The sequence below is a fragment of the Kryptolebias marmoratus genome, linkage group LG15 (genome assembly GCF_001649575.2).
Source record: "Kryptolebias marmoratus isolate JLee-2015 linkage group LG15, ASM164957v2, whole genome shotgun sequence".
NCBI classification, from domain to species: Eukaryota; Metazoa; Chordata; class Actinopteri; order Cyprinodontiformes; family Rivulidae; genus Kryptolebias; species Kryptolebias marmoratus.
Window position 1 is genome coordinate 14,284,350 of NC_051444.1, and position 72,089 is coordinate 14,356,438.

General features: G+C 36.7%; 2 protein-coding genes across 2 annotated transcripts; one reads left to right on the forward strand and one right to left on the reverse strand.

Annotated features, from left to right (window-relative positions):
* The first annotated feature begins 2,574 nt into the window (after nt 1-2,574).
* Nucleotides 2,575-8,617, forward strand: LOC108240253 (secretory carrier-associated membrane protein 5-like). Its single transcript, XM_017423599.3, has 7 exons — nt 2,575-2,911; nt 3,288-3,344; nt 3,431-3,550; nt 4,899-5,055; nt 5,291-5,392; nt 7,051-7,168; nt 7,544-8,617. Exons 2-7 carry the CDS (start codon nt 3,338-3,340, stop codon nt 7,718-7,720), a joined length of 681 nt encoding a protein of 226 aa, XP_017279088.1. The 5' UTR covers nt 2,575-2,911; nt 3,288-3,337; the 3' UTR covers nt 7,721-8,617.
* Nucleotides 8,618-18,277: 9,660 nt separating this feature from the next.
* Nucleotides 18,278-35,951, reverse strand: loxl1 (lysyl oxidase-like 1). Its single transcript, XM_017423658.2, has 7 exons — nt 34,455-35,951; nt 30,905-31,013; nt 29,759-29,896; nt 23,985-24,141; nt 23,675-23,770; nt 23,209-23,324; nt 18,278-21,693 (listed from the first exon to the last, which is right to left on the reverse strand). The coding sequence occupies exons 1-7, from the start codon at nt 35,521-35,523 to the stop codon at nt 21,687-21,689; spliced, it is 1,692 nt and encodes a 563-aa protein (XP_017279147.1). The 5' UTR covers nt 35,524-35,951; the 3' UTR covers nt 18,278-21,686.
* Between the last annotated feature and the right edge of the window lie 36,138 nt (nt 35,952-72,089).

The window sequence follows — 72,089 nt, forward strand, 5'->3', positions numbered from 1 at the left end:
AGTCAATTTCACAGACATTAAGGTAAAATTTTGTGTGACACATTGTCTAAGTGCTAGCAATTTGCATAAGATTTTTTTTAATTTTATTTTGGCATGTAAGGCAGCATGTAACATTTATTCCTTCAAGGAATTTTTGTTTTATTACTATTCTTACCCTGTTTGGTATTGATTTTTTTTCTATTTATGGGAGTTTTTACTGTGCTTACACAGAGGAAATGCGATTAAAGAACATGAAATAAAAGCACCATTAATGTGATTAAGGACAAGACTTATTTTTACCTTTATTGTGCTGTTCCCTTTTCACCACACTGCTTTAGTCTATAAGATGAGGAGTCACGTGGTTGTTGCATTTGCGTCTAAATGCTGAGTCCAAGTGCCTCTGAGGTGCTGCTCTGTCATCTTCAAAGTCAAGCATCTAACATCCATCTGACAGGAGAGTGCCCCCTGAGCAGTATAGAAAACACCACTGACAGACAGACATAACAGCGCCCCCGTGTGGATATGCTGCACAATGACGGCACCACGTTTCATTCATTGTCCAAAGACAGCAGAATGTTAAAGACAGTGACAGCAGATACTTCCTGTATTTAACTAAATCTTACTTTCACGTGTGTTTTCTTTAAATTGGATTTAATTACAACATTTTATGAATAACCAAACATTTCTTTTATGACTGAAATTATGAATCATGCCAGCCATTTAAAGTTGAATTTAACGAACAAACATTGTATGTTGCAGTCCAAGGTTCATGTTTGGACATGCAAATGAGGTTGGTGTATGATCGCCTTACCACAGTGTTATTCCAGCCCCTTTGCACTGCGGAGGGGCGCCCTGCACGTGCTTGGTCTGCATGGAAGCGTCTCCATAGAGACTAAAAAAACAGAGGTGCACGAGCTTAGAGGGTGACTGGGTGAATGTGTTCTCTTCAGGAGGACAATGACAATGAACTGCAAGTGAGAGCTTCATGCAGGGATATTTAGTGGCAAACAACAGACTCAAATTTTTCCCCTATTTAAAGTGCATTAATGTGCTCATTGGAGGAAAACTATTATATTCCTGCTTAACAACAACATAATAAAAGTGTGTGTGTGTGGTGTACAAACCTTTCTTTTTTTTGCAGATAATTTCAGTTTTTAAAGATTTTTTTTTCTCCAGAGTGAAAATCTGGAAACATGTAAGAAGATATTATTTAACATTTCTCACAAAATGTATTACAGATGAGTGATGATACAGTCATTTATGAATATATAATGATTAAACATGCTATTTATAATACATTTTGTCATGTATGAATAACAAATACCTTAACAAATGCCTTAACTTATTTAAATATTAAACTATCCAGGTGACCATAGCATGTTTTCCTACTGTGCATTTGCTCCTTTCTTCTCATCATATCTTCCTCCAATGTTTCTAACTGTCCTACTCTACACCTAATATCCTGCTTTCTGTCGCTTCAGTCTGGGTTGATAACAAAGCATCAACGAAGAATCTCAATGTGTTACATCAATCCTCTGTCAGCAGAGGGAGAATCTGATGTTCCCTCCCTATGCTGTGCAGACTAAAAGGGCTGTTCTTGAGCTGGAATGAGAGGAAGTAGGTGGGCGCAGAGTTTGGAGTTATTACCCCCTGAAAATGGCATCTCTTGACCCCATTTGCTCAAAAACTAGGTTCTGCATCAGAATCTTATTTGAGAAGCAGGACCTAATCTCAAAGTTTCTCTCGGCGGTGGCCTTGTTTGGCGTAAATACAAGAAAGGTGAAATCAGAAACAGAGTCAGAAAGTATAAAAACGAGAGAAAGAGAGATCATTTACAGCTTTCTGTTCTGTAGTTTTTAGGTAAAAGCCTGTGACCGAGAGGTGTTAAATCAAACTGTCAGAGGTGGACTGAATTCACTTCAGATAAATACTAATGAATAGAATGGGAATTAATGCTTGTTTAGGCTTGTGAAAATAATGCTCAGTTTTAATTGTCACGTCATACCTATACTAATCCTGCATGTTTTATAATTACATCTACTGACATGTTAAAAACTGACACCAAAAAAAGTTGATCTGCATTGATAGGGGATGTGAAGAGTCCCCACAAAATAGCACAACAATAAAAGTGCATTCAGCAAACAAATGATTATGGAATAAGTGGTTAAAATCTTAGAGAATGCTTAGATCAATTCATTATTAATCAATTTTTTTGTGAGATATTCGCACCGTTGCATATATTTTCTAGACACAATGTCATGACTCTTAATTTTTGACAATTCCTGTTTGTTTTCAAATGTTTTATCTCTTGTACAATATTACCAGTCTATCCAAAACCCTACTCAAAAGCTGATTATTAAATTATGGAGGTTTTCTGCAAAAGGACTACCTTTGTTGCCAGTCTTAATCTATTTCTACTGAAACTGTTTGTTAGCATTTTCCTGTGGATGACCTGAGGAATCCTTTATTATTATTATTTATTATTATTATTAATTTATTTATTATTTATCCTTTTACATTACTAATTTTATTACAAGGTCGGGTGTTTTTTTTAATGTACTATAAAAGCCTGCAGGTTGGTACCCCGCCCCCCATTTAGATTTGAATAATCTCCACGTTCAGCACCTTAGACAGCGAACTAAACAGTGATTGGGTCAACAATAACAACGTCAAGGATTAGAGTAATCCCACCATTGGCCTGAATCAAAGTGACAGCAGACCTCTTCTTTCTGATTGGTTGAAGGTAAAGACAGTTTGTTTGTTTGTTTATTTTCCTTGCTGCAGTTTTTATCGTGCAGAAGAAATTATTATTCATTGTCCTTTGATTTATCTGTTGGTGTTGGTGGATTGTTATTCACAGTGGGTTCAGGAGGCAGGTGAATCTACTGTGAGAGAGCACGTTGCAGAGGGAAGCTGCTGCTCTCAGGAGGAGGTAAGCAGATTATGTGTCCCGTGGAATCAGTCATTCCTGGCTGTCATGAGCAGCTACAAAGTATTCAACATGTGTAGCTATAGTGCATCTCATGTGGTTGCAGTTTGGATGAGATTGTCTGCTCCATGTGTGGAGTCTGTTAGTATTAGTTGATGGCTGATAAAACCAGAAGGATTGAGTTGTAAAAATCTTTTCAGCCCCACAGAGTCACACAATAAATCTCCCTGTAGAACACCTCACTGGCAGACGTGTGCTATTACACCCACAGTTAGCTGCTTTCATGTTGTACTTAGTGTGATCAGCTCCCTCGACAATCAGCGCAAATCAAAGCAAACTAATCACTTATAATAACCTGAAGTTTGTCCTTGTTTGACAGGCTGAAGGGGCTGACAGAGGAGCAAGTCTATCAAAAGCAAACTACCCTAAATGGCTGGTTAGTAATAAACAGACACACACAAAAGGAAAATTTAAAAGCAGACATTTGTAACTAACTGGGTTTTTTGGGGGGGTTTGTTTCAGAGCCAAATTTTCCTCCACTGCCTGGATTTATTCCTCTCAAGCCATGCTTCCATCAAGACTTTGAAGACATCCCTGAACAGCACCGCAGCATGTGCAAGAAAATGTACCACCTGTGGATATGTGAGAGGCTATAAGAACTGTTGGATGTTATTCTTAACTCCTAATTGCACATCATTTTAGCATTAACCTATGATGGGCTTAGCTTGCTTTCATTTAAAAAAAACAAAATGAAGGTTTTACCATCAAAGATTAAATTGCACCACTATGTTTCTACAGTACTTTCCTTTAGATTACATGTTTCCTTCTCTGTGATCAGACACTATGGAACAAAGAAATGGTTCATGTTGTGCTTTAGTTAAAATATACAGTACATTTTTTGACTGTAGTTGTGATAACTAGATGGGCTTGTTTGCAGTCAGTCAAACACAGCAGATCTCATGGTTTGGACAGATCAGTAAATAAAAAAAAATTAAAAAAAAGGCTGAATCTTTTTTTACTCAATGCGGCACAATGATGTTTGTGACAGACTTGAATAATCCCTCCTTTTCTGCTAGATATGCAGGAGCGAAGAAAAAAAAAGATAAAATTAATCCAGCGTTGATATGAAAATCGTATAATAATTTACCACATGGGAACAATTCAGTAACTAGGTACTGGGCGATATGAAAATATCAAAACATGTTAGGAGCTCAGGTGTGGATGCAAGGAGGTAAATTATTTTTACTAAATGCAATGAGCACAGAAGATCCTCTTTTTTAATTTAAATGCTGTAGCTCAGTGTTGTGTAAACAAATGTTGATTGCAATATCAAAATTATTTCCTCTGTGAAATAAAAGAGGAGATTTGTTACACTCACTCTGAATATCCTTTAATTCAGCAAACATTTTTTTCTTTCTGAAAGCGCTTTTTTTTGCTTAAATGTTTTAATGCTCCAATTTATTGTTCATTTGCGTTTTGTGCCAACTTTTGTGTTGCTTTATTATTTATTTGCTACAGCCCGCAGATGCAATGTGCTTGTTGCTATTTAGACTCCAGAATCGTTTTATTTTTTATGTTTGTGTATTTCTTCTATATTAATTTGTGAAAAGCATTTAAAGTCAGAAGCATCTGGTGTTTTCTGATGTTTTTGGTCTATTTTTCAGGTTCATAATTTCCTTGCAAAACATTTAATTCCCTCTGTAAACCCACATTTTAAACTGAGAAGCCGCCCTTGATAGAACAAAAGGAAAAGCAAGCACAGTCCACATGAGAACCAAATGTGTGAACAGAAATTGTTTCAACTGAATGGCTGGACACAAATCATTTTGTGAGACATGATAAATTAGTCATGCCTATTATCATCTCAGTGCCCTCTCTCTCTTTCTTTCTTTTTCTTTCCTCTCCATTTGAACGAGCACGTATTAAAAAGATTCTGTCTGTTTGCATGTTTTTTACCTTTGACGGGAGTTTCTCTGTGCTGCTCTTGCAGTGAACAGTGCCACACTTGTAGTAAATCTCATTGGCTGCTTTGCTTGGATGTTTGGTGGAGGTGGAGTGACCAACTTTGGACTGGCCATCATCTGGCTCCTAATGTTCACTCCTTGCTCCTACGTGTGCTGGTTCAGACCCATCTACAAGGCCTTCAAGTAAGATTTACAGAGTTTTTTTTTTAACAATCTATTAACGCCAAACTGTTCCAAAAACTTGTAACAGTTTGGAGCTGGAGTTGGAATAAAACTAAAGTGATACAAGATAATGCAAACAGTTTTACAAAGTCTTACAAATAGGCATTCTGCACAGTTATAGTGATATGAAAGATGTCTATTGCAGATTGTAGATGTTTATTGCTTTTGTATGTTTTTTGGTTTTGTTTTGTTTTAGGACTGACAGCTCCTTCAACTTTATGATGTTCTTCTTTGTGTTCATGGCACAAGTTGGAATCAGTATCATCCAGAGCATTGGCATCCCGGGATGGGGAGTATGGTGAGAGTCAAAGAGAGGCCAGACTCTTTCATTTCTGTTACTGAAATGGAATCTGTTACTGAACAAAAAGCCCATTTCTTTACAATTTTTTTGTGTAGCCACAATATAGAAACATTCAGACATGATTCAAAAAGAAAACAAACAAAACAACAGCAACAATAAAAATGTCCTCATTTTAAGAAATGTTCTCTGAGAAACTGCAACCTCACTGTCAGGGTTTGCAGAAAGAAGGAACAGAAACAACTTACATGTTAGGAAGAAGTTCAGGAAACCAAGAATCAAATATAATGAGGAACAAATAGGAAACAGGTGTGTGGAGGAAAGAGAGTGGGGCCGTGATCAACAGAACCCAGAACAAGTGTGCAGCAAGAAAGCACAAAGTAGAAGACAAAAAGTTAACAAAGATGAAGGACAATACTAATAGGTAAAAGTCTAACGTGAACACAACTGAAACTACATTTATTTTTAACCATAGTTTAATCATTATTCTATGACTTACAACACCATTAAAAATTGTTCTGCAATAAAATGTAAATTGCTTTTTTATACCTTACAGTCAATTTTACTATTACTGATGTTATTCCGAGCTTTAACTCCAAAGAACCATTTGATCAGTGAGGTAAAACATATGGCCATAGGGCATTAAACATTCTGCTTCACAGTCTTCAGTCACAGGTACTGTAATTATTAAAGAAGGCAGTTTATAAAAAAAATATATATATAGTTTTGGGCTTGACAGTTACTAACATTGAAAAAAACTTGGAAAAAAAATCACAACTTTGGCAATTTGATGGGGCTTCGAGATATAAAAATCACTTTGATGTGTGCTGGTGTGAGCTCTGAAATTAAATACTCTTTGCTCTCATGTAATGTATTACAGTGTTCATATTTACACTTATTTCAAAATGCTACACATTCTGCAGTAAAGGTGAGCAGAGGGTATTGAGAGTTTCACTAAAATTCTCTGCAAAGAAGATAGAAAAAGACAGAAAGGAAGTAAAGGCTACAGTATCATAATTTTGTTGGATTCTGACTCAAGTAGAACTCATAAATGTTTTATTAGAACGTCAATTGTGTCAACTTGCTTAAAAGCACTAAAGACTATATTACATCTCTTTTACTACAGATACCCACCTGCACATGCACTAATGTTTCAATTTCCCTCACTGGAACAAAAGCCACCATTACACCTGAAAAGGATCATATTTGCTTTGGGAAGATTTTATAATATTTTTAGCTCAAGCAAGATCTCTCCTCTGAACAGATTAAGTGTTTTTTTTTTCTTTTTTTCTGCTACTTTCATTAAAATGACAGTGAAAAACCATCAGATATTGCCCCTTTATATAACTTTTACGATAGTCCTGTTATTGGATTTTGAGAGGCCAATAAAATAATCTTGAAAATGTCGCCTGGCTCCAGCTGATGATCAGAAATTAATATTATTACAGCCTCCATAAAGTTTGTAAATGTCAGCATGTGCAGCCAAATGTTCCCAAGCATAAAACTTTAACTTTTAATAACACAGCACTCAGATCTACTGATTTATTAGCATCCAGATGTTAAGTTGTGGTTTCATGTGGATGACAGTAACAGATTATCTCAGCTTCTGTGTTCAGACTTTGTGACATTTGTTGACATTCATATTTTTTGTCTTTCAGTGGTTGGTTGGCAACCATCTCCTACTTCAGCTATAATATTTTGATTGCTATAATCATGCTCGTCCCTACAATCATGTTCACTGCTGTGGCCTCGCTGTCCTTCATTGCACTTACTAAGGTAAAAGTTCTTTACCAGGTCTGATAAATAAATGTCTTTATCTAAATTAAGATATCGACATAGTGTGTGTAGAAACATGAATCAAATAAAAACATTGATATAATTTTCTGTTATCATTGTTCATCGCCACAAAAGGTGGATTATAGGATAAATACTTGTGTATGTGTGTATGTACTTCGTGCTTTTTTGTCTGTTAGCAAAAAATCTCATGAACCAGAGAAAAAAAATATTTAAAACTCCCAGAAAGCAGTCATTCAATGCACAAATGGTTACAAATAAAATAACCCATGCATACAATATTTAAAATAATTAAAACCACCTTCTTTCCACCTGAGATGGTGCTGACATTCCTTTGTGATGCCACATTTCCTGCAGATCCATAATTTCTACCGAGGCACTGGTGCCAGCTTCTCCAAAGCTCAGGAGGAATGGGCCACAGGGGCCTGGAAGAACCCTCACGTCCAGGCAGCAGCCCAACAGGCCGCCATGGGGGCAGCTGCCGGAACCATGCAGGATCAGTACTCCAGCCCACATTATGAAAATCAGATGTAGCATCGCCAAGACCAGGGGTGTCACAGATGTAACGCCAAAACTGGAGTTTGAAAGATTGAAACCATCTCCCATCACCAAGGTGATTATTAAAATCAACGGGATGCCTTCAACGCGTAACAGTGCAGGCAACTAACTAACTGTGGTATATTAGATCATTTTATATATAACTAAATATCTATCTTTCTAAATTTGAAAAAAAAATAAAATAATAAGTGTTAGTGTAGTGGCTGTAACTGTACCTGCAAGGTAATTTATATACATGAGGTTCTAGAAATGTGTTTAAGTAAAACCAAATAGACTTCAGGCTTTCATATTTGTTTCATTCAAAATACAACTTCTTGTAATGTTGATTAAAATGTTCAGCATCACCTTTTTTATTGATAGTGTTCAGATGAAAAAAAATGGTGCAATTTTATTATTTTATTTGTTTTGAACTAAAACAACCAAGGAATTATGTGATACTGTAAAGTTACAACGACCTCAGAAAGGTTTTAAAACATACATATGCAATTATAAAAACTTCTACTGTGATATACAATTTTGTCAGTATTAATCCAGGTCTTTCAAGTGGATGTAGCTAATCAGTGATAAACTCTTGGAGTTGCCTCTGTTTTGTTTCCTGTTTTACACCGCACTCTGAAAACTGCAAATTAAAATCACAAACTGACTTAACTAAAGTGTCATGTGTAATCAGTCTTATTTTTGTTGAAAAATAGGAAGGATTTTGTACTTTATGTCAACTTGATCTGTGTCCCTTTGCGAGATATACTGTGTATTTTGCATTTTGAAAAATGAACCTGCCTTTCTGCTGTTTGGCTGTATGACCACAGAGAGGCGCTGATGGATCTTGAATGAAATAAATAAATTTAAAAAAAGCTCCAACATGTACACATGTACCCTCAGAATTCTTTTAAATATTATCTTAATTTATTTTTCCTCAATCTGTAATTTGCATTATTAAAGAAAAGAAAACAAAAATATGGTCAGTTTTATTGATGGCACGATGGCGGAGGATGGAGACAGAAACATTAAATGCGCACACCAGAGAAAAATAGTTGTTGGTGAGAGTAGCTCAGTCATTTTGGGATTTTAAAAACAATAAACATCAGGTTTATACTCAGCAAGATTCAATATTTGTAGAAAACAAAAAGCCTATTATTTGAGTGTTTGTGATGTTTGCTCCATTTAATCAAGACATTCTACTCAATCATTATTAATATGTGCTTTATATTGTTTCCAATACATTACACACAGAAAATGATTCTTCACATTTAAACACTGTTAGTACTGAAAAAAATCACAAGATGGAGGGACATCGACTGGCTTTAGGTGGCAGTATTGTCCCACTATGGTGGTTCCCTCAGGCTGCTCACCAGGAACACAATGAGGCTCCAGTTTTTCCACGTTGTGTGTTACTAAAGTCATACAAGAGTACATGGAATCTAAAAACATTAGGGTGATTGATACCTCTTGCTCACCCCGAAGTAGTTTTGTTTCTCTCCTAAATTTACATAAAGCCAACAATTTTCCCCCGACACCCTGCGAGCAGGAGACATCAGAGAATAAATTTAAAATACACTTTGAATGGATTTATCTTTGGCTGTTCTTGCCCCCACTCATTACCTCTCCCTGTGCTGTGAGTGTGATATAAACACTTTGGGAAGTGGGGGAGCAACATAAAAGCTGCCTAAACTACTCCTGGTGTTTTTAAAACTGATTTCTTTTTCTTTTTTTTCATTTATGAGAAAATATCTGTCCACATTATTCTAACAAAACAGCTGAAATCCCCATGCTGGGCCACTAGGCGGTGAACACATCTTCATTACCAACACATCAAAATAAAGAGCAAGAACAATCCCAGAAGGACTGAAGATTCTTCTAAAACATTTTTAGTCTCATCCTTGTTTATATTGCTTACAAATTTCCCTCATTAATCTTTTCACTATAAAACAAACAAACAAACAAAACAATATTGGTGGCAGAAGAGGAGAAAATGAGAGAATATGGTAAAAATGGCAAAAAAAAAAAAGACTTCTTTTGTGCTTTGGTTTCTAAGGTTTGTTTTCTGCCCACACACATTCACAGAAACAAAAAACAAAACAACATTTCTTTTTTTCTCATTTTGGAATGTGTCTTTTTAAAATCTTTTTGCAACAAAAAACTCCATTTGTGTGTGGATTGTGTGTGGATGGGATGTGCAATGGCAGCAAAAATTGCAGTTTTTTTTTTTTAAAATAATGAGAGTAGTGCGGACAAGACCTGAGACTTCAGTACAGATGCCCATAGGACCCACCAACAAACACTGTATTGGCCGTGACGCGCCCTGTGTCGATTACAGCAAAGACTTGTGACACTGAATAAACAGTCTGACAAAATATATTCATAAATTCAAAATGAGTTACGACTAAACACGGTAGACTTTAGCAAAATCAATTATGTCCACAAAATGATTGTACAAAACCCACATCTCTCTTCCTTTTATTCTACAAAGTCAAAAGTTATATTTTAATTTGATTTCATAGTGGGCTACTAGTTACCATATCACAGCACCGGCCCCAAGTCTAATCTGCTTTTGATTCCAACAGCACCGGAGTTACTCTTCAGTCTGTATAGTCTCTTAGCTGCAAAGGCTTATTTGAGACACTGTGCCGATAAGGGAAAAGACGAAAGCAATTGGTCTCACCGCACTTCGTCTTGTGTTCATTTGACCCACGTTTCACAATACACTGAACTTTTACTATAGATCTCTTCCATTATTTTATCTCCGCCTCATAAGTCTAACAAATAAAGGCCAACAGAGAAAGGTATTTTCAAAATTCATGACACAAAACAAGCTGCTACCATATTGTTAGAGTTTAGATAGATGGATGTTTTTAACCAACAAAAAAGATTTCTGCATCAAAATGTTTAAAAGCTGTCAATTCAGAGTCATGATTATATTTAGCTTCTGAATGTCCATGTCTTTTGTTTGGCCCTGTTACAATATTCCAAACTTACATTATGAAAAGTATTGTTCTGGTCAAAAATGTGAACATGCCAACTTTCTTGCTGTGCCATAACTTTTAACCTGCTGTATCTGAAAAGAGTCAGACAAACCAGTTCAATTCTCTTTCTGTGCAGACTTACAGGACTAGTTTGAAGTCAGGTTTTGTAGAAATGATAAGCAGTTCATATCTTACTTTCTGAACAACATTAACTTAGAAACAGAGAACAGGGCTAAAACCACAGTGGATTGCTGCCATCTTAAAACAACCTAAATCTGAAAAAAATAAATAATAAAAACCACAACCACGTTAATTATGAAGCTAATTACGCTGACATCAAAGCACAAATATTTTGAAGTTTTTCTGACATGCAGGTCAAAACCAACAACAGCATTGAGGGGTTGTGGGAAAGAGCATAGTAAGGTGAACACAGAGGCCACGATATGACCTAAAGCTGACTGAGCACAGTGGGTTTTTGTATTCAGGTTCTCAGGAGAAACAGAAATAAAGTGCTCTTTCATGCTGTTAAACACACCCAAACACACACATTGAGAAAAAAAAAAAACTGCCTGAACAAAGGTGTACAGACAAGCAAACACACAGGCTCGTCTGTGCATCTCTGTGTACACAAGATTTACACGTGGATTTAGGATCCCAACACCAAACAAATTTGTGATAACTGTTTCCTGAGAGCAGCAGACCCACCCAGAAATCCCATGGGTAAAACTGAGCGGAGTGCAGATGAAGGAGCAGCTTATGTAAAGATGTTCTCACATTGTAATTTGCACCACAGAAGGCACAGTTCATGGCAACATTTCTACACAAACGTTTTAACAAAGGAGTTTACGAAAGGACCAAGGACAAAGTCAATATCTGTAAAGGAGTGGGTTAACCTTGCTCCTGTACATCTGCAGCCTGCATATTAGACAGTCAATAGTTAGGGCGGCTACGGATAGAATAAAAAGTAAAAATGGGAAAAGGTTACAACTGTGCTAATAATTATTTTAAAAATGTCTTCTTTTGAATTTCAGTAAAGTGGTGGATACTGCTGAACAACTGAGCTTGACTGAGCTTTTTGCAAGATTTCATTAGCAGTGTTACAACTAACAACAAAAACCTCACTGAGATCATCAGAGGTTAGAACCAAAGGAAATAACTCATTATAACTTAGAGGAATCACAGTTGTAAAAACAACTTGTTCTTTTAATAGTATAACTAATAAATACTTGTCTTATAGTGCATTACCATGTATGCCAATATGGCTCCAATAAATCTCTATTTGAAACATATCTACTTTGTTTAGAATTAAGTACAAATTTGTTATAATATTATTAACCGTCAGAAGGTTTCCTATGGTGTAACTTCTATTTGTGGTGAAGGAAATAAGATAGCCAAATAAAAATAAACTGTATACACAGTCCATATGTAAACAAACGGCAGTGTTGATTTCTACACTTGCAGGCTGCTTGGAGCAAATTGGATCTTGAATGAATGAACCAGTAAATCACATCTTGAATTTATGTTAGAGCTCTCAAACAATGAACATTTCGTAGTTAGTCCCATTTATTTGCAAATCTACTTTGTTTTGCAATCTTTTTTACATAAATTAATAATTTTCAAAAGAAGAAATATAATATACGTATGTACTATAATTGTCCCTTATTGCTCTGGCCTTGTGTGTAATCTGCAAGAGAAGTGAGTAATCACTCACAGTGCAACCAGGGTCCAGTCCCAGCTGAACTTTGATTTCGGTTTTGGCATAAAACTCAATTAAATAAACATAAGACCTGCAGCCTGGAGCTATTGGCATTACTTATTAAATAATCCCGTCCTAGATCATCTTTATGTGCGTGTGATGAGAGGAATCAGAGGCCGCCACTAAGGAGGGGTTACCCAGCTGTCTGGAGTGCATCCATGTTTATCAGCGAGGGATTGCTGCTGCCACCGGGCTGTGAAATCACTGATCTGATGATGGGAGTCGTCCCCCTGACAGTGCGGGAAACAGTGACAGTGGAGGCTGGAGAATGAGTCTGGTGAAATATGGGCCTGTCATCAGGGAGAGAGGCTGAGCACAGCGGCGCAGGGCCGTCGCTCCCCGTGGCTGGCTTCATCATTGACACTCCCCATGGAGCGGAGTGGTGGAGAGGGGGGGCTGGTAAATGAGAGAGAATTGGAGGCGACCTGATTAAGTCTTGAAGCCTATCTTACCTATACAAGTTGTCCTCATTTGTTCCAATTGCCTCGGACTATAAACACAAATATACCAACTTCAATTTCTGCCTTTCAAGGGAGGAAAGCCCTAATGAGAATTTATTGCCCTGTTGTTGTGACCATGAAGACTCCCAGGGATTTTGGAAGAATTGTGCATTTCCATGCTCCTTAAAACTGATGTGAGGGAACTAAGATGTAAGGAAGAATGCTGTTTTTTTCCCAGCAAAGTCTAGCAATCTCATTTGATGAGGTATCGAGTATTTAAATTATTAGCTGATGTACACAAACAAGGCTCAACACGAGCTGCTTCTCTGTTTTGTATTACAGCTAACACATTTATGCTGGTGTGAAGTAAAATATTTGTTAATTCAAATACCCACATACCCAAACATATACATATATATTAATATATATCGTGGAATGAGCTTTCTGTTTGGTATTAGCTATTATCAGAACAAATGAGCCAGCAACTGCAGCTGCACGGAAATCAGAATCCATATTTTATGCTCACTATTCAAAAGTCTTCATCCATTCACTCTTTCTTAGCCAGTATTTTCTCATCTGTCTCTATTCTTGCTTTACAAAGCCAGCCTTTCCTCTTACCTTTACCATGCAGCAATGTGTTGATCCCTATGGAAATGAAGATTTCCTTACAACTTTATTCATTTAATTAGGTTGCAAAGCAGAGCTACAGCCAGAAGATGAATTACCTGTGGCCTTGAGTTTGTGTCACAGGATCTCTACTCAGGAGTCTGCAAAAATTAGACCTCAACTCTGAAGTTTTTCTTTGGCAATGACAATTTGCAGACAGATCTCCATTCTCTCTTTACTACATTCAAATATTCTTGCAAAAAACCTGCTGCAGTGAAGAATGAAGGTCTGAAGTTATGTCTTTCAGCTGCGTCTCATCGTAGGGCAAATTAGAGTGAAGTGGTTTGAAAATTTATGAACATTTTGGTAAAGGGTAGTAAAATCCAAGTAATAAAAGAGAAGGTGCTTTTTTGTATGAAGAGAGTGCTTTTAAATTCTGACCAAAAAAAGTAAAGAAAAAGAAAAAAAAAGGAGTTTTATTTTAGATTACATATTATCTATAAATAAATTTATCCTGAATAATAGTTGTAAAAAAATGGGCTCAAAATTGGCCCAGTCTAATAAAGATGTATTCAGTGAAAGATTCATTAAGCTCTCGCATGTTCTGTATGCAGATTTCGGAGGCAAAGTGCCCCAGAAAAAAAAATAATTCTGATTAAACGCGAGTAGTAATTAAAATTTGAACACAAACACTCACTCATTATGTGACCTGGACATGAACTAATACACACACACACTGGCTGTGGCTGAAATGAGGCAGGGATGGGGAGGATGCGGTCTGGTTGTGAGCAAATTAATGAAGCTGAGTGATGTTAGTGTGTCATCAAAGTCATAAATTTAAGGTTTTGCACAGCATGAGAAAAACAAACATCTCGTATATAATAAATTTTCACATGTGCAGGGGAGAAAAACAACAACAACAACAACAAAAAACAAACATACATAACAGGATAAAATAATGACTATAAATTGTAAAAACACTTTGGTTCATATTGACACTTTGTCAATATGCACCATCTTAAAACCTTGAAGGGTTGAATGGTGACAGATCAAAATTTTAATTGCAGGTTGAACTACTGACAGTTACAATATAAGACTTTATTTATTTTTAAACGGATAACTTAGATATTTTTGTAGTGAAATTCTGCAAAAACGGTTATGTGTATATATATATCTTACCTGCTAAAACTTTATGGTTATTTACAAGTGCAAATGGTGACAGCAACAATAATAAAAACATATTTCTGATGCATTCAGACTGTACAGGCTATTAATAGCTAGTCCAATTGCAACCACTTCTAAAGTGGATTTTGTCATCCTAAACCAATTTCATAGTGGTTCATGCAAACCCTTTTATTTAAATATTTGCGCAGTTACCAGTTTTGTATTACACAGTTAAACCAGCAGACCCATCCATCCATCCATCCATTTTCCTTACCTGCTTCTCCATTCCGGGTCTAAACCAGCAGACATTTTATGATATTCTTGCAGGAAGAGCACCCTGGCTATACTGGAAGTGCAACAGCTAGTTGCTGCTGCCACTATATGCAGTTGCAAATAACGACAGCAATCGGAATTTATGTAATTTATTGTGTAACGTGACCATGACAACCACGGACATCTTTGTATTATAGTGTTCACATAAGACATAAGATGGCAACAATTCCCTTTGGTTTTGGCTGTGTTCGAACTAGCTGTTAACCAGTCAGACGTAAATTCTATTTCTCCAAACTGAGGCCCCTCAAAGAGCTATCTACAGTAGGTAAGACATTAATTGTTCATATTCTTTTCACAGAACTTCATTTCAAATTGTCCAAACTATTCTTTTAACACCTTCAGTGCACTTCAACTGTCACCTGGTGTCCTTCTTCACTCGTAATGCCAGGTAATTAAACCAAAGGTCATTTACAATATGCTGCCCTAATTTGGTAATGATAAACAACTCCATCTCCAGAAAAGCTGTTTTTTTGTGTTTTGCCGTTCTCAGCATTAACAGCATTGCACCCATGACCCCTCATCCTCCCACCCCCCAGTCTAGATGCTGTTTTGTGTATTCACTGATGTTTTGCAACTAAAAATGCTGGAAGATGTAATCAGTCTTGCTTGACTTCACTTGATCTGTTTCCTCAATTAGGTTGCAAGCTTACAACCGCAGAACGCTTGCTGCTTTAACATAGGTTTTTTGGTAAAGTCAATGTGGCCTGTTGTTAAAGGAAGTGTTTGTCTTGGGGGAGGGTTTTCACAGCCTTTCTTGCAGATCCTCTGTTTATCAGTGATCAGATATAACATTTTGTTGCCCAAAGCAAAGTATAAAAATGTGTGAAAGGATTTGTCTTTAACATGTTGCGACTAGCTTCATGTCTACAATACATTTCCTTTCTCTCAGGATGCTAACACAAGGTTTTACCACATGTGCTTTTGAAGAGGTGCTGACACGCAGAGCTCATGTGTTGAAGGAAAATAAAACTGCAACACCGAAGGAGGCATAACACATAGCCTCTATCAGAAATATTTTGCGAAAGTGTGCTGTTTGAATTGTTTGCGCAGTTTGAATGAGTTTAGGAAATTAACGTATGGCTTTGCATACAACTCACTATGAGTTTCTCTTGGAACAGGAAAAGTCAAGACACGGCACATGGTGGTAGGGGAACAGCATAATCTGATCCCTGCAATCCTGCAGAATCTAATGAGCTGTTCTGACCATGTACACTTCCTGCCTCATGAAGCCATTTGTGAAAAATTTGTCCCTCCACTCTCTACTTCCTCGACTTTCTAAAAACCGTGCCAGTGTTGGCATGATGCACACTGTGCATATTCCATATCTCAGCGATTCAGTGTGTGTCTGTTGGGTTTTGTTCTGTACACCCCTCAGGGTATTTTTATATGCTCCTCTTTGAATCTCACACTGTTTGGATTCACTAGGGAAACATCCTCCAGCACGTTTTGAATAATCACAATTGCATATTTGTTTGTGCCTGAACACATTTATGTGTATGTAACTCAACGACTTTGACAGCCATTACAGAAGCAGCTGTGGCGAATGTGCAGCAGTATGTTCTCGTCATTACCAATAACAAGAACATGGAGCTGGAACTGTAAAAGAGGCTCCTGGTGGACGTTGAACATTACTGCCTAAAGCCCTCTGAGGAATACAGTTAAAGAGAAGATAGACTTCAGAAACTCTGTTTAAGCAACAGATGCATGAAAATAACTGGGAGGCATTATTCTAAAACACTGAAGTATTGTAAAACTGGGGCTTCTCAACAAGTACAGCAAAATCCGTTCACTGTTCACACACACACACACATACACACCTATGCACACAAAATCTCCTGACAATGCAGAGCAACATTTAGCTTCTCCCCCTCATCACAGCAGTTTATATGTCACCATCTTATTGTCTTACAGAGACTTACATACATCTACATTACAAGAACTGTGGACAAAACAGAGAACTATACCTTCCACCATGTATACTGTAAGGCATAGTGCTTTATTTTTCTTTTTCTTTCTGTGAACAACTAGAACAAACAGTCCAAAACTTGATGAAGTCGAATTATGGGAAGTGGGGCACCCAGGCTTTGTAAGGACATACAGTATGAGAAAGAGAACCGTATAACAAAACAGGATCATGGATTTTAATTCCACCAGGAGGCAGGAAATTCCTCAGTGAGGAATGTCTGTGTTGTTCAAATGCCGTATTTCAGTAGTGAAGCTTACTGCAGTAAGTCCCAGTTTAGTGGGTAAACTGCACAATTGAACGCATAATAATAAATAATATTTTGGTGAGTAGATATGTAGATTCTTTCATAAAAAAAATAAAAAACTTGAAGTATTTTGTTGTTGTGTTTTCAACGTTTTCAAGATTTTCAAGATTTTCAACATGATCTCCTTTTGCAAACATAAAGAAAACACAAATAAAAATAATTTGAGCATATATGGCATTCTTATTCATGTAGGAATAAAAGTTCATCTTAAGCATCACTCTTGTCATCTTTTAGATTTTTTTTCACATCAACACGAATGTAAATTAAACAAGTGTATTGTTATCATTGTTGCAGTTAGTTAAAACATGTTTTTATCATTTAAGCAAACATGTTGGGTCTGATGAATGAATTATGATTACACACAGACTACATTTTTGTTTTGAAAATCTGAGCAAAAGAATAGATATTCACATTTTTGACTTTGTGCGTACACAAATTAACTGTGCAGTGTTTGATGCATCCTTGACAGAGTTGTCAAAACTCCTTATATTTGTCTATTTTATGTTCTTCTGGCTGCTGTACGGTGTCTGGTTTCAGAATAACATATATCATGGAACATGCAAGTTTTTATTAACTTTTTTTTGTTTTTTAATCTGATTTGGTGCAGCTGAATGACATTTTCAAATAATAATTTACAGAAAAAAATCGCCAAGAGAAAATAAATAAATAAAATTAATGAAAATAAGAAAGAAACAAAAATGAATGGCTCTATCAATGTTTTGAAAGTTTGTGTTGATGATGGTCAAATCAGGTCGTTTTCTGCCGTCACCAACTTCCTGTATTTATGAAAAACAGCTTTATCCAAACTTGACAAAATTATCTGCAGTTCCCCGGGAACTAAGATACTGCACTTTAGATACCACATCTTTTATATTACAAAATAAATTATTCTAGTGATGTGTTAGGATGTTTCCCCCAATGCATATAAATACCTTGTGCAAGCCTGCAGTCACAACAGTAAGAGTGGGTTATAGAGGTCAAACAGCATTAAATACACAAAGAAGGCATGTATATAGATTTATTGAATTAGAAAATTTAAACAGTTTATTGATGGAAAAATACAGTTTTTCAGCATCAAAACAAATAAAGAAAGGCCACGTAACTATTTCAGTGAGTGTACAGTGTGATAAAACATACTAATGTTTAGTTAGGAACCCTCCACAGTCAATGTTAATGTATTAAATACTTTTTTAGAACATTTTGTTGAAGATAAAAACCTAATTACACAACAGTGACCAATCCGGATGTTTCCCCATCTGGAAAGAGATGCAAGCCATTTCTATGAATAACTTGGTAAAAAACTTGGTAAAAATATATTTTTTTACTTTTTGATATCAGTTACCATTTCATTTAGGCAACAAAAAACTATTTTAGGTTAAGGAAATCATAACCTTTCACAATGCCAACTACATTCAGATTAATTACACCCTGCATCTCCTTTGTTTTCTGGGTTGCCATGGTGATGAATCCCACATCAATGAAAAAGAGGAAAGTAAAATAACCTGGTTATGTTTTCATAGAATCTGCTTCAAGCATTCAGGACTTTCTACTGAATTCTTTTGGCCTAATCTGATGTGGTGCACTGTGTGTTAAATAGTGATACAAGGGTTCTTGCTCAAACATTCTGAATGTTATAGGACAATATTTAAAGCTTCCTGTAGGATTATAAGATACTAAAGATTGAATCAAAAAAGATAGTTACAGTACAAAATGACAGACCTGCAGATTGTAGGCAATATCAAAAATACATCTGCTATTCATTTAAAAGATAACACACTTTTTTTTTTCTAAATACCTCCAACAAACTGTTTTTGTTGCATTATTTAACCAGTACATATTGATATATAGAGACTGGATTTTTACCAAAAACAAGTTTTAACAAAGAAAAAAATTATATATCAGTAATGTTGTAAATATGACATTGGCAATTCATTAAATCCTGGTGTTCATTTGAAACTGAATTTTTGGTTATAAATTACTATTGGAAGGTCTTGTGCAAGAACTATTCGAACAGTTTACACTTTACACTTATTAATTACCTTTATATATTAAAATGGATGAAAAATCAGACTGTGGCTAACTTGTGATTTCAAAAAACGTCATTGCACAATGGGCAGTATTGGGAATAAAGTGTCTCAAAGTAATGCCTTAAGAGTTTTCAGAAGGCTTTCTATCTAGCAATGTGGCACACAAGTTTTGCATTCAAGTAAAAGGTTTCTAGGTCCTTTTTCAAACAAGTATTCTGTCACTGTAGACTGTTTACTCAATCTGACTGTGTTGAAGCCACATAAAAACCAAGAATGAAACAAAGGCATAACACTTATAACACATCCTATGTCTCTTTTGCTCCTCAGGAGTCAGCTAGTCCTTAAACACAGCAGCATACATGTGTAGTTCACTTAGCCAGGGAGGACAGACCTTACATCAGTGCTCAAATGAATTTATAGTTTTGAATAAAAAGGAAAAGAACAACATGGTACGTTGCTTCTTGTGTCATAAAACATATTAATCAGCAGCCAAGAAAAAGGCTTGATATTTGAAGCAGCTCAGGGTCTCAACATTTTAAACTTAGCTAAAGCTGCCACTTTCTATTGTTGAGTATTTGAGTATTAGCTGTGAATCTGCAGTTTTTCTGAGATCATTGAAACATCTTGAATAACCATGTGACTTTTTAGGCTTCATGCATTTAAACCAGATACCCAGTTGGATACTGATATGAAAACTTGGTCAAAATAACAACACATTGCCTTGGTTATTCTTAGTATTAGCCTACAGAGGTTTGGATATAAACTAGAGAAAATGGTTTACAGTGGAGAGTCAGTACAATAGTTTTTTCTGACAATTAAACAAATGTCCACATGGTATTCCAAAAAAAGAGTTTGACTTTTCAGCAAGTAATTTATTATTGTATCTAGGTTATTTTAAGAGCAGTAGTAATGCTATTGCCTGTTATTTATAGCAGGTCTCATTCTGATATCTCATTCACTTATAATGTCTTGTCTCAGTGCTGAAAAGTGCTCACAAACAAGTGAGGAGGTAAATTTAAATCCTACCATCTACACATTAACAGTTGATCTAACCTACCTAATTGTTTAAAGTTCTATCTCACTGCTATAATTGTCACATTTGGTTGTGCACTAGAAAGACACTGATTAATTTCTGTTTTAATCTACAAGAAACCAAACAGTCTGCCATGTACCTCAACATAAAATGAGGTCACTTTGAAACAATTCAACTCCTACTCCTTTGGCACTCAGTATTTCTGTAAAAATAACAAAAAAACAAATGAAGTAAAGCTGCTCATTTTCTTTTCAGATCTGTAGTATTAACACAGTGTAGATTTATAATTAGATAAAAAAATAGGTAGTAACCTATTGTAGGGAAATCTATAGGAAACATTAATTTGCCAAATTTGGAGAGGTAGGTAGAGATTTTGTTTGTTTCTTTTTTTAACATGTGTTTAACTACTTCAATAATTCCAGAAAAAAAAAACCAAACAATTACAGTAACTTAAAAATGGATAAACAAATCAAAATTAATTATATTAAAATAATGTCTATAAGTAAAATCATGCATTATTGGACTATCTGTATAGACATTGTTCAAATGGTGTAGATGACCTATGTGCCATCAGACCAGTGTTGGTGTTGAAGACAATGCATACTATACTGTCTTCTTGAAAGCCCCCTTTCTGCCAGAGGGGTTTGCTGTCCCTATTGTACTGAAATAAGGGAAGAAAAATGGAGACAGTGCCAGCATGCTAAAATTCCAAGTTCATAGTGTCCATTACTGATGGTCTGTCATTTCTGCTGGCTTACAATTTGATACTGACAACTGCAACTATGACCTGCTGTCTTCCTCTTGCTGTTAACACAATATTGAACAGGATGGGCCTGGAAAAATCACAGTATCCCAGCTCGACCGGCTGAGGCAGTGAAGAGAGAAAGAGAAAAACAAACTGACAAATTATAGTTTTTCTGAGTCACTGGGCATTTCTGTCTGTTCCCACACGAATACACGGATGAATGCAGGACTTTCTCCCTAATTTTATTTGTTAGATTGCAGCTGAACTCAAACTCATCTGCATGGATATACAGTACACACCTTTTGTTTAAAAGCCAGTGATGTGAAGAAAGCACGTAATCAGACCAAGCCGGTACAAGATAAAACATTTTAAAGTCTAACATAGAAGGCAGAGCCATGAACTGTTGTTGGGAAGCTGATGTGTAATATCCATTATGGATTGGTGTGAGGGGAATCATGTTTACTTTAAACCTCCACATTTATAGTGCCAGAGGAACTCTTGTTTGCTGTTGGCTCAGGATCTTATAAAGCAACACATGAAAACAAACAACACCAACAAAACCAAAACAAATGGATTCCATTCACATCTCAATGGAATAGCAATCAGGGTCAGGACCTGCAAAAAAGGCAGACAACAAATAGACTTTTTTTAGGGATTTTGTAACTTTCAATTCTTAGCAAATAGTTTCAGTGCAGCGTAGTGAATAACATCTTGAGTCTGCTCAAAGAGGCCATAATAGGCTTAGTAACATGATTATAATATTATTTTAGGATCTGTTATATGCTTTGAGGTTCAAAAACATATGGTAAATTACAGAAATCTGCTCTATTTGCCATGAGAAGCAGTCCCATTAAAATAAAATGACTTTGTCTTTCCTTGTATTTGAGTTTCCATTCATGTTGAGGGAGTCAGTGTTTTATCTGATCACAACTCTCCCAGCCTCCTGACCAGATAGTTTAACTTGAGGGCATACCAAACTTGTCACAAGCTGAGTACACAAAGATGCAAGTGTCTTCTGTGGATGAAAATAACTTCTTGTTGTGGACTTTGGAGACTTATAAAAGGCTACCACTGAAGGAGGGGAACATTCAAATAGTCTAATCATTTTCTTCTAACCTATTTAACAGGTTGTTATTGGTCAAACTGTGAAAGAAAAACTACAATATCAGAAAAGGCAATGTTGCGAATTACCATTACCATGCAGTGCTGACTTCTTTTCTTCCCCCTTGTTTATCTGTTTGACACACTTATTTTAGTTTTCTTTATTAAAATAAAAGCAAACAATAAAACTGAAATTCTTAAGTCACCCCTCAGTTATTGTTGCAAGCTGCCATAAAAGGTGGGCGACCATGTAGTTGTCTGTGTGTGCCTTCGTTTGTGTGTCTGTTAGTGAAAGATCTCACAAACAACCAGATGGATTTTGTTAAACCTGTTAAAAACTAATTATTGGATGTACATCTACAAGTTTTGAAGTCAAGAATGAAAGAATGAAAGTCAAGCACCATGCCATTCTTTAACTGGCAACTTCCTAGTTTGTTAAAAAAAGAAAAAAGAAAAAAAAAAACCCTACTAAATACAACTTTTTTTTAACTTTGGGAATTTTTTGACAAACAGTTTAAGTGTTTGTTTCATTGCACAAGCAAGGGAGACTGCCTTGAGTAATTTTGCCCCTTTTAATAAAGGCTTTTGCGAGAAGATATGACAGTAATTTGGAGTGGAATGATTCACTTCCTAATAGCGCCATTTGCAAGTTTAACACCCCTACATCTCCCTTTGAGGGACAATATCAATGTTTTAGTGCAGGCTGCTAATCTTGACTGTAAAATGAGAGCATAATTCATTAAATCATCAAATATTGTAGCCAGAAACACATTAAGTTCTTTAAGAGCCCCAAAACATTGTCAGAGCCTTTAGATAACAGTATAATCCTACACTGTTATACGGCAGAGTTAAACTTGGGGATGGATAAATGACTAAACCTCCCAGTTTACATTTGACAAACAAAAGTTTGAAATGAACAAAGTGCAGATTTTAAGACTTTTACAAATGCAACAAAGTATTTCCCAATGAAAGACAATTCAGTCACTTTAAAACTGGCATTTAAAGAACCATACGTTCTGTATTACTTACTGTGCTAACTTGCAGTTGTTAGTTGTAACAAATCGTCCTGTGTAATGAATGTTACACCTGACCACATTGTTGGTGTAGTCGGACTCCAGCACCAGGAATTTGGGATTAACTTGAAGCTGGAGATAGAAGGAAGAGGCACAAGTTTGAATTCAACATAACCTAAAAACTCAACGCAGTGTGAGCTAGTAATACATAAAAAAAAATAAAATAAAAAGAACTCTAAAAATGTATGCACTTTTGTGGCCATGTTGATTTTGACAGAACATGCATGAAAACAAAACAAAACAAAACAAAAAACCCACCAACATACAACCTTTAAAACTTTTACAATAAGAAATGTAAAAACTTTATAAAATAGATCATTTTGTTAGGATAGCCTTGACCCTCCCCTATTCCCATGAATTGTAACCTTGTGCTGTTCACAAACTTTCCTTGTCCAAGCACATCTGATTCACACTCGTCTCACCTTTAGTATGTAGTTTCCAGGTTTGACATCAGTGATATCGATCCACTGGCAGTCAATATCAGCATTATATGTATCGTAGCAGCCTGGACTCAGACCCTGAAGACACACAGAGGAGGAGAGAGCCTCGTAAGGAATACTGATCCAAGTGAGCTGCAGTGGCCATAGAGTAGAAGATCTTCTGCAGAATTATTGCTTCAGATTTAACAGACTCCTTGTTTGTAATTTTGTAAGCAATAACATCAGAGTTATAGAGTATGGATACTAGTGAGCTTCAAAACTGATTACCGTGTTTTTCTTTGTATTGCATTACCTGCGTATGAGCTGTGCAGGCGTAACGCTTCAGGTGACCAAAGTCACAGGTGGTGTCCTCCAGACAGAAGCTGGCCTTGTGTCCCTCCGCCACTTTACGACCAGTACTGACCTCGAGCAAATCATAATGGCTGAACTCATCCATACTGTGATAATGCCTGTCAGAGCAAACATAAACACAAGATATTGTTATGGTTAAGCAACCTCTCGGTGGACGATAAAGGCTATTATCTTATTTTAATGTAACCTGCTATGCTGTGTGTCAAAGTCGGAAATTGTAGTCAGGTTATAAATAAATTCAAGGTACTGTTTAACAGCAAAACTTATTGATTTTAATTCAATTTTAAACAAGTTTTAAAAAGAAAAAGTGAATTTATTTCTGTGTTCAGCCTGTTGACCTAAGCTGTTAATGTTTTTGTCAGTGATGCTGTACCTTGACTGAACAACATCATGACTGATTAGAGGATAATGAGTATTAATTACTGGTTATAATAAAGTATTGCAGAGAAAAGGAATTAGCACCCTAATGATGTATGAATTTTGTTAATTAGGTTGTACCAATCAAGAAGATCAGAGCTGTTTGTATGTGTGAGTTTTTATCCAGGCATTTCACTGTATGTGTGTGTGTGTGTGTGCATCTTTTCAAGCATGGGTGCAAATATCTGTATCTGTGCATAACAGAACAAGTTTTTGTGCTTGTTGTAGTGTGTTTGTTACTGTGTGTGTTTGCACAGCTGTAGTAGCTTAGGCAAGCCTGGATACACAAGGCCACTGATCAACTCAACTGAACCGTGATGTGAACCATCGAGTGACTCTTGGTGAGAGACTGAGTCAATGAGCTGGTCCATTTGAAATCATCTGCAGTGTTAACTGCTGTATGCTTTGGTGCTCTCCCAAGTATCAAAGTGACCCCAGGTTGCTTTTCACTTTTGCCACCCTGCTGTGCTTATAATTACAGTGCGAGCTGGCAAGTGCATATTTGCACAAAAAACGATGACAACATAATTCTATGGTGAGGAGCAAAGGTCTATTTTGGTCACTATTTTGATGTATTTATGCATAACAGAGACAATAACAGTACTTTTTTTTGCACTTATATTCACATATCACAATCTGGTCTCATAATAAAACACAAAAAGCAAAAAACAAAACAAAAAAACAAAAACAAAATATAAAGACTCCCCCTTTTTAAAACTGGAAAACTTTTTCTTTCAAAGAGTTCATTTGTATTTTAGAGTGAAAGAAGTCTATTGGGTTGTATTATTCTGACATTAGTCAGCCATAATAAAGTACCTAGAAATTGAAATGCTGGTCCTGAAGATCCAACAAAATGGTAAGAACAAAGTCTAAGCCAGGGGTAGGCAAACTTGGTCCTGGAGAGCCACTATTCTGCATGTTTTCCTTGTTTCCCTGCTCCAACACACCTGATTCAGTGGTTAAATTACCTCTTCATGTTCTGCAGAAGTCTGTTAATGACACACTGATTCAAATCAGGTGTGTTGGAGCAGAGAAACAAGTAAAATATGCAGGATAGTGGCTCTCCAGGACCAGGGTTGCCTATCCCTGGTCTAAGCCATTAACACATCACTATGCTCTATCCATCATTAGGTTGTACCTCACTGGTATAATAACCTGGCTGAAGGAGGAGAGTGAAGTCACTGATATCAAGACAATAAAGATCTTCACCGTGAACAGAGGTCTAGCACCCTGACACTGTACCCTAAAAGAAAAAAGAAGGGAAGGACTAATGAGTGTCAGAGCCACAATCTGAGTTGAAACAACCAATATCCTGGAGAACATCAAGAAGATGGCCCCCAGAGATGAACTGCTGAGTGAATTTCTGAGGTACCATGAAACAGAAACAAAATATGTAAGAACCATCAAGAAGAAACACTCAATCTGCCAGTTGTGGATGTTGGGTTCCTGTACAACATGTACCACGAGTACAAGTCACTGAAATCAAGAAATACCAGTGGCAAGAGAAGGCTGAACTAAAGGACAGCACAGAGGTACTAATTATAGCAACACAAGAGCAGGCTCTCAGCACAAGTGCAACAGCTGTTTGTCTCTGTGTTGCCTTGATCTTAGATTCCAGCCTCCTCAGCCTTGGGGGACAGTATTTCTTATGGCTTGTGGTCTTCATCTTGTAAGCAAGCAACTAAAGAATCACTGCTGCTGTGGTGAATACTAGCTTATTCACTCACTTTAATGATTGATCCAACTTAGTATACATGTAATACCTAATCCCAAATTGTTAGTATTAAAACAAATCAGCATCCTCATTAAGTGACATATACAATTGTGTATTTAGACATTCTATTATGTCATAAGATGTGTGGTAAAAATAATCTAAAAGCAGAAGATGAAGCTAAAGTAGCAAGATATTGCAGTAATGTATTTTATTTTTATTTATTTTTTGGGACCGAGGTCCACAAACTAAAAGAAGGTAAACTAAGCCAAGGCCAGGAACGATGCAGTGACTTGAACAGGTGGTTTGACAACTGACCAAAGAACCAAAGTATATACTGGGAGGAATGGCTGGTGAGTGCAAACAAGTAAGTTGACTAGGGATGAACACTAGTTAGTGAGATGAAGAGCTACAACAATGCAACAGAGAAAAAACAGAGATTAATGAAATTTAAAAGATTCTAACCACAAATTACATACACATATCATAAAAAAGAATGAACATAGACTGAAGAAAGCAAATCCAAAACATAATAAAGTCTGAGAAATTTTTGCTATAAATAAAAACACTCTGTCAAGTATGCTGACAAATCATACTGCGTAACCAATCATTTATTTTACTGAATGGATACAGAAAAAAATAAAGCTAATATTAATGTGTCAACATGATGAAATTAAGCATAAGGACTAACACATCTTACAGGTCTAACGTCATTTTTTTTTTTTTTTTTTCTGTAGTTGCTGTGAAGGTGTTGATTTTAATTATAGAGGGTGTGGTACAGTAAGCAGTAGATCTTTCATGGTCAGACAAACTCAGACTATAAAAATATTGCCCTTTTGCCTTACGTCATGGTGCATGTTTCAACGCAGCAACAGTCTTTACTGGAAAAGTTATTAAAAGTTGACAGATGACTTAAAGGGGAAAGTGGGCACTTTCCACTGATGGAGGCAATGAACATTCAAGAGCAGATATGTGCAATAGAAGTGGCAACTAACTGAGAGCTGTTCTCAGGTAAAAACCTGACCAGTGTCTGAGGCTAAACACTAATACTATTACACCTTTAGGCATTTTTGTAACTTACTGTCTTGGGCTTGGTTTGATGATACAAAAATATGCATGACTGGGTCTGTTTCTGATGTTTTTATATGTTAAGGTGGGTGCATGTCAGTGCAAATATTTAAACTTGTGTACCTGAACGACAGAAAGTCTAACACAATCTTGTTTTCTGGAAACAAGAATTTATTTCAAATGTAGTCTTAATAATATTATAATCTAAAATATGTATATCAATGTGGGTTACTGTGAAACAGTGAGACAGGGTTTTTGAAAGTGGGAGGTGCAAGACCTTCCCACAAGATGCCTGGAAGGGTCCTCTGCTTCCTTGGAATCCTGGACCTCCTCACTGACTATGTAAGCTACTGAGAATGTTGAGTTGGAAGGACACAGAGGGGCCTTAACAAGAATCGCCTGCAAACGTAATGTACAAAACATTACATTTGCATAGTTGTGAGTCATTTTCCACTTGTGTTACGACAAACACAACCGAAAGTTCAAGGTCTTACTGTTCATATAAAACAAAGAAAAAGCAGTAGGTTATTTAAGAACAGTTCCCTATGGATTAACATTTGTCTTTAAATACGTAAAACAAAGGCAAACAGAAGTTGTGAACCTGCATACAGTGATATTACAGTTCAACAAGGTTGTATTTAGTTGAGAAAAAAAAAAAGAAACATAAGCTAAAAAAGAATGTTTGTAACTCTTCAAAAATAATACTTTTAATGACTTCTTGTGCTTTCTAAAATGACTCGCATAAAACAAGCTTTATGTGGAATTCTCTGCTCTTATTTGTTAAAAAAACATACAAAATTCCAACATTCCACACAGCACAATACTCAAGGGGATGCTACTCTCTTCTCAAGTTTTGATATTCCAATGCAAATTATTGGAGAAAGTGTAATAAAAAGCAAAACTGTCAGCTTCATAGCTTACTTGACAAAAATGTAGGACAGGGAAGTTTATTGTGAGAATCTGGGCTAGAGCTTCTCTGCCCCTGAAGAGATTTCTTTGTAACCAAACACTCTGTCCCAGAAACCCATATCTGTGCCACCATACTTTAGCAGCTGTATGATCTGGTGTGACAGATTGACAGGAAAAATGGATTGATTTATGATTCTGATCACACAGCCAATGGAATGATTGCCTTGGCATTCTGCCTCCTGGGAACTGCTGTGTGCATGTAGACTGATGTCAGACAGCAACAACACTGCCAGTCTCTTATCGGCCAGTCAACATTCCTTCGAGATGAGAACAGTAAAGGAGAGCCTGGATCTAGCATCAGACAGTGGACTTGCTGGAAATCAGATAAAAGCAAAGTTATATTGAATGTAATGTCTGAAAACTATCCTCTCCTCTGTGGCCAGAAAACTGAAAGATTTATGTACTTGCTTGGTCAGTAAGGGCAGACAGAGCAATGTGATTTTCACATTTTGTGTCCTGCATTGAACAACAGGGTCATTAAAGACTCCCACTTGGATATATAATCCTTCAGCCATTAACACTGTCTCTGTACCTCTGTAAACTTTTAGAAGACAGTTTAATATGTTGTAATCATACTTCCAGGAGCAAAGATGCACAGTCTTGCAGCTGATTTTTGGTTATCACATACTGACTTCAGTGGATGCAGAAAAGCAAATCATTTTGTTTTCATATTGCTTCATTTAGAGTTTCCAGCTGATCGCCTTTCTGTAGTAAAGACAACTGAAGCCTAATGTTAGCTACTAATTATCACCTGCTGCCAAAAGCAAAAGGGCAATAATTCACATTCAAATGTGGAGAAAAATGTCAAGAGCTAAATTACCTAGTGGCATAAAAAGGTCTAAATGTATAGACGTCATCACCAACTACAGTTAAGTTTTGCAATTTGATACAGTTCACATAAAAAAGTAAGTTCAAATGCATTCAAATCAGATGAAGATGAATACATTTTCTTTATCTCTCAAACAGTTTAAATGAACAAATTAAAACTATCATTTCTTGAAAGAATGCATATTGCTAAACAAAGCTTTAGCATGATCTGTAAGCGCTTGGAGTATGTGTTGAGGATATGTCTCTGCTACTACCACAGCAAGTTGTAGCTCATAAGCTATAATTGACTGAGTTTTAATCATTTATGTTTTCTAAAGCTGATTCTGTGTTAGCCACCTTGAATCAGGTTGATGCTAAAGGTTAATCGTTTATAGATATACAGTACATCCAAGAATTACTTTCTGAGAATTTCATTAAAATCCACCCTCTGCTACTTGAGATTATTTGCAAAAAGACAAACAAGGTTGACCACAACATATAATGGCAAAGTTTTAAACAAAGGTTTTGCATGATCTGTTAGCACTTAGATGATTAATGAGATATTTAACTAATGGATAGAAAAACATGTGGACACACAGACAACTACATGATCACCCCGTTTTCATTTTAGTGAGCAATAAATATTAAAAAAATTAACATGTTTGCACACTGCTGATACTGTAGCAAATATGTAGCTGGCTGAATGAAGTCTGTTCTACATCTGAAAGGTTTTAAGGACTTACTGATGACAGCTGTGCCATTCCCAGGTATGACGCGGCCTGTTAGGCATGAAGTCGGCTGTGCCCTTATTCTTCACCCTCTGTGGAAATCGCAGCAGGACCCTTACATCATAGTCAGTGGTCTCAGTGCTGTAGGCAGAGCTAAATGACACATGCATGGAAAAAAAAAAAAACTGAAAAAGGAACAAGCCCAAATGGCTGCTTAAAGAATGTTTGGTACGTCTGTTTCTCATAAGCAAGACAAAGGGCTCAAAAAAAAAGAAAAAAAAAAGAAAAAAAAGCAGAACTGGAAGGCTACAAGGCAGGAGCATATCTACTAAATAATTCATTCCACAGACTATAGCCATCTCTCCAAACACACTGTTTCAACATGGGGAGAGAAAACAGAATGGGGTACACATTCTGTTGTATAATTCACTTTTTTGAGAGGAAAAGGAGGCATAACCTCGAGTTCACAACCACTGAAGATGTAAGCCATTCATCTTGTGACTGTTGTTGACATTGGAGTGTATGGCAAAATTACAACAGCCCATCTGTGGGTGATTGCAGCAAACTCAGGCAGGATATAAAAGGGCTTTGAGGGATGGGTATGCCTCTGATGGGAAGAGGGCAAATAGAGCCCCCACAGGGACAACACACTTCCATCATTTCAGTGGTGTCCTTAGTGCAGAGGCAGTCAAAGGACCCAGGCCTGAGGCTCAGGGGAGGGTTTCCACCAACACAGAGAAATGAAAGAAAGGACAACCTTCATCCCTGAAAGTGACCAGGATTTAGTTCACTAAAGTTGTGCTGTTAGGGAACTTTTCCTCATTTTTTTCTTTTAGATATTATTGAACAGAACATGCTTGAAGGCTAACAACTGTGAATAGTTCAGTTTTGTTTAAATGTTGCCCAAATGTGTATATTTATGCAGGATGACACACAACAATGTAATGTGTGTGTCCACTTCCACCATTTCACTTTTTGCTGTAAAATGTGGTAGACTCAAACCAAATATTCTCTGTAGGTAACAACAGCAAAACATTTTATTTGGTGAGCTAAAGCATATACAGTAGGAAAGGTCTGTTAAAAAAGTTGAATACATGATAACCATTGTGAAAGGGTATATTTTGTCAACAAATAGGCAGGAACTTTCAGACTTGGGTTTACCTTGAGAGACATTTTTCTTCTGCTGCACAGCGAAGAGAGTACATGTGGGCTCTCTGGATATATGTGGAAGCTTGAACATAGTTAGGATCAGGAACCAGATCAGGCAAACCTGAAAGAAAAAAAAATGTTAATAAAAAATGATGAAAAGTGTCACTCATCTAATATTTCATTACTCTATTGACAGATCTGCTTTAGATATGGAAAAGGAAAAAAAAAACTATGCTAAAACACACTAAATGTACTCTTAATATGACACAGAAAGTCTTCCAAAGTCAACAGTGTTGGCTTGCTTGTTCACATATTGTATCTGTCATCATTATTTGTGATCTGTGAAATATGCAACTGATGATGGAGAATGTGAAGGGAAACGATTCAGCAACAAGGCCCACAGGTCAGGTCCGGGAGACACTGTTGGACACTGAGTACTGTGCATTTCAGAGTATTATCATCACTTTTTAATAAGATACTTTGAATTCCTCAATAAAAGCAGTGTGGATAGAGAAAAAGAACATGAGACTTTAATTTACATTTTTCACTTGGGAAAAAAAAATCCAATAAACAAAATGGAACCATTGTGGTAAAAAAGAAGTTACTTTCAGTGCAATGTGACATCCCATTGTACAAATCAATGTCACATCATCTCTTGAATAATAAAATGACAGGGCATATGTGATAAGCTCATTTTGTACATGAGCAACCATATCACATAAGAGCCTGTTACTTCAGTTTTTAACATTTTAATTTCAGCAAACAAGTGATTGGGTGCACATTTTTTTAAAGGTTTTATCAGAGTGAATGTTTGTATTTTTTTTACTATTTCCATAAAAGGCTAGGCCAACAAGGGCCTCTGACAGGGCTTATCACTTGTTTCTTGTACATGGTTCACAGAGGCCAGGCACAGTTTAATGTGAATTTGTTCAATCCACCTGACATGTAAATCTGGAAATTTTAAAATCACCAAAAATATGTTCAATTTTCCCCATATTTGTTTTATTCTTGTACAATAGTAATGCAAAAATTTATTTTTGAATTTAGTGGAGCTATTTTCTTAAATACCGCTCATAGAAACCAGAAATGAAACATCCTCTTACATTTGTCTGACATTTACCACCCAGGTGAGTCTTCCTTTCACAGCTGCTAGTTTAAATATGGGCTTCCCCTTTGTGGGCACTGTGTAAACGTCCAATCTCACATGTCTATCTGAGGCAGATGTACAGGACAAGGGGGGAGCTTCTTGGAGCAGACCATGTAAACACTGTAAACCAGTGTGAAACACAGAGGTTTCCAAGCATCACTCTCAATCCAATTTTTTCCCCTTACCCTCAGAAGGCTTTGTTCTCTGCCCTCTAATCTTCTGAAATGTGAAAGTGGGTCTCTTTCAGGCAGATATAGTGTATTGAGAAGCCAAAGCTGATCAGCTCTCAACTGCAAGTGACAAAGCCACCCATTACACTGTAAGTGGGGCAGGGAGAAAAGAAACTGAAATTTGCCAAGATTTTTGTATGCCTTATTTGGCATAATAGGAAAGCTCCCTTTCTAGATACAGCTATAGTGTGCTTGTTGCTGATAAATTAAAATACTTAAAATTAAGTTAGCACTTTGTAAGATGAAGTATAAAAGATTTATGACATCACCCAGTGATTAAATAAACAGTTTACTCAACATTCATAGCTTCTCTTGTCAATTTACATATATTTTCTGTATTAAGCAAGAGTTGTGTTAACATCAAAATGAAGGTTTTGAGGCCTTGAGTTTGTCACTTACATATTTTGGAATTTTTTATTATAACTCAGTCAATTAAATTTTCTGAGAACAAGACGACAGTGAGGCAGTTCACTAGGTAGGAGCCATTCTGATCACCTGTCAGTCAAAACAGCCCTGTTCTTAGAAATATAGAATTTTAAAACTTCATATTGTTTCAATTAGTTTTGTTTTATATTTATATCTCCCAAAATAACTTACTTTTTTCTCGATTTTAGTAGAAATTTTGTTGAAATAAAGATATATTTTTATAAAACCAACCTTACCATTCTATCAGTGTGTTCTTTTATTTTTCACACATTCTGATACTGCACAGCACCATTCAAAAATAAAAATCTGAATACAATTGTCCCTTTAACATCATTTTTAACAAAATTGTAACTGTATAGATCACCACAACAGTACTGTAAAAGCCTAATGTCGTACTGTGAAGCAGCACAATAAAAATGTCTGCTTTTCAACAGCTCTTAATGGCAGAATCTATATTGCGGTGATTACTGAGAGCACCAAGGCATTTGTGCACAGGATGGCTTTTTGTGCTGCATGGTAGAAATGGCTCACAGCTCTAAAGTGTCTAATGAACCATGGTAGGAAAGCACACGGCACACTAGAGAGGCTGCTGTGCAGTAAAACAGATTATAGTGTGAAACAAAAATGATAAACCTGCATTAAAAAGCCTGAGAATCTCATTGGAGGTCCCAATATCCTCTCCGCTTAGAAAATACATAGCCTCCAGCCTTCAGAACCTAGACCCATATGCTGTGGGTTTTTTTAAATCTCTAATCTTTTCTTATTTTTATTCTTCACTTCTTTTAAGGAAACCCTTGTCATCTCTTGCACAGCAACAGTGATGAAAATGAAAAATGATTGGATACTTAAACATTCGAAGAAACTGCCTGCTATGCCTAACAAACCTTTTAAGACTGTGCACTACAGACTTTCCCCCCAAGAACTCTGGCTAAATATTTGTTTGATTTCCTGTAGCTGAAGCAATGGACCCCATGTGTTATAGGGACTTTCCACACTCTCCTTCCTTTAAGAGAGAAGGAAGTACTGTTTCTCCCTCACTTGTTCCCTTCTCCCCTGCCCAGGAGATATACAACCAACACCCCTCGACTCCAGCCCCCCTTATGAGGTCACCACCACCATTACTAAAATCTACATGCCTCATGCACCAGTCAACTTTCTTGTAACTCTGAACTCCCCCTTCAAAAAGGCACAGTGGTTCTTGTGTGTGTTCTCTGCACATTAGCAGGCTTTTCTCAACACCTGGTTCCAATAACTACACTAGAAGACAAGATTAACCTCACATCTGCTTTGTTTTATTTGTAGCTGAAAATAAATAAATAAAAAAAAAAAAGATCTTTACCCACCTGTTTCATTTAGATTACCTCAGATTTTTGATAAACATTAAAGAACACTAGAAAAATATGACTGTACAAAAGAAAAGGATGGAGGTGGGTGCGGTGTTCTTTCTATTCCCCAATGGATTGTACATATTTCAAATTCATATGTGCAGCAACAACAGGGATCAAATAGCAAGTGTTTCATCGTTTTGCCTCAGAAAGAGAAATACCTTCAGCAAATGTGTAAAAGAGGGTCTCAATTTTGTTTTTTACAAAAATGTGTGAAATCAAGTGATTCAAGATTTTATCAAAACTGATAAAATAGATTGTTTTTACTGTCTCCACTGTTGTTTCATGGCCTTATACCAAGACTTATTACTAAAACTTTTTTTGTAAAAAACACTGTCTCAGTTCATAAATGACTAGAACAAACCACACTGTACCTCTTTGTTGCTGTCGGTACACACTGCCAACATTGGAGCTGGGGTTCTCAGGTGCAGAATTCTGGGAATTTCTGCTACGAGGAATAGGCTGCAAAAAAGGAAGTTGGCTTCTTCCAAATGGAGGAAACTGCTCATACTGCGGGCTTCTGACTTGTGGTAAACTAGCAGGTCCTGGTCTGTCCACTGGAACAGGAAGGGCCTGGTTAGTATCAGGAACAGGATTGGCAGGAGCAGATTCTCCATTGAAGAGACTGTGAGTGTATCTGTGGTCCAGACCATCTGTAAACGGTGGCTGGGCAGCTTGTTGCGGAACCACAGGATTAGGCCCAAAGCTAAAGGACTGGTAGTAATAGTAGCCATTTTCATTAAAGTCAGATGGTGAGCCCGGGAGCACGGGGCCCACACCTCCTCCATATCCACCTGCAGGATACCCCTGTCCAGTCCCATACCCTCCACCGCCGTACCCTGCACCTGCAACAGGCTGAAAGGGTGGCTCAAAGCTTCGAACTGCTCCATCTGGAAAACTAGGGTCAAAAGATTGGAATGGAGGCTGTTGAGGAAATGGGTACTGTGGGTACACTGGTACATTATATGAAGATGAGGAATAGGATGAAGAAGATGGTGGACGAAGGTGACTGATTGAAGAACCCTGGAACCGGCTACTTCCTGTGCTACCTGTGGTTTGTCTCCAGTTGTCAGGCACTTGTCCAAAGCCAAAAGGATGTCTCGCCTGCCCACGGACAGTTTCTGAGGATCCCCTCGATGGAGCCTGTCTGCGAACATTGCCTCCATTACGTCTGTGTGAAGATCTTGGACGAGCATCAGCCAAAACTACCCTGGGACCTCTGTCTTGAGCCCCAGTTCCAGCAGGGACAAATTCAGCTCCACTGTTCAGCAGGCTAAACACCTGGCCATTGTTCTCCCATTGTATCACCTGTCTCCAAGGGGCCGCAGAATTGTCTTGCTCCTGACCTGGATTCTGGCTGTCCCCCTGAGTTTGTGTGGCAACCTGAGCCACCCCAGAGCCCAGCAGAATGAATACCAAACATGACACAACAACAGACAACATACTGGCTCCAAAGATGCAGCAGCTAACCTAAAAAGAAAAAAAAAATAAAAGCTTTTTCTCAACCAGCAGTTTAAACTCAAACCACTTGTAGCTATGTCAATAAAACATGTGTATCCTCATCCCGTGGGTGCAGTTTTGGTCTGAGTATTGAGACAGATGCAGGATTGCAAAAAAGGCTGGTTGAGTTCATCTGCGGCTCTTCGTTGCCAGCAATAGAGAAGCTTGAATCTTCATTCAGGAGCAATCACACCCAGGAGAGTAGAAGTTGGCTTCTGAAGACCCACTGGTGGTGTAACTGCTATGAAAAAATATCCTGACTTCTTGCAGGTCTGCTGGTTTTCCTGTCAATAGACTAAGCATTGCTCTCTGCCTATTAGAAAGAAGTGCCTGTGCACTGCACAACTGCAAGCTTCTATTTGCCTGATTGCTTACAATGGGCTGTGAAAAAAAAAACTCAAACTTTTTTTTTCCTTTTTAAAAAGGAGAGGTCTCACATGGCCCTAGTGCTAGTGATGTTTCCTGGCCTGCAGCAGCCAAGACTCCATAAGGTTTCCAGAATCAACATTACGATCTGCAATGGCATTCGGGTGTACTGTACAACACATTTTTCTTTTAGTGTTTTTTTTTTTTTTTTTTCAGATTGGGCAACATGAGGACAAAGAGATCTTGATCTTTATGCAAGTTCTTCAAAAACTTCTTTTGTTGTCTTTCTGCCTTTAAAACATTTGAAATTAGAATAATCCTTTGAAGTTTTTAAACTCCCTAATTAGTAACAGGAGCATCTTGTCAAAATGAACCATGATGCAGTCTTCACCAAAAGTAAAACCATGTTTGTAACTAGATCCTGTAAACAGTGCACAGCTCATCAAAACACATTCTGCTTGGTAACAAGCCAAATGCTCTAATAAGAGTGAAAGAATGCCACTATTCAAACACAATCCTGTTTTTATGAGATGGATATGTTGAAAATTGTGTTTGGTACACTCCATCCTAAAAATATCAAACACATCAATTAGTACAGCTCAAAACCTTCTTTTCACCCAACACAGATGCATGTAAACAGACAAATACCCCACCTCCCCACTTTACCTCAACCTTTTTACTCCTCATTTGCTCAGCTACTTGTTACAACACTAAATGAACAAAAGACACACACACTGTAGGTATCCTTCATGCAAAGCTCCTTGCCAAACACAACTGTGTGTCTTTTTATTTTTTGTGAGTACTTCAGAAGTCATGCATGCAGGATTTGAAACTGTTCATTTAATGTTCGCCTTGACAGAATGCTCACAGATAGGATCAGAATTCCTCCTGTTATCAAAGTCAGCAGTTTGCTAATGTTTTCTTTGGCATGGCTCGTCTGGGGCAGGGACCACTGTGTGCCACAAAGTGAAGAAAGGACAACATTCTTGTTCTTTAAAATGCTTCGTTTTGACACTCTGTGAATCGACATCAAGAGTAACAATCTGGTGTTTTTTCCCTCCAAGTTCTGTCAAGCAAATAATATTTGCAAAAGAAGCTTAACTGTGAAAAAGGTGATCCTCATGCAGCACAGTACATCAATCTAAATATAATGTCATTGCTGTATTTATCTGAACAGCATATCGGGTCTGCATATAAGGTATATTACAACATAAGATCTCACAGAGAAAGTATGATACATTTATGACTTAGGCTCAAGCCTTTTTTAGATCAACATTACATAGCTTTTCATATAAATCAATTTATTTTTTCCAGTAAAATTCCCACTAAGAGCTTCCATCAAAGAAAGAGATGTCTATTTAGAGGTGAGCTTTTTTTATTTTTCTTTCTTTTTGTACCTCCTCATGGTTTGCACTAATCTAATGAGATTTTGCAACATAATCATTTTTTTAAACTAACACTGTCCCACTTTGTTAAGTTCCTTTTGAAGTAAAAATTCTATATGTCCTACATAAACCTTGTTTTTATAGCTTTCTTGTGCGTTACATGTCCACGGATTTTCTTTCAGCTATATTAAGCCCAAATTGTTTTTGCTCTTAGTTACAGATTGATCCCAGGGGATTTTCTTTGGAGACAGAAAGTGCTGCTCTAAGGAGGCAGACCACCAGAGAACGTCAGCGCTTTGAAAGTCTGTCACTGAAACATTCTCCAGAGATTAGTCAAAGTTGTGAAGTCAAAGCTGGTTGTTTTTGTGTGACTGCTGTTATCAAAGTCTGCTGTGTGCATCTGGTGTCTGCTGGAAACACCATGTACCCTGTGAAATAATGTGAAAGAACGCATTGATCTGAAAGACGATGCAGCACAGGAGGAAATCCAAGAGAGCTGACATCCTGCAGAGAGCAACCTTTAGCTGCACAGAGTTACAGGGCTGCTCTTATGAACGAAAAGCATCATGGTTTGAGATCACACGTGTTGTTACAACAGACATAAAAGTAGTTCATCTTTGTTTTTCTATGGCAGCTGTGATCCATGGACATTCTGTTTTCTGTTTGGTTACATCATTATCATCAAGGCAACGGTTTAAAGACGTTTCTTCAAATTAGGTAAAAAAAAATATTGGAATGTTCTGATAACCTTCCTGATTTAAAGTTTTAAAACAAGAACTCTTTGACTAAATATGTCACTATTCCACAGTAATTTCTAATAGGGTCAATGACAGATATGGTTCAAATTTATTTGCAGGAGGTCAAAAGTCAAGTTCCTTGAATCATCATATCATTGCAGAAACCCATTTCTTGCTGTATTTCAACAGTTCAACTCAGGAACAGAAAAACTGTTACAATATTATGTAGTTAATCTGGCAATTAATTATTGCCAGCTGCAGGACAGAGTGATATTGTTTTTGCTGTGTTCATGCATTCTTTTGTCTTTACTATTAGCAAAATATAACAGGAATCACTGACTAATTGTAATCATTAAGTTGACAACTACAACTATTTATGTTTGAAGTCAGTCTGATTCAAGATGGCTGCCAAAGCAATGCAATCTAAGAAAATGCAAAAATGGCTGTTCCTCAGTACATTTTACAAATACTGAGCTAAAATCTGGTGTGCTAGCAGCTGACAGTCATTCACAATAATTACTCCAAGCAGTAATATATCATGCAAGATTACACAAGATATTGCAATAGTGCACACGGTTGTGAATAAAGTTTGACAAAAATAACCATAACTCTGTCACTTCTCAGCATAAGGTGATCTTAGTCTAAACCTTAGTCTTAGAGGCAGTGGTCAATATGCATTTGTTTCAATGCAAGGCCTTACATTAGTTTTAAATACTAGTCTTTCCAATTTGGGCCTAACATGATTCTTTAGTTTGGTCTTCTCACTGTATTGTTCTTAAATCCAATGAGTTCAACCATAATCATGATATACAATTACACAAAAAAGAATGTTCTTCCAAATCATGGTGCAAAATAAACTAACACAATGAATCATAAAAAAAGCAACGTGCTACTTTCTATATAAAAAAGCTGATATACAGTATATGATAACTTATACAGTAATACAGATTTTATATATAAAAAAGATAAACTAAACATAGACTTGGAATCAAGTTGACAAATTTTACAGCTTTGTTTTTATATTTTCTATCAAAAACATAGTCTGTTCTTCTCATAAACAAGTTTAACACAGTGCTGATTACATTCTTATTTTGACAGATGGCAATGCGAGATCAAATAAGGATACCTCATAAATATGAAGAGAGACAAAAAAACATATTTCTTATAGGAACAAAACACTGCAGCTGTCAGATGTTGCCAGATTGATATGTGCTATATACCTACTGGATATTTTCTTATTTCAAAACATAGCTGTGTGCTGTACTTACAAATGAAACATGCAAAATCAAAAGACAGAAAAGGCAAAAATTGCAAAAGTACTGATTGTCAGTGTAGATCATATGTCTAACATTTATTTGTGTTTTGACTTAGAAGGAAATAATAAAAGGATGTTTGAGCACAGATGTTACAAAGTGAGACTTTTATGATGGGTACAATTCTGTATTTAATGTCAGACTCGATAATAAACCACTTCCTGAAGTTGACTAAGATTTTGACACATTCAGCATTTTGTTGTCCTGCAGCTTTCCTTCCCATCTGTAATCTGCTGGAGAAACATAAAAGACTGCTGTGGCTGCATTTTCTGGGGAACATTTCCAGCTATTTTGCAAATAATTTTTGGGTCATGTTGAGGATTTTTATTATCAAATCCAAACATTAAAGAGGGCTGAGCCTTTGTTGTTGGGAAGCATTGATTTGATCTGCAACGTAGGCGTTAAAATAGGTCAGTGAAATTGTTTAAACATTGCTGTAATAAAAGGGGTTTTATTAGTGTTCTGAAAGCAGGCCGGCAGTGGAACAATACGGCACACATCTCGCTTGGTGACTTACAGCCCAATAGCTTTGAAATAAAAAGCTCATAAAGACATGGCAACAATGCTCAGCTCCACACTGAATCTGTGGTTTGACCCTTTAATGATTGTTGACTCTCAAGGAGCACATCAGATCCTTTCTCTTTCATCTTCTCTCACTGCGTTTCCAATATTAAGTAATTATTTCCATTCGCAACCCTAACTTCCTCTTCACCGTGACAGGGACACAACAGCTGAGGTTGGCGATTGCACGCACATTTGGTAATACCGCTGGAGCAGTCAGCCTTTGAAGTACCCACCTGCTTTCTATTAATTTCATTTTCATTCAAGGAGAGTCATCAGACACCTGCACTCTCCTCTTGGCTCACCATCAGATATCAGGAGACAGAAACAGCAACATGATCTGCAGTTAGAGGAAAACTTAAATTTGTTACTTTGTCATTCTGCAACATCAAAACATAAATTTCCTGTTTTATTCTGGGTGGATCAAATAGATTTTTTTCTTTCTCCTTCTTTCTGTTTTTGTTCGTTTTTGTTGCCACAGCAGCTGGGAGAATTTGACTTATTCACATATGATGACACAATAACAGAGATAGATAGATAGATAGATAGATAGATAGATAGATAGATATATAGATAGATAGATAGATATATAGATAGATAGATAGATAGATAGATAGATAGATAGATAGATAGATAGATAGATAGATAGATAGATAGATAGATAGATAGATAGATAGATAGATGCCTATCTGAGGTTTGTCAATGTCAGGATTATGAAGGTCTTTTTTAAAATAATAAATAGATTATACAGAATACAATTCTGAAAAAAAAGGAAATTACGGAAAGCCATATGATTCTTATTTGAATAATAAAAATATTACTAACTAGTCTTGTCTGTTTTGTCAACAGGTTTATATATTCTGCAAATTAAATATACCTACAAGAAAGTGTGAGATTTCTCACCCTTTGCTGTCATCATGTTAACTCAGTGAAGTGAAAAATCAGAGGGGAAAGACAAGGGGAAAAGGACAAACATATTTAATTGCTTTCAGTCACACTTCTCTGACAAAAGCTGCATCCTAACATTTGGGGGCAATGGTATGATTGATGTGAAACTGTGTTTGAGGTTAACCAAGGCAACCAGAATCATTAGCTGTGCTAATTTGCTGTTGTTGAGGGTAAGTAAAAAAAAATCCATCTGAATTTGATAAGTATCAGCTTATCAAAAGCATAGATGTGTCTTGATAAACAATATGCCACCAGATTCCTGCAGCCATGGGCTTTATTTAAAAAAATTTGAATGTATCAAATGATCCAAAATCTTTTGTATTCTTTTCACACTCCCTCCATAAATAAGCCAGGTTTGATGAGTTATGAGCACTTTCACTTCCCTCGTTACCATACAAATGTCCAGATGGACCTTTAGATGGTGGATTTCACTTTTCACACACTGTGAAAGAACTCAGGGGGATATTAATCTGCTCAGCTGATCTGTATGTTTAGGTGTGAATCCATGACCTGTAACCCTCGTTTCAGATGCAGGGTCTAATTTGAGCTTGAATCCCCGGTGGCCTTTCGAATACACAGCTCAACCTCGAGGGAAGGACATGGAGGTAACACACAATCTAAATCAGAGATTATAATGCAAACAGCCCTGTGGGGCTCACTAATGACTAAGGTGAGCCTGAGATGCAGCTCCAGCTCTGCTTTGGAATATCAATTAGGCCTCTCAGGAATGTGGAGGTGGAAAGAAGTGACTGGCATAGCAAGCACCTACTGCTTGTCTGGGCATCTCTGGTACATGCTATCTACTACCACAAAAAACAAGGCGAGATCAAGCCCAGAAGAAAAGAGAGTAAACCAAGTGAAGAGTTAGGGGGAGGTGTGGGTGTGGAAGAGTTCTGTTGTGTGTTTCCCAAAGATAGAGGAGCCTGTCTATACAATTAGCACCAAATATCCATGGGTGGTCCCCAGAGAACCATCTCCACAGATGTGCTGTGTGTTGTTGTCATTACAGTTCAGAGAAATATCCATTTCTCTGTTTCTTTGGCTTTCATTCGTCTCCTCCCTTTTTGCTGCACTCTCTAGACAGCACAGCAAGGTCCTGCTAATCACATTCTGGTTGAGGTGGTAAACAAAACACAGAAAAATCAACAACAACAACAAACAAAATAATAATAATAATAAAACAGACTGAATTTGAAATCACCTCACACCTCTGATTGAAAATGCTTAAGAAGAAAATGTCACTCAAAGCCCTCCTGTATACAGACACCAAGACAGGCACACTTAAACACACCCATGATCAGAACAATGTGAAAAATGTCAGAGCCAAATGACTTCATGAAAGAGTCTTATAGGGAGGAACAATGTTTTGCTGTCAGTTTGATGTTCTCTCTAAAAAAAAGGTAAGATTTGACACAGAAGACTTGTGATCTTAGACAGAAAGTCACAAACCCATCACCTGTCTTTTTGCCACACAATCTTTCATTTTGGCAAAGGTTTTGGCATTTGAAGCTAGATTTAGTATCTTAAAGAATTGCATCAGACATAAAAAACAAGAAATCAGTGTATATCAGTCACAAAATGGCGACTGCATGTATTGAAACAAACAATAGGGACAACAACAACACTCACCCCTCTTAATTTAACATCTTGAGGAATATTCAGTATCGCTCCTATGATTTGAGATGGCCTTACTGTTCCTCTTATTGTCTTGTTATTCAGCTTCAGCTCACAGACTCATGACCTCTTCCCTCATTTGAAGCTCGAGAGAGATGAACAAAGTACACAACACTACATCACCGCATCTATATTCATATGAAACATTTAATATCATGTGAATTCTGAGTTTGATTTATGGCAGATGTGTCTGGATATCTTTCCAAACTGGTTAGTTTCTTTCCAGATGCTTGAAGGTGATCACAGTGATGATCCTTGATGTTCTTTTCTGGTTCTCAAATGGATGCCGTTTTAGCTCAGTCCTCTGACTCATAAAAAGTAGCAGCTATTGACCTAAAGGTAGGCCAGCAGCTTTTTTTAATGTTTCTCATGGAACTTTACTGGCTTTCTAGGTCAGTCCTTTTGACATGCTCTTACTTCAGGGTTCAGTGCTAGTCCATGTCTTCTCTGTGTAATATCTCTCACAGTAAATCTGTGGAGTTCAAATGCCTGCAACAACTTTGTAACTTTTCCCAGGCTGATGTTGTTGAATCACCCTTTTTCCTTTTTCTTCTGGTTATTTTTTTTCTCTTTACCCCCCTCAGTTCCTTGAAGCTTATAATGGTCTGTTAAGGTAGTTAAACATGACTGACAGTCATCAATACAGTTTGCCCTTTTCCTTGTTTTTACACAAAAGCCCATTAGACATTAAATAACATTAAGTGTTCATTGCATTATTCGATACAAAGTCAGCTTGTGAAAAAAAAAGTGAAATGCAAAAAAATAGAATTCTGCCATTAAAAATTCCTTAGCCTTATTGTGCAACATCAAATGGCTCAAAAAAATGAAAGTAAAAATCAAACAATTTTTTTTTCTTGTAAATGGGAGTGAAGTTTTATTTTTAATAACTTGCACCTTTTCTCGTCCTCCTCTTCTCGATCCCCCTCCCTCCTTGCCCAGAGTGATTGATCTGATACGCCATTGAGTCAGATTACATTATGCAGTTCTCACTGATAAGGGAATAGCGAAACAACTATTTTCTTTCCTCTTATCTCCTCTGAGAGGCTGTGTTTCTAAAAGGAGAACTAGCCTCCGTGGCCAGATATCATTATTCATTTTGATCCGGGGCCTTCAGTGCTCTGATTACATTTTATAGGCTCCTAACTTTCACAACACTGGCAAGCACCGTGGCTGTTGCTCTGTTCTGAATTTCAAAGCATCACATGAACTGAAGTTTACACGACCGTGCCAAAAATGTGAGGCATTCTGATCGTTTCCGTTAGGTGTTGAATGTGGAGCTTCTTACTGAAATTCCACCTTTAAAAGCAGGTATTGCTTAAAGTCACGGGTTAGAACAGACACTGCGGAACTAAAGCATCATCACAATTCTCACCCTTCTCCTTGAAAGAAAATTTAGTTTTTTCAGTATGAGCAGCACATAAATGTACCTCACCTAAAATACAAGCTACATCCGAGTCTGTCCAATGTAAACAGAATGTTTTACACACAAAAAAACATTTCTATCAAATTTCACATTTATTTAGGATTCACTGAAATTTCAGCAAGATGGAAAATAAACACACACAGTGTAAATTGATGCCTAAGACGAAAGTTTAAGGATAAGCACATTTCCTTTGTAATAACTGTTAAAAAAATTAATAAAAATGGTATATTTGCTATGAGTTGATAATATGTACTAATACTTCTTAGGCCTTTTCTGTTGATTTTAAAATGAGAAGATAAATGTTTTCCGCCAGACAGATGTTGTCACATGACCTTAAAAAAGCGAAGATGAATAATCATACTCTCCCTGCTTTCTCTGTCTTTGTGTACATAAATTCTAAACATTTGTGCGTTCGTTTCTTGTAACTAAAACTTGCGGTGAGCGTTTTAAACGGTTGTACAACACATAGATCTGGTAGTTGATCTTGTGCCAGTTGTAGTATCCTGTGAGTAAGTTAAGGTTATTCTGACTTTCTTAATGCTCCATATGGCTTAATGCATAAGACAACACAACATTCAATGTCAAAGTATAACTCAAGTGGCATTAATTGAAAACTTCTGGATGCAACCAAAGGGTGTTGATTTTTGCCTAGTTTAAGAATCTAAAAATCAGAGGCAAAAGAAAGAAATACTTTTTTTTAGCCTGTTACTTGTAGGAGGTTATTTCCATAAACATCACCTTTCTTGCTGCCATATGTAAATTATGAAGGACATCAACAAATTACTGCCCCCTTGTGGGTCTCTTTGTGTGCTATTTCATGTCAAAACACCATGCATTTTTAAAATTTTGTTTCAACAAATATTTTGCAGGCATTTTACTTGACGTGACACTGTAGCTGCATATAGTAATTACTGCCTCACAGTGCCCATTTTATTATAACCCTTTCACATGTTTATTTATCTTATTTGTGTTACCAGCTGTCAGAAAGAAGAAAAAAAAAACTTATTGTCATTGTAAAGATGATGTCAATTGATAGTGTATTTCTCTCACTCTGAAATCCAGATGCAGAGGTCTTATTGATTGCTAGATAGGCCATTTTAAATTGTGCTGCTCAATGAGCTCACACTTTGCTTTTGTTGCTTGAAGATAAGCCCATAGATGTGATGGAGTGATAACATGCTGCCTTATTGGAGAAGAGGCTGACAATACTCCCAGACTTTTTAGTGCCACAAACCCCCCTGATTTTACACATTAGGTACTAAATACCCTGCGGTTTGCAAATTACTGTATGTAAACACCTCAAAATGGAAATGGTGTACTACTTTAGCCCCTCTCATTGCCTTTGTCTTTAAAGTTTTATAGAGTATAGAGCTTCCCTTGGCAGGCATAATAGCTGTGGAATGCTGACTGGGGATGTTCTTTGCCAGACTTTTCCGTTCTTGTTAAATTTTTTGAGGTCTCAGTCTCAAAGCAGTTTTTTTGTATCTTTAAAGCAATATATGTCAAAATAGCACAAATATCTCCTGAGGTGAAGTATCAGGATTCTTTTGAAACATGCACTACAGAGCTTTTACTAAGCACACAACTGTCATGAAATGGACAAGCACTATGACATTCATAATTATTGTATGTACCATTGTACCTCTTATTAATAGAATAAGATTTTTATATTTTATAATGGGTTGACATGCTTTAATAGTAATACAAATGTTTTTTTTTTCTTACACTGTGCATTTAAAAGAAACTCTTTGCCACTTCTTGAATGTCGTGTTATATCTTCTTTTATTTTTAGGGTCTCCACTTCTGAAACAGTCAGAAATCAAAGGGAGAACAGAAAGAACCTGTTCCCACCCATCACAGAAAAATCTGTAATTTGTCTTCCACTACATGTCTTTTTAAACCTGACAATGTTATTTTATATGCTTGATTAAAATGCAATTAAAATGTAAATGCTGACCATAGCCACAAAAAGGGTGTTTTAGAGTTTTCAGAGATTGTGCCACTCTTTTCTGATTTATTAATTTTCTCACCCTCTTCTCTCCTTCTAACACAAACCTTCATCATACACCATCTCTTGAGCCAAGTCTGGTTCCTTTTGACACGGATTTGTGAAATATCTAAACGTACAAAGGTCGAATGGTAGGTTGTTGATTTACTACTGACACACCTCCAGGCTGGAAACATCATAGTCATAGAACCAAACTGGCATGTGTGTGTAAGGCAGTACATGTAGTCAACACTGACCTCAGGATGTTGTTTTGTTTTGTGTAAGGACACACTCATGCAGTGTCGAGACACCTCTGGTCTGTGTGAATTACCAAAGAAGAACTGCACACCTTCACTATGTGAAAGATGCTGAGAGCAGTTTCAGCAGCTAGAGCTGCTATCAATCTAGTACTGTTATCTATCTATCTATCTATCTATCTATCTATCTATCTATCTATCTATCTATCTATCTATGTTCTGCTTTCGATTCACAATTCTTTAATTCCATCTGGAAAAGGTGGCATTCTCTCACTAAATACAGTACAAAGAACTCAGTAACAGAAATGGTTTATTATTCTTGTCACGGTGCACTTCTTGGGTCTTTATCAGGCATCCACCTTCCACCCCTGTTTTCTAATATTGTACCTCTCACATCTTTCAGCCTGAGCGGCTGGATTCTCCCCTTCTGGTGAGATAAGCAGACTGGTCTTTCTTCACTAGGGAAAAGTGGGAATAAGAATCCTAGATTTGTCCTCTGCATTACAAAAGGGGGATGGGGGTTGGGGGTTGGGAGGGGGGCGTAAGGGAAGCAGAAAAGGAACTTGCTCCTTGTCCCACGGCTGAAAAATGTCATCTTGGCCTTGCAATAAATCACACAGGTTTGTGATGTATTTACTTATTACACTGTGTAGCATCACTGTCATCCACACTTTTATTTACTCCCTTGCTCCTAAGCACACATTTCACTCTCTCTTTGTCTTTTAAGTCACCTTTCTTATTCTTGTTACTGACTGTGCAGCAATCACTGCATATGCTACATTTAAGCTCTGTTATATGGTTAAAATATGCACACGTTAAAATACATTATGTTTAGAAAATATTTATAATCCTAAAAAAAAAGTTTTTGAATGCTACACTGCAAAATTTTTAGTGTTTACCTGCATGATTGAAATTTACTACAGTTGAAAATGGTGCAGTGTCTGTTTAAGAGTCTTAACAAACTGGCACAAGCCCCAAATCTAATTCATTGAAGAGCAGCAGAAAAAGGCAGACTCTCCTAATCTGCAGATGGAAGCTCATGTTGAAGCAAGGCAAACAGAATTAGTGGTAATAGAGACAAAGTCACATTTCCAAAGTAGAAAAACAGTTTCTTAGATTTATAGATACATGTGATGTAACCTTCCCTTACATTATATACTATAACAGCATAATCTATTTCCTGTTGAACTAAAAGTCCAGCCTTTTGCATCAGAGAAGATGCTCACTTACATAAATGTAAGCAGCATTATGAGTTATAAATGGGTGGGTGGGGGGAATTTCTTCAAACTGGGTAAACCTTTTAAGCCTTTTTTTAAAGCTGACCATGTAATTTTTGTGTAGGAAAAAAGGTTTGGTTCCACTAACATGGAATTAAAGTACAAAAAAAGATGTCCATAAATACAAAGGCTAAAGTCATCTGTAGGCACCTACAACGTGGTACATATTGATGGCTTATTAACCCTTTCACATGTTAAAAAAATAATAATAAAATAAACACATTTGTCAGATTTTTGTTCATGTGGTGATTCCAAAAGTAAGAGCAGGGCAAGAAAAATCAACCAACCAAACAAACAAAAACGAAAACAAGCACAACTTTAAAGTTGGAGCTCAATAAGAGCAACCACCGGCAATTACAGTTCAGCACCTCACCTGAGATCTGGAGCTTTACCTTGCTGTTGGGACAGAGCCAGCAGTCAGTCTGTGGTCACAGGTAATTTTACCCCATCTGTGAGTCAACAATTATTTTATTATCATAAGACTTATTTTTTCTTTATTCTCTCACACAAAAATCCTCTCTAACATTCAGGTATTATGTTGTTTGTTTTATCAGCACTTTTAGCTTTGCTCTTTACAGTGCCAGACATTTATTTTCTAAATACTCACAGATCAGTCTGAAGATGTAATCAAATCACTTTTTGCCCCCCCCCCCTTTTTTGTAAAAGCAGTAATTTAATGGAATTTATTCTTTCATACTTTGAGCCTCATGAAGATATTTCTGTACATCTACAAGTAGATATTTTTTAGCACCAGTGTGTATGTGTATGAACAGTATCATCCCTCTCCTTTTTTAAGTTTCTAAGGCCTCACACACTCTTTCCAGCTCATTTCATCTTGGATTAGTCATGGCTGCTGTTACAGTGAAAATGCTGCAGTGCTGGATGAATGTGAGATATTCTGACAATAAATTTTAAAAATAGTTTAAGGTTTTTTTTATGTTGTTAACAAAGAGCGTAGTTCTTTTACATCTTGCATACACAACTTGCATACATGGCAGCTGATCATTTACATATGAATGGTGATTTTTAAATCCCTTGTTTGCCTGTGACAGGTGCATCTGTAAACCTGAATGGAAGATGAGCTAAATGTGGACATCATTTTGAATGTCTGTCTTCAGCATAGATGTCAGAATTTTCGGAGGTGGCCTCTGCAAAAAAACTCTGAGCAAGTGGCTGAAAGCTCCTGTTGACAGACTTCTGAATGCTGCATAGTGAAGTACAGCATGGTTAATTAGCAGCTGGTTGAATAACTTACACTTTCATCTGGTCAGAAAAGTAAGATCAGGAAGTTGTTTTTTTTTTCAAGAAGATAAAGGCTCTTTCTGATATTTGGCATAGTTTGTTTTTTAGGATTATGTTAGAAAAATGTAGTAAGTCTTTTCCACCAAACTTGGAAAAAAGTCAAATAAAAACATCTATAAACTGAATAATTTTAAAGAATAGTTCAGATCTTTGAAGTGGGGTTCTGTGGAAATGTTATGAACCATTATTCCATTACCTGTTGTAGATATCTCAGCTTTGAGAAAAAAAGGATAATTCTGATCGGATTGACAAGTTAACAGCTAGTCGAAGTGGTGCCATTACCAAAGTGGATTGCTGTCATCTTAACCCAGCAACAATCTTAAATATGTCAAAGTGGTTCATGTGAATGCTTGATTAAACACCTTTGCACTCCACACAGTCATTCAAGCATACAAAATATGATATTAATGCTGTGATATGCTGATGATAATTGTTTCAGTTTGCAACACATGTTCTACAGTCTGCTACTGCCACCACTATTTGGTTTTGTGAATAACCATAGAATTTTATGTAAATGACTGTGTAAGGCACATCTGATGGTCATCTAAAGGTTTATGCAGTAGTTTTAACATGAATGACTATGAAACTTTGTACTAGCCCAATCCTGGTCCTGGAGGGGCCACTATCCTGCATCTTTTAGTTGTTTCCCTGCTCTTCAGCAGGTCTTCAAGTTCTGCAGAACTTGAACTTGAATCACTCAGTTACTCAAATCAGGTGTGTCAAAGCAGGGAAACAACTAAAACATACAGGATAGTGGCCCCTCCAGGACCAGGATTGGACACCACTGGACTAACCACAAGCTTGCTAATCAGATCAGAATTAAATTCCATTCCTCCAAACCAAAGTCGTTCAAAGAGAAACCCTAACCCACAACAGGTAAGATAGCTATTGTTCATTCAACATTTTCACAAACCCTTTAAAACATCTGAACTATTGCTTAAAACATTTTTGTTTTGCTCTAATTCAACCCCCCTTTATGATAAACTAAAATAATACAAATTCTACAATGTATTGATTAGTCTGTTGAGAGTTAGAAAATGAATATTTAAAGTGAGTGAATGAATATATGGGGCAGCTCATGCAATAATAGGACACTTAATTCAGTGAGGTGCAAAAACTCAATATGCACAATTAAAGCTAGGAGACAGTCATTTGTCAATGAAGTCATGCCTCTCAGTTGATCGTGTTTCTTTTTTTGTTTGAGTTTAGCTCATATTTTATAATTTTCGATTTCTCCATGTGAATAAAACAGGTGGTTCAGCAGTTCTTATTTGTGTACTAGTATGTGTTTTGCTTTCCAGATGATGATGTAGAGCTCCCAGCAGACGAGCAATTGGAGCAGCACATGCTCGTTGGTTTCATTGCAAGTGTCAGCAAGACACCGCAAATGCCCAGCACACACAAACCTGTCTTCGAGATGATGCCTTATGAGTAAGAAGGTCAGATGAATGTGGAAGGCAGACAAATTACACATCACCGTCGACAAAGGAGCAGGAGAGAACCTCTGTGGGTCCCCAAGCCTGGATTTGCCTCAAATGACTTATGATGCTGGCCGATTGTGGATCATACATGTCATCAGTGTTCAGAAGCGTCAAATCCAGTCCCTGAAAATGCTGTTAGTCTTTCACTGCCCCTGGTCTTCTCTCCTATGTGGTCATTAGTGCAGGTTAAGGTTTCCTCCTCGTTCCCACCAGTAGATGGCGTTGGTGATCTGACTGTTCTGTCTGAGGTAATGGCTAAAGATGGAAGCTTTCTGCCTTCTCAGACTGTCTTCATAATGATGTTGCTGAGTTACATAAGAGTGCAGTATCTCTCAGCAGGCTCTCCATAAGAAATTATGCGATAGATCTCAACCCAAACTCCCTGTTTTTATTGCTTTTTGTTACTGCACAGAAGTGTAGCAGAAAGCCAAATAAATGTACTTTTTCCCCTCCTGTTTCCAAGTGATGGAGAATTCTTGCTTTGATCACTGACTCAATTAATAGAGCAATTGATGAATATGAATATCAGGTTAGTTATGCAAATGATCACAGCACTGAAAAAAAGTAAGATGTTGGCCTCTTTAGGGTGTTTTGAGGGTGCAGAAATGATGAATGCATGAAACAAGATTTCTGCAATAAAGTAAAACTATAATAATATTAATAATCAGAAATACACTCATGACATATAAATTCTAAAGTAGAAGTGATCCAAACGAGGTTGCAGAAAAAGGCTTTTGCTTTTGCCTATATGTATTCCCCTTTTTGAGCTGAGTAATAAATCCACATTATTAATACAGTCTGTGACATTTTCAGCAATATGATGGGAAAATGAATTTTTATAGCTTAGATCGGCAGGAATTATTTAACTTTCCGGTGTGAGTCAACACAAAGGTTTCTGCAAACGACACTTTTATTTATACATTTGAGTGGCACTAAATCGATTAAATTACAGACTGGAAAATTACCACCAACACAACAATGTGACAGTAAGATACAATAATTATGTCACACAAAGGGTTTTTTCTTATGTTAAGAGTTATGACAAAGGTTTTTGATAGATTTTTAAGAATATGCTTGTGCTCATTCAAAGATAGTGTGATGAAGTATTGTTTTTTTTTTTTTAATGATTCAGTTAATTTTTACAATGAATATTTCTCAACTTAGTTTAAGTACCTTGGAGTCTTGTTCTCAAGTGAGGGAAAAATGGAATGTGAGATCGACAGACAAATTGGTGCAGCTTTTGCAGTATTGCATACTCTGTACAGGTTCATTGTGGTGACAAGGAAGCTGAGCTGCAAGGCAGAACTCTGTTTACCGGTTGGTCTACGTTCCTTCCCTCACTTATGGTCATGAAGTCTGGGTAGTGACTGAAAGAATCCCGGATACAGGCGGTTGAAATGAGTTTTCTCCACAGGTTAGCTGGGCTCTCCTTCAGAGATAGGGTGAGAAGTTTGGGACTCGGAGTATAGCTGCTGCTCCTCTACATTGAGAGGACCCAGATTAGGTGGTTTAAGCATTTGGTAAGGATGTCCCCTAAACACCTCTCTAGGTATCTAGGGAGGTGTTCCAGGCATGTCTAACTGGGAAGAGACACAGGAGAAGACCCAGGACACACTGGAGAGACTACATCGCTCAGCTGGCTTGGGGACACCTTGGACGAGGTGGGTATAGAGAGAGATGTCTGGGCTTCCCTACTCAAGCGACCTTACTCTGGATTGAGCGGCAGATAATGGATGGATGGATGAATATTTTTTATCTTGACATTAAAGGAAAAATAAATTACAAATGCAATCAATACTGATTGTTATTCATCAGCCAAAATAACATTTTAAAAACTGTATCAGTGTCTGCCAAACACTTCATAGTTAGTCCTACCCTATTACATTTTGTGTGTTTATATTTTCCATGACATACGGTGTCTGTAATATTGATGAACCCAAGGAGAATTATTTAAATTTGCTGATGCCCTTGAGTGTACAGAGCTTAAAGCTTTCAGCTCATCGCTAACTGCTATAAAATGTCATTTTCCACAGCAGAAGTTATAATTAGAAGATTTGGGGTATTAAGGCTGTCCCTTTGAGGGTCATCTCAGAATGTCCCGTTTTACTCTCACACTTATAAGGACTAAGATTAAGTCTTTTTCATAATTGGCTTTTTATGGGACAATATGCATGATTGGTAACTTTATGAGTTAACTCTGTTTAATTGGTTACTTGTGATTACTTACTTACTTACTTGCTTGCTTGTTATTGTATACTCATCCTCTCTTGTTGTTGTGACAGGCTCCAGCCTATCCTATACTAAGAATACATGGGGTAAAATGAAGAAATACTTCATCCTCCACCTATAGTGTATTTTACTTGGAGAATTACAACACATTTACTTTTCCAGAGGCACATGGTGACCCAACACCTGATTTGATTATCATGAGATTCGATAGTTTTGGTACAGTTATGTTTTTGGATAACCACTAGATGTTCTGACTGGTCCCTGTGTGGCTCCTTACACACCACAGGTAATCCATTACTAATCAGCCCATCTGCTGTAATTTACCAAATAGAAGTAGAGAAGTCCAGACAACCATCTCCCCAGTGACACTCATCTTGGTGGATCTTGAGCTGTTCTCCTGTCAGAATGGATGTTTTTATCCCACCAGCATGTTCTGAGCCTTTACCATGCTCTCCTCCAAGAAAGACATGCCTGGGACTTCAGATGGTTTCTTTTAATGTGGATGATCAGCAGCCGCCCTACTCTGAGATCCTCCTGGATGACAAAGCCTCTCACCCTATATCTAAGGCTGAAGCCAGTCAGCTTGTGGAGGGAAAGGATTTCAGCCACTTTTATCTAGGATCCTATTTTTTTTGTTCATGATCAAACTTTTGTGACTATAGGTAAGACTTAAAATGTAGATTGAATAGAGGGCTTGAGAGATTATTCTATGGGCTCAGCACCTTCTTTACCAATGCAGACTGGATACATAGCCTTATTACTGCAGATGAAGCCCTGGTCTGTTTGTTTATCTATTGCTTCATCCTACCATTGCATGTGAACAAAATACCACAAAACCTGAACTCTTGTGTTTGAGGCAGAGTCTCATGCCTAACCTGAAAGGAGCATTTCATTTTTTCTGTTTAAAACATAGTCTGAGACCTAAAGGAGTGGACTCTTTGTTTAGCTACTTCAGATTCAGCTGTAAACTACACCAGTACATGCTAAAGGTCATGTTCTCGAAATGCCAACAAAACCACATCATCTGCAAAAAGCAAAGATGAGACTCTGGCATTCTCAAACCCGACACCCTCTGTTCCATGTTTGCACCTTGGGATTCTGTTCTTGAAACAAAACACATATGACTGAAAAAAAGTTTGACTTTGTGCTGAGAATGCAGACACAGCAGACACAACTCTTGTTTTGGATATACATGAAATGAATGGCCTATAAAAGTGAACCCGGCACCCCACACTCCCGCAACACTGCCCACAAAATCCCCCAAGGCACATGTTTGTAAGCCTTCTCCAGGTCCACATAACATGTGAACTGGACAATCAAACTCTTATGACTCTCTCAGCAACTCTGCCAGAGTAAAGACCTTGTCCGCTGTTCCACAAAAAATGCTTTTTGGTTCAGTGTGTGCCAAATGATGAACACAAAAGCATTGTACCTGAACATTTGTGTTTTACTTTTTATTTTTTTATTTATTTATTACTATCTTAGAACTTATATATACAATGCAAAAAAATTAACTAAGTTGTCAAAAGTGACAAAAACATAGTGTAAGAAGTCCAACAAAAGTTAATTCAATCATAGCAATGCAAAGTTCAAGTTCTGAAATTTAAATCAAACTGCTGTGAAATCCTCTGTATTGTTTTCTTTACTTCTCAATGGTCCTAATCTTTTAATGACAAAAAACAATCAAAGCAACAACATGAGTGTGCTTTACTCAGCCATTTCAAACTCAACAGGGGCTCATGACTTTAACTAACTCAATCAAGAGTGTCTTGACTTAATTAAACCTTGCAAGCAATGTCACGGACCACAGCAGCTGGACTGCTGCTGTGCTAGAACCTAAATTGTGAGGAAAAACGTCATTACCTTGAGTTGTTTTCAAGGAAAACATGTCTTCCTTTAAATTAGAGAAACTTTAATTTGTTAGCATTTGAAATAATAAAAAAAAATAAAATGGAAGAAAGATCAAACTTATTTGCTTTGAGGACTGCAGCATCAGCATCATAACAACATATAGTTCACTGACCACATCTTTTGTACAGTTTTTATTACTGTTTTAGTTTTCAGATGTTTTTAGAAGTTCTGCAGGACTACTTTGATTAAACTTGTTGAGAGCAGGCTTTATCTCTTCAGGACTTATATGGTTATAGACTATTACTGAGTGATCATTTCAATCAGTTCAGTAATGTGGAAAATAGCATGTTCAGTATTTCAAGCTGCAGGTTCATGAAGTAAACTGTATTAGCATCCAGTGAGAAGTAACAAAAGTCAGAAGTTACCTGAATAAAACCCACCAACATCTGTTCTGTGAGTGATTAAATACGAGCGGCATTAGTATGTGGTATTTAAACAGAGATGCTTTAACAAACAGCTGTGGTCCCTGTGATATAAACAAGAGTTTCAATCACTTGACCAGGCCACTTTGTTTAAATGTCATTTTCTGTGTCACAGGTGCCTGTAGTAAATATCCCTTGCTTGGCAGCGATGGATAGTTTAGAAGTTGATTCTCAGGTCAGGTTGGCTGGCCTGAGACTGTCAGCTATGGACTCCAGCATCTGCCTCTCTCTGTTGGTGATTTTCAAAACTATTTTTTTATTCATTTAAGGGGTAACAAAAAAAATCGATAATTCTGTACAGGAAACCTTACAATCAGTAGAAAAATTAGAGCTAATTAAAACGAATAACTGAAATACTTTGAGGCGACACAGTGTTGCAGCTGGTTGGCACCTCAAAGCAAAAAGGTCCTGTGTTCAAATCTCAGCCGGGGCCTTCCTGTGTAGATTTTGCATGTTCTTTCCGAACGTTTGTGGATTTTTATTTTTTTTTAATTTTTTCCCCAAGGTACTTTGGTTTCCTCCTACAGTCCAAAAAAATTAAGAATGCATGTTGTGTTAATTGGTGATTCTATATTTACCCAGCATTTGTGTGTGTGTATTAATTTTTGTGTAATGTGTCTCTGTGTTGGTCCTGTGATGGACCACTGATCTGTCCAGTTTGCATCTCACCTCGTGCCAGTTGACTGCTGGTACTAGCTCTCCTGCAACTCTGAACAGGATTAGGCAGGTACAGAAAATTAATGAGTGAGCAAAATGCTTTGAGTGAGTGATCAATCAATTACCTTTTTTTGCTCATCCTTGAGTTATGAAAGTCTGAATTACTGCGGCAGTAATACATATAATGAAGTATTAACGAAAAGTACCCAAAGTGCACCTTGATCAGTATCCTGAGAAGCAAACTACTTCAGATAAGTTCACACATATGTCTTTCTTACTTAGGAACTTTTTTCAGGCACATTAGTAGCAATTCCAGATAAAGCCACAATATTAGTAAATACCAAATTAGCAGCTCACGCAGGTAGGTCCCACATTCTCAAACGTGATTACATGTACAGATTTACTTAGTATTACAACAACAAATCAACATGAGGGTTGGAAAAGAGCCATAACAGACCACATTTTCTTTGCATAACAATACACAACAAAACAAATGATGTAAAGCCCTTGAAGCAAAGGAGCTCACCCTTTGTTGAACAGTCACAGTGAAAGTCAGCCATCATTGAGTCTGCTGGCTTTGTTCCAGGGAAGGAGGAGGGAAGGGATAGGTAGGACGGGTGACAGATGGGCACTGGGGGTCAGATACAGGACAGCAGCCATGTGCTTCACTAAATGTCACAAGTATTGTACAGATTCACGGGACAATTTATGGTGAAAAAAAGTGCTTTGGCAATGACACTGAATAAAACTCATTAGCTTCACTCTGTAAATATTTTTTAAAGGGACAGCTTGTTTAAAATATTAAAACCAATTTGTTGTAACAGACAACCAACTCTAATTTTTAAACTTATCTGACGGCGTGCAGACATTTACTTAGAAATGACCTGGTACTGAGGAACATCAGGGTTATTCTGGGTCACTTACACTATTTAAAAAATGGTCACAAGTCAAATTTCAACATTTATATACATTTAAATATGACAATTTAGGGAAGAAATTTTGAAGCCATAACTATTTACGACAAAGTTACATATACTCTTACAAAGAGATGGTAAAATTTTGCTTTTAACAAAGAGTAAAATCACAAGCTGATGGATAGATAGCCATATTGTCATTGTTTTTAAGGAGGTAGAAAGTAGTTAAAATCTTCAGTCAATTTGACACTTTCATCAAAACATTTAAACAAAAACTGGAACTATGGATTGGATTTTTTTTTAAATTAATCAATGCAGCCTGTTTTAATTAAAAGGTGCCATATACATAAAATCAGAAGTGAAACAAAAAAGATTGTCAGATGGGAAAGGTATTGTTCCTGATATATTCTGAGGCATGGGCAACACAAAGACTGGTCTGTTGACCACTGCAGTCTTAAGACAACTTCTCTATGTGGCATGACCTAAAATTAAACCAAGAATTTAAGGTGTAAAGACTGAACAAGACAAACTCTCCTGTGATGTTCCTTGGTTACTAAAAACAACATCAGACAAGATATTCTCCAGATGCACATACTGAGGCCTATCTGACAACTCAGGAGACAGTGACACTCTTGAAACTAATGAGAGTGACGTTGCCAGTGGTGTTAGATTAAAAGTGATCAGTACATCTTCAGCATCCATGAAGTAAGCAGCTCATTCTTCATAAGTTGTTGTCCCACAGTTATCTTATACTTGCATATTTCTGCATTTGTACGTGGAGGCTCAGGGCATTTCTCACAGAGTTGCCAAAGAGGACAAAAATATGTCCTCTTTGGCCATATTGAAAAAAGGGATGCATTTACATACACAGCCAAATGTGCTGCCAGTGAAATGATTAACTGTATTCAGAGTATTGGGTTTCTGTCAGTTCAAGAGAAAATTATGATTAATTTTCAGCTCCCTTTGACCACCGCAGTAGTTTTGTCCATCCTTCTATATGCACACGCACACACTTATGTGTGTGTGCTTGTGTAGAACTGCTATATAGAATTGCTTTTAATTGTGACTAGCTTGTGCATGGTGGCTCAAAAAATGAGATTTCCAACTCAAAGAGAACCTTATCTGTGCTGTAATAATGCCATCCCAATGATCTGAATTCAAATTTAGAGACATCAAGATGAACAGATATTTAAAAAAGTATCTAAAAAAGTTCTACTTCAACATAGGAAAGGTGCTGCTGCAAAACAGAATATTATAAGTTCATACAAAATTTCTTGCAACTCAGGCAAAAACACCACAACTGTTAAAGTTGGCTGCTTAGCCAAAAACTAAGTGGAAATAAAAGTCACCACCTGGATTTAAATAGGCAAACAAGCTTCTCACCTAACAGCCCAGTATTGAAAAAGTACTACACTGATTAAAATATTCATCTGTTAGCAAGTTATTAAACCGTATCTGATCCAGGGACTAACTTGTCATCTCATAAACAACTAAATATTTAGACAAATTCTCTGGTCATAAAAAAATATACTACTGTTTCAGGAAGGGTGAATTACTGGTCAGCACCAAGCAAATAAAACATTTTAGGAAATGGATGAAAAAAAAAAAAACACAACACTGGGTTGGGAAATACATAGCACATTTTCAACCTTAAAACAATTGATGTGAACTATTATTTTTCAGGGGAGGAATTTAATAAGGAAACAAAACTTCAGTGATTTGATCAGAAATCTCTTTTAAGTTTAGTCAAATTTATGAAACAATATCAAGAACAAAACTGACAGCACAATTTATGTGTAAAAGCTTAAACATGCACAATACCAAGAAAACTTAAAGAATCACAACTATACAGCTGTGTATTTCTTAAAAAGTACTTTTGAGTTAGGACAAAAAAAAAAGAAAAAAAAGAAAGGCTTCAGGTTGCTGTTGGGAGCAAGAAAATTCAACTCCAAAACAATGAATCAGAGTAGGAGAAAGTGACAGATGAAGAGATGCATCCATCACATCTTTTGCTTTCTATACATTTATTTTTGGCCAGTATTGTGATCTGACGTTTCTCCAGATAGTCACATTGAAGTTCAGCACAGTTATGAACTGTATTCAATTGGATTTAAATCTCAACATGACTGTACTGGACTGAATTAGATTATACTGAATTGGACTGCATGTAACTAGATTTGAAGTGGACCTGTTTACTATTTCTCTAAAAGACCCTGAGATGACTTTGTTGTGAATTTCTGCTATAAAAAATGAACCAAATTAAATATCTGCCCCAAAACGAGGTCAGTGCGCTAGCAGAATATGTTGAATACGCAGGACAATTCAATTTTTTTTTTTTTTTTTTTCCTTGATCATAGGGGCCGGTTCCAAGATGACAATGGTAAGATTCATTCTGGCTCAAATAGTAAAAATGTTTAGAAAGAATGACAGACCATGTTAAAATTGGCCACCATAGACTCCAGACTAACAAACTCTGGGATGTGCTGGAGAAGATTTTTGGCATCAGGCTGATTCTCTTATTAGATCTTGGTAAAAAGGTTAATATACCTCTGCATGAACATAAATGGGACATTTTGTACGTTAAACCTATCAATTACACAGCACATATGTGACATATTCTAAAATAAAGATTGTTCAACAAAGTTCTAATTGTACACACAAGTACTGTATTTCTTTTCTAAGCAAAAAAAAGAAAAGAAAGAACATTAACATAATGTAACTTTCAGTGATTAACTGTTATGATGCTCATGCTCATTATACTTAAGTAGACACACTCAGGTAAATTTACCTCCACAGCCGTTGTCTGTGGGAGTGTAATGTTTGGTAAGAAAAATACAAAAAGTGTGTTGATCAATAAAATCAGTCACAACCAGCTCATTTTGATAATGACCAAAGCTCTCTTATAGGAACTTAATGCAAATTAGTGCATTGTTACAAAGAAACACACCTGTTGACAATTAGGAGTCTGTAATGAAGCAACAGCACACACACTTTTGTTTTTGATGCTAACACAGGTCATAGCTATGAACAGAATTACTTGTCCAAGCAATTAAGACAATTTAAGTATTTTTAATCCATCCTTCTATCCATTTTCTTTACCGTTTTTTTTCTTCCTTTCTTGGTCATAGAAGAGCTGGTGCCTATCTCCAGTGGTCAAAATGATGACAATAAAACTACAACAGCACATTAGTGTTTTCATTATAACAAGCATGCAAGCAACCTAATAAACAATGAACAACAACTGAAAAAGGTGCAAATAGTTTTAGTGCATCAGGTAATGAATTACTTGTTGTTACACATTACAATTTATCTTCATTATTATTAATAACTGATTATGAATAACTGGATTGGCTGTTGTTCTGATGACATTTTCTTTTGGCATTCAAAATACATTAAAAAAAATACAGAATCTGTTCCTCCACATACTATTTCCTCTTGCTGAGAACACCTGAATGCAGCTCTCATTCTTGTCAAGCTCTAAAGAAATTCATGCTTGTTGTTACTGTTAAATGATGATGCAATTGGTAGTAAATTGTGGGTCTCAAAGCTTAGTAACTAAGTCTACATGATAAATCAAAATACTCTTCTTCTGAAATCTTGTGCTCAGAAAGGGAAACTCCTATTAATATATAGATGTTGCAGGACCAGGTGCAGAGATCTCTCTGTTCACATCTTTCAGCCTGTATCTGGATAATAAATACCTAAGAATTTACTCCTAAAAATACTTTGCAACAGGACCAGCTCAAATAAATCTGTCCCATAGAGACAACCATGTTATGAATCACTGCACACACTACAACATACACACAGTAGTGATCACTTTTCCCTCATGAAATGTAAGTACAGGCTTGTGCGATACATCTGCAAGTGGTTTTTTTTATTTGTGTCGATGCATTCCCTATGTTATAGAAATCTATTCAAATTCAACACTGTGTTTTTCTTTCAGTAATTCATAGGGCTGTCTTGTTTAATGACCAACAAGTTAGTTGAACATTTGTAAACATTTATGGACTCAAGTTTAGAAAGTAATAGATGGATGCTTCTAATGCAAAGGCTCAAGACAGACTTTCCTGGCCTTAAAGCTAATATCCTGTTGTCAATCCTAAATCTACCAAAACTTGGTACAGTTTCATTGTTGAGAATTTAATACAATTATATAGTATAATACAAAATCAAATTTACAGGTTGCTGTTGTGATTAAAAAAAAAAAAAAAATCACACCACTTTTTCAGTCAACCACTAAGTGGGTTGTGGTCGTCCCATCAACAAAATTCAACATGTCATTATTTTTACCCCACAGTGTTCCAGTTATAATTTTTTGCAGAGAGTCACTGGACACTCATGATGACTGATCCTGTATGAGTTAGTAAGTGAGATCAACAAGCCATCAGTTTCTATGACCTGGATAAAGCCATCAGTGTAATATGATAAACAAGGCACAGATAAGAAAACACAATTTCCCTTTTCTAATATGACTGGAGGTCTCATTTGGAGATATGGGTAATCTTTACACGGCTCTCCATCTCCATCATGGCCCCTCTTGTGACGCCCAGTGAGACAGTTCCTCTCCTCCTCCACTGACATCCCCATTACAGCAATCCGGCTGAAAAATGCCAGGCAGATTACAAAAAGGCTGGTTTCATTTCGATGTGCTCTTTAGGCTGCACTCCAAGACAGGCCAAGCCTCTATTCCCCGCCTTCTAAATTATACCCTGTTTCTTCACACAGTCAACCAAGACCCCCCCTGACTATGAATAATGCAAAAGGGTAATCAGGACCTTTCAATGAATGCACATGAAAAGAATGGATAAATATGCTATACATTTGGCTTCTCTGTACTGTATGCTTAAAAACGGCAGAAATTATTTCGACACCTCTTGATGTTATAAAACCATTCAATAAGTTCAAGTGTATTAATGAAGTCTTCAGTAAGGCTAAACGGAAGATCCTGAATGCAGCCCAAGACTTCCCTCAAATCGATAGCATACGCTTTCCTGGTTTTGAATAATCTGCTATCAAGCAGGTTGTAGATTATCAAAAAAAAAAAAAAAGAAAAAAAAAACCTAAGCTCTTAATGATATACCACTCACCATGCATACTGGAAATTACGAAATAATGTATTATAACTGAAAAGTTATAATATCAGTCTGGGGAACTGAGTTTTTCAAAGGCACACGGCATGGCTCCAGCCCAAAGAAAAATGATCAGAGATAAAAGCTGAATCTTGATTCACCCTCTTCTCTTACCTCTTAGGCCTACACCTATCTTTTTTTCTTTTTCACACCACAGGGAATCTGCATCCTAAATCTTTTTGTGATGTAGGGGTAGAGTGAAAAAACAAACTTTGACAAACAAACAATGCTTTAAACAATGCTCTTCTAGGCCACATTACAAACAAATGAACAAATTAGCTGCTCTTACAAAAACAAACAAACAAAAAATGTCATGATATATTTTACGACTACTTTAGGTAATATTTTAATGTCACAATAATCATTGCAATGTTCAGATTAGTCTATTTCAATGTATTACACATTTGATATTATTGTCAGTTTTAATTAACAAACATAAACAATAAGATTGTATGCTGAAATTTGTTGCAAGCTAAATATGTTTCCACCAAATATGGCCACACTGATGCTGTGCCTATTTATGAAATGCTGTATGAGTGACAATGATGCTGTATTAGCCTCTTGATGAAGTATCCAATTTCCTAGTGAGATGTTTTAACCACTACTTTTGTGACTTTAAATCAAGGGCCGAGAGGTAGAAAAAGTGCTAACACTGAACCCACCCCTCCTCAGTCTTTTATTTGTGCAACTTAGAACTTAAGTTACAAACTAGCCACATTGAGGTCCTAAACTATGATCAAGACCAAAAACAAACAACAAGAAAAAGATCCAACATAGAGAGTGTTTCTTTTAAATTTTCTTTTAAAATAAGTCCCATCTTAACTTATAACTGTACACTAAAACAAACCTTAATCAGCAACTCTATTATATCTGAAACAACACTTCAATTGCTTTGCATTTACTGTGTCCCTAATTCTAACTGTCCAAAAAAATTGTATTTGTTTAAAATTTGTAAGATGACTGACTGTTCCAAAATGTGCCAAATTGCAGTTTGCAATCAAGTCAACCTCAGCCAACTACTTTATCACAATAACTTCCCCTGAAGATGTTAACGTTTAAAATGTACTGAATAAAAGAATGTGCTAAGTTAACTAAATAACTAATTGTAAGATATGAACAAAACATGATCAAAAACACGTAAGAGTTTTTGTAAGGATAAACATCTTGTCAGGTAATTATATAAAGGAGGGAGAGGTTATTCTTTTTATAAGAACTGAACAACTTCAGCTTGAAATAACAGAGAATGACATATTGAATGATTGCTTTTTGATCTATAGCCTTTTTTTATTTTCTTGACAGTGGCATCATTCATGGCCACCAGAAGGGCAGTGAAATGGATCAATCATCTGCCAAACAGTTCTTCAGCGAGCTGCAGTGAGCTCACACGGCACAGAGTTTGTTTACAAGCTGTGACAGTCTGTCTCCATGGCTACAGACATTACTTCCACATGGGCAGTGGGAGCTTTTGTCAGAAACTGACAAACGACAGCAACAGTCTAACACGGACACAATAAATGAACTACAGCCACAATCAAACTGCATGCCTTATATTCATTTATTGGAAAAAAAGAAAAAAAAAAGCTGTGACTGGTGTTGCTTAAAAATGTACAGGGGAGATTGCAGGGTGCTGTGGTTGAGCCATAGAGGGATAAGGAGAAGCTAATATGACTAGTTGTAGGTTGTTAATTTCTAAGTGAGAAAAAGGAGTAGATTTAGACCAAAAAATCCTTAAAATAATGTAGTTTTATTCATAGAGATCAGTTTTATGAAACTCAATGAATGTGAGCAAAGGGAAATACAACTTTGACTAAACAAATGCATGAACACATTTGTCATTGCACAAACAATAAGGTAAGTTGACAGTTGCTAGAAATGCGCTGCGATTTTTGATGGAACGTTTTAATTGTTTTACCTTAATTTTAATATTTCAGCAATTTTTTCAGAACCTTTTCAGGACTCACGAATATCAACAGTCTTAGGTGTGATGACACCATACACTTTGTTACAACCCTTTCACACTGGATGATGACACTGGTATACTCTCCACAACCTACACAACCAATCAGAACATGGCTGGATTGCAGAAAGTTTGGAAAACCTCCTTCAGTGTGAAGGTTTTGTGATGCTGCTACAGTACTCACCAAGTATGTTTTCCCTACCATTTTCCACATCCCTGAGGAACCCTCCAGTACCCTCACGACACTCTATATGTCAGCAGCATCGTCTTACCATAAATACTTATAATCACACCCCAAACCAGGACTCTTCCCAGCACAACTCTTTCAGACTGCATCATGATATACCTATTATAGGATCTGATCTCAATAGGACAACACTGACTTCATGATGTGGTCATAAATTAGACAGCCATTGTGGCCAGTCCTGCTTCAAACTCTGACAAGTCTGGTTTGTTCTGCTTCCCTACCACCTCATCTTGATTAACGATCAGTACACCTGTTCTTAATTTTCTGATTACCTCCTTCTGTATATATGTACGTCTCTCTTTTTTTTTTTGCCCTTTTTCACAGCCTCAGTTTCCCAAGTTACTTTTTTGTTCTATTCACAATTTGTTTTGAGTATCTGTTAAAAACATTAAAGTTTGTTTGCATCCTGTGTGCACGTCTGCCTGCCTGCATTTGGGTCTTTTCTACAACAACAAACTATGGCAGTAAATTTCATTTATTAAAAGTGGAGAGAAAAGTGAGTATGAGTTTCAGTTTCATATTGCACCACTGCAAGTTTCAGCAGTGTACTCAAAAGTAGCATATTGTACATATGTATCTACTTGCTATCAAGAAATCAAGTTTAAAGTGCAAACATAAAGTTTCCAACTTTGTAAAACTCCTTGTGTGGGCATGAGATGTTATTAGCTTTATTGCTAATTATATGAACATAGAAAGTAGCCTTTCCTGTGTTTAGTTGCAGTCATAACTCTTAGTAACTGCTCAATTTTGGATTTTTATTGAAATGTTGTAAACATTATGCTAAATACAGTGTATCTCAGTGAGCCAGCTTAATCTGCATTTAGTACCTATAAAAGAGCCTACCTAAGAACATTTGGAGGAAAGCAAATTTGTTAAAAAAAATAAAGTTGGAGTACAAACTCATATACAGTAATACAGAATAGGCATGAAAAAAAAATACAGATATTATTATCAGATATTGTAAAAACAAAATCACTGATGGGAGCTGTCCAGACCAACTGAGCTACTAAAATTATTATGCACAGCTCTCCTGGCAGCTGTGTTGTTGTTGAGATGGCAGTTACCCACAGTGGTCAACATTTGCTTTTAAGCTCCAAGATTTGAGGAAATCTTTGAGCTGACTGGAATTTGTAGTTGCCACAGAAACTCAGACAAATTCAGCTATTAGCAAACCTGTGGATCTATCAAACAATCTTGAGTTATCACACACTGATGCATTGTTTTCAGTTTTTGTATGCTGATTTTGCTGGGTTTTTTTTTACAGTACTGTATTTTTGTATAATTGTATGCTAGACTAACACAATTTATAACTCCAATGCATGAATCACAGAGAAAAACAAGTCATAAAGAGCAAAATCCATCAAATCAGAGTCAACCACAGAGTGAAAAACAAAAGAGACAGGCGTAGAGAAAGTTGCTCTGACTGAAAGACTGAAAGAACACACAAAACACACTTTGTTCAGAAAGGACCAGTCAAACAAGAAACTGCATGTCTTTATTTAATACATTAAATGCCATTAAACTAGTCTATGACATGCTGTGTGTGCATACAAGTACAAGTGTTTCTTTTTCAACTAAAACAAATTGGAGGTTTTGCAAATTTTGAATGACTTAATAAAAAAAAGCCAAGCACATGCAGAATGAGTGATTCTCTGCTTTGCTGAAATTGCAAATAGACCCCTACCCCACTTACCAAATGCACACACAGAAAACACAGCAAAGACCATGGGACCAAAATGCAATATCCATGCAAATTTTGAGCACCCTTCCAAAAGAATATTTCCATATTTGGTTTGACTGCAATAAAAAAAGTGTCTGTTTTCTCTTTTTAGCCTTTTGTTTTATTTATACATTTATACCTGTATCTTCTCCTGTCTCCCCATCTCTCACTATCTTCCTCATGAGTTGTCTTAATACAGGTTTTGTGCATTGACCAGAATGTGTTCGCACGGGGCAGTTCTGCCCCCCTCATTCTCATCGCTTTATTTATTCATGTGACATTCTGTCCTTTTGCCTCATCCAGCTCAGTGCTTCGCAGGGATACAGATGCTTCAGATAGCAGACACATTTAGGTTGCTCAAGCACTGATCGTATGCCAGACACTCAGACAACACCATTAATCTCTCTTATCAGCATCTCTGTGGGTGCTCCAGCCTCAGACTGGTATATGTTCTGCATTGGGCTACCATTACTCAATAGATGCTAAATAAACCACGTTGCTTCTTCTGATTTACCCGCAGTACTGAGTTACAGCCCTACGCTGATGAAATGAAAAGGACCATCGCTCTCCTAGTGGCATTGACCACTTTGTTATTGTTAGTTTCTTTAAAGTGTTCCTGGCCTCTTATAGCAACTGCTTGACAATCTTGTAATTGCATTGTGTGATAAAAAGCTAATTAAGTTATGGAAGATCTTTTATCAGTTTTATTTTCCTGTGCACTATCCAGGGGATGACCTTGATAAGATCACTTGGAAGCTGCTTCTTTCACTGCTGCTCTCTGTTAATAGGGACATTGATAACTACTATGGGTGGATATGAGAAAGGGCTCCTTGATGACAGTAAGCTCAACACAAGATACAGAGATAAAGGCTGTGATAAAAAGCCAAGAAGTGCCTGAGGGAATCACCTCCCTATAAAGTTCTACTCCTTGTGATCCTATAAACAACTGATAAGACTTGGAAGCCTAATGACTTGAATTATTTTACTGACACTTGGAAAATGTGTGCTGACTGGTGTGAAGTAAGACAGTACACTCAAGCTTGCAACTTTGTACCATGAGCTACAGAAGATGTCTTTGTGGAGCCCCAAAGATACTGTGGCAGATGATACGGTGTACACAATGATTAGTACTGCATTGCAACATGAAACAAACAAACAAACAAACAAAAAAAAACATCTAAAGTAAATTCATCTACTGCTGGCATTGCCACTCAAAAACTAAAAGGCATGCAGTCCTGACATCTTTGCTGTTGCATTCAGAATCTTTTTTCTTCATATTTTCTAAGTATTGCACAGTGCTGATGTAGTGATTGTAGATGAGGATAGATTAGGATTGTGCCGTCTGTGCAGGAAATACATCATAGTCTGGAATTTATTGCGCCTTGTGGCTTGTTTACAGTGCAAAGCATGGTGAGCTGACAAAGTGCTGCCCCAGTCATAAAACATAATTTATTTTAGTTAGGGATGCCCAGCTGGACAGAGAGTGTATGCCACTGAGGTGGTACTAAATAGCTTTTTCAGTCAGATACACATAACAGTGATTCTTTACTTCGTTTTGCCTCTCTGTTTTAAAAAAGAAAGAAAGAAAAGAAAAAACAGAAACACATTTTTAAACCATTTTTTGCCCATAATAAAATCATACTAATATGCACTGAGAACAAACTTTCCCCATGGGTCCAATAATATATATTGTATTGTATGCACATGTGAATAAAACATAAATAACAATTCCATTTTTAGACAATTTTCAAGAACTTAGAAACCTATGGGAACTTTTTAGGATTTATGATTGCGGTGATTTTTCCTACAAATAGACAATGTGGCTTCTTTGGAAGTCTTAAGAATGTATCTGGGGAAAAATTTGACAATGCTCTCACCACACCTAAATGAACCGTTATCCTCGGAGCTCACCCAGACCTTGTTTGGTATTAAATAATTCAGGACATCCTCGGCTTCAGACTACAGCTTCATGCACGACACGTTTCTGCTTGCTGTCTCCCCATGTGTTTCACAGTCACAATACATCACATCTGGTTATAATGCAGTGGAGACTGTTACTGTGTGTAACATGTTAGACGTGTGTTCACCTGCCTAAGGGTGTGGTTGGTGTGGCAGTGAGGATACAATGAGGCCCTACATCAGTTTCTACTCTATTAGTATGTTTTCAATGTGTAGAAAAGCAGCAGATGATAGAAACAGTGTAGCAGGAGAATAGGCTGTAATAAAGTGGAAAAAAGTACTGTAAATGAAGAGATTAAGAGAGAGGACCAGTCTGACAGCCAAATTTAGAAGGAAATTACCTCAAGCTCTGCCTTAATGAGTAACTCTGTGGTCTTTTTGTCCTCATGCAGCAGGAGGTTTGCACTATTACAAAACCTCCATCAGCAGGACTTGTCTCAAACACATTTTCTTGCAGAAATGTAACTGTCCAACAGGCTAATTAGTTCTTTGACATGTGGCCTTTTCCATTACAAAAAAAAAGAAAATCAGAGCTGTGTTATCGCAGCTACAAGATGACCTGCTGACAGACAGTGCCAGAGACCCTGCTGGAATTGGTGTATTGATCAGACAGGGTAAAACCCCATCACAGAGTGAATTGACTGTGTGCATGTAAGCAGACCTGGAGGGGGTCAATTAAAAATGTATATTGTAGAACCAACAGAGGCGTGAAAAGAGACACATCATGGAGGGAGAAAAAAGAGAAACAAAAATGAGACACAAGGCTGAACTTTCACTAAAAGCCATCATATATGACACAAATACTCTCTACAACTCGCATGATTTCAGCAACATAAAAAACTTACAATGTGCAAATTTCCAAATTGAAGGTATCATTCTTAAGAGAAAGATGAATTGGATTTTCTTTTTTGATTGCGTATTGGGTAAAAAGAGCAGCACCGCTGACACGGAATTGAAAATGTGCCCTTGAAAGCATGCCCTCGGCGGTTGTGGCATTTGTACTTGACAAACAGGCTCATTATTGGATGACTTAATGAAATCTTTCCACTCAGAATAGATCTTGGCCCAAGACAAATGATGTACACGTGACACCAAGAAATTAGCAGTCAGGAGAGGCAAAGCACTGCTCTGTCACCATCAACTAAATTGAACAAATTTCTGCATCTTGAAAGGGTAATGAGCCTCGATAAACACAGTGATTGTAATTATGGTATTGTTTTGATCAATTAGTCTTTCATATTAGCTGGTTTCAATATGATGGATTTTACAATATGCTGTTTGGATAGAACAAAACCCAACATTAGACTTTTACATGAACTGCTTTATAATGCACTGATTACTGTTTAATTGTGTATTGAATAAACATCAAAATTTAAATAATGAAGAAAATAATGAAAGAACTATATGATTAAACAGGTAATCAGGTAATCTACTTGGTCATATCACCAAATAAAATGTTTTAAATACTGAATTTAATCACCACTGGTTCATTATCTGAGATTATGATCATTATTTTCATTACAGTAAATTACCCAAAAGTTTATTTGTGTTAGATAATAAGGTATCCGCAGTTCACAGAATTAACAAGCAATTTTGGATGACACTTTGAATTATGGCCTGCAGATATCCTGTAAATATTCAGCACTGTACTTTATTTTCCTGGTATTTTTTTCCAGTGTACCTGCAGCTTCAATGAGTACCAATGTATCTATGTAATAACTGTGGTGAAGAATAGAAATTTACTAAATGATGGAGCAACAATCTGAGGTCTTACAAAAACTATACCATAGCTACTTTATGAGCTCTGGTAACTTCTCTTTATTTGTGGGGTATATGTATGAATTGCTATGCAATTTTCTGGACATGTCAAGAAATCTGCAGAAATATAGCTTTCTGTTTATGTTTATTTACTTGAAACATGTTCTATAAGATATTTAAAGTACTGACTATATCATTGTAATTTTACTTTGCCACGGCTGAATTTATAAAACACTGCCATGGAGAGATATACCAAGTATCATACATACCCAGTACTTATAAAATAGATGCACTGGTGAATAAATCGTCATTGTTCTAAGTAGTTGCACCACGAGTTATTTGCAGAACACTGAATTGCTATCCCACGATTCAATAAATTCACACCTAACTCCTCATTATGTAGGCACATCTGTATCATGAGTGCATGTTAAGTAAATAAAGAAATTATAGATTAAAAAAATACAGCACAAACACTTCCATTGTCTGTTGAAGGTTGTAATCTAATTATTATGTACTTTTTTTATTATTATGTGAAGGTAGCCACAAACACAAAAGCAGAAAAGAGTAAATATCATTATTTATATGCTTTGTCAAAGCTCTGCTGTCTCTGTCTAACTTTGCCTCTTCCTTCTCTCCATTCACATCATCAAAGTTAAACTTGCTGTACAACCCACTGTGCAGTTGCTAAATTAACCCCTGTACCTGGAAGGAAAGTTAATGGAATCAGCTGAAATACAGTTTGCCTTAAGCCAGCCACCGGAGTTTCTCCTTAGGTCAAGGCTCAGCTGTCCACCTTTGTACATCTCAAGGATCAAAAGTAGAGAAAAAAAAATGTGCGCAATTTAGAGAGAGAAGATTGATATTTTAGGGAAAGCAACCTTTTACGTTCCTGCTTAATGTGAGCACAAGTATCTCACAATTGTTTAAAATGTCTTTTTCTATCGTGGGCACTTCTAATTTGTTTTTCTTGATAAAACCTCAGGCAGAAGGTGGGACACCACATCTCCACCCATTGTTAATGATGCATAACCTTCAAATCCATATATTGGTTTCCTGTTAGTTGGACATTTTGGCTTCAGTTTTATATGTTGTTCTGTTTTACATTAAATGTGTGGAATATACAGATTTGAGTACTGATATAAGACATTTTTGAGGACATTGTCTGCTCTCAGAATTCAAATATCAACGACCCAAATACGGCCAGATGAATTTAGCCTAGAAATTGCAAACAAGTAATGACCAAAGCATGAAAACAAGTTAATATGGGAGCCTACTTATCCAAACAGACCTAAAAGATGCTGAAGAATAAGTAAAGTATGCTATTCAGTTATCCAACTACATATTCAGAAGGTGTAGAATAGTAAGAGCATCTATTTGCAATCAGCTTTCACAGCAACCATGTAGAAGCAGAACATGAATGTCAGAATGATCTATGAAAACTGGGACCCTTTTCTGTGGCAGAGTGTCTTTTTATAATATAAAAATTACCATTAGAGTTTAGGTAATGTGCACAAGGTTATGATGTTTCAACATTTTCTGAGTTGTAATTTTAGTTAATGAACACATTGGTTAAATCACATGTAACAAACTGCACATGAAGCCTTATATTATGTTAGAGTGCACGAGCCAAATCTGCTGTTATAGAGTGAAATTACGGGAACAGAGTAGATGGTGCAGATCTGGTGAGGACAAATGTATGTCAGCAAGGTCCTGAGACAAACTTTCACACTATGGTAGAAGAAAAATGGACTATAATTGTGGAACTGTACAGGAGAGGACAAGTCAAGATTTACAACAACCTTCCTGTAGTGACTGAATAAGACATGTGCCACATAGCTGTCACTTTAAAGCCTTGTCAGAACTTATTACTAACTTTTATTCTAAAAACTCCAACCTTACAAATCTTGTAATACAAACTTTAATATTAATTGTTTTACATTCATGGGAAAAAAAACATTACAACATAGATGGAATAGAGCAAAAAATATGAACATTAATGGAGACATAAGTGTATTTGAAATAAAGAATGGAAGTCTTCTTATGAAATACTTCAATACTGATGCCAAAATTGCACTTTTTGTTATGTGTTTTACATTAGCAAGTATAAGCTTGGCCTCACTTCAATTAGTGAGTTCAGAGATAGAAAAAGGACAGAAGAATAATGTAGGCGACATAATTTCACAAAGAGCTTTTGTACTGAAGGTAATTTTATGATTCCTGAAATAATCACACTTTAACTGTCAGGTTTATGCAAAAGTTTGAGCACCTATTATGACTTTTTCGTTGTTGAGAAATAGTGAAGTGAGTTAACAATTAAGTGATTTCTTGAAGGCAGAAAGTTACATGTGAAACATATTAGGCATGTTTATTTGTTTTAGAGAACCATAGAAAAGTGTCAGCGCTTCATAAAATATTAGCATTTTTATCAAGTTTTAACTAGCAACTATTATAACCAAATTAGCTTGTTAATGCAAGTGGAGCCGCTAAGGCCTCTTCCAAACAGCTGCCTAGCACTCAGAAAATTAAAATTAATACCTTCAAAGCAGGAGTAGGCCGTAGCAGGATTCTAAAGTGTTGAAAGTTTTTACTGAAGCAGGCATTTCTTTTGATCGTGTGGGAGGAAGACACTTTCCTTGTTATTGGAGAGGGTGGTGCAGCTTCTTCTGGCTTTCTTTTTCTTCCTTGTGTTGCTGGTTTCTGTTCTTTAAATTTTTTATTTCTGTTTTTTTTTTATCTCTTGTAAACACCCCCCCCCCATTTTTAGATTTTTAGGTTAGAATTTTATCAGAAGTTGAGCAATCACTTTACTGAACCCACAGAAGTTGCAACTAAAGTAATCTGCAACGTTTTAATTTCGCATTCAAGACTGATATAATTTCTGCTTTTCAGTAA

What these genes read in the sequence shown, in the direction of transcription:
- LOC108240253 (XM_017423599.3), top strand. An exon ending in ATCCCGGGATGGGGAGTATG is followed by an intron (nt 5,393 to 7,050) that starts GTGAGAGTCAAA and finishes TTTGTCTTTCAG; the next exon opens with TGGTTGGTTGGCAACCATCT. An exon ending in CCTTCATTGCACTTACTAAG is followed by an intron (nt 7,169 to 7,543) that starts GTAAAAGTTCTT and finishes CATTTCCTGCAG; the next exon opens with ATCCATAATTTCTACCGAGG.
- loxl1 (XM_017423658.2), bottom strand. Translation starts at nt 35,523, where the DNA reads ATGTTGTCTGTTGTTGTGTCATGTTTGGTATTCATTCTGCTGGGCTCT. An exon ending in GAATGGCACAGCTGTCATCA is followed by an intron (nt 24,142 to 29,758) that starts GTAAGTCCTTAA and finishes TTGCTCTGACAG; the next exon opens with GCATTATCACAGTATGGATG. An exon ending in CCTGCACAGCTCATACGCAG is followed by an intron (nt 23,771 to 23,984) that starts GTAATGCAATAC and finishes GTGTGTCTTCAG; the next exon opens with GGTCTGAGTCCAGGCTGCTA.